A 70,856-nucleotide genomic window follows, 5' to 3' on the forward strand; every position below is an offset into this window, starting at 1 on the left:
GGTCTTTTGCAGCTTTCTCTTCTTCTGCCAGGCCTCCGGATGCCAGAGAATCCCAAGGCTCTCTTCTTTATCTGTGCACTCTTGCTAGGTGATCTCACCTAGGCACTGTGTGTGAATAATTCTTTACATGCAATGACTCCAAACGCCTCAACTCAGTCCTGACCTCTTCCCTGAGCTCCGGGCTTGGATATCGAGGAGCCTCTTTGACATCCCACTCCGATGTTTAAAAGGCTTCCCCAACTCCAAATATCCAAAGTAGAGTCATTAGTTTTCTCCTTCTGATAGCCTCTCCTTCACTCTTCTGCATTTTAGAAAAATGGACACCAGCTTTTAGCCAGCTGTTTGAGATAGAAAACATCAGCATCTTTGAATTCTCCTTTTCTTCCACATCTAATCCCAAATCCTGTCTGTCCTACCTCCAGGATAGACCTCATCCCTCCATGTCCTTCCGCCTCTAGTGAGACCACCCTGGTCCTCCATCATCTCTTGCCTGCATAGCTCTGACGGCCTCCTGACTGGTTTCCCAGCTTCCACTCCTTCCCTCCACCCTGAAGCCAAAGCAATCTTCTAAACACAAACTGGGAAATCAAGAAAACAATGTCGTTTACAGTATCATCAACAAATTAAACACTCAGGAATTAATTTAACCAAGGTTCTACGAAGGATTTATGTGTAGAAAAGAGTAAAACACTGTTGAAAGAAGTTAAAGAGGACAAAAATAAACCAAAGACATCCTGTGTTCATGGGTTCAAAGTCTTAGTATTGCAAAGATGTCTATACTGTACCACAAAGTGATCTACAGTTTCAGTGATATCCCAATGAGGTCTTTTTGCAGAAATATAAAAATCCATCCTGAAACTCATATGAAATCTCAAGGGACTCTGCATATCAAAAAAAAAAAAAATACTGAAAAAAACCAGACAACTCACATTCTTGATTTCAAAACTCACGACAAAGCTACAACAATCAAGACGGTGTGGCTTGACTCATTGAAAACAGACCTATAGACCAATGAAACAGAGCACAGGCATAAAACCTTGCATATGTGGCCAAATGATTTGCAATAATAGTGGCAAGACCATTCAACAGGAAGGCGACAGTCTTTCCAACAAATATGACTGTGAAAACTGGATGTTTGCATGAAATGAACACAGACCCTTATACCATACACAGAAACTAACTCAAAATGGGTGAAGGATCTAAACGTAAACACTTCTGGGAGAAAACATAGGGGAAAAGCTTTACGACAATGGATTCAACAATAATCTCTAGCATATGGCACCAAAAGTATAGGGAACAAAAGAAAGACAGACAAATTGGACTTAATAAAAATTAAACATTTTTTCTCATCAATGGGCACTATCAACAAAGTTAAAAGGCGTGGCGCCTGGGTGGCTCAATGGGTTAAAGCCTCTGCCTTCGGCTCAGGTCATGATCCCAGGGTCCTGGGATCGAGCCCCGCATCGGGCTCTCTGCTCAGCAGGGAGCCTGCTTTCTCTTCTCTCTCTGCCTGCCTCTCTGCCTACTTGTGATCTCTGTCTGTCAAATAAATAAATAAAATCTTTAAAAAAAAAAAAAAAGTTGAAAGGCAACCCACAGAAAGGGAGAAAATATTTGCAAATCATATATTTCATGAAAGATTAATATCCAGAATATATAAAGAATTTCAGTAACATTCAAGAAGCCAATAACCTAATTCAAAATTGGGCAAAGACTTGAATAGATATTTCTCCAAAGAAATACAAAGGGCTGATAACCACATGAAAAGATGCTCAAAATTGCTCCTAATTAGGGAATGAAATGAAATCAAAACCACATCCATTAGAATGGGTATTATAAAAACAGAAAACAGCAAGGCAAGAATGACATGGAGAAACTGAACCCTTGTGCACTGTTTGTGGGAAGTAAAATAGCACAACCACTGTGGAAGCGGTATAGCAATTGCTCAAAACTTTAAAGATTTTATTTATTTGAGAAAGAAAGAGAGAGCACGTGCATGCATGTGCCTGGGGGTGGGAGAAGGGGCAGGAGGAGAGGGACAAGGAGGCTTCTCCCTGCTGAGCACAGACACCAACACTGGGGCTCCGTCCCAGGACCCTGAGATCACGACCTGCGCCCAAATCCCAGAGTCAGGTGCTCAACTGACCGAGACACCCAGGAGCCCCATTTCCTCAAAAAATTAAAGATGGGATTACCATACGATCCAGCAATTCTTTTTGGGGGTATATACCCCAAATAATTGAAAATGGACTCAAATATTTGTACACCCATGTTCATAGTGGTGTTATCCACAATAGCCTGCGAGTGGGAGTAACCCATCCTCCATCAATGGATGAATGTGGCGTATGAGCAATGGAAGATTCCTCAGCCTTGAAAAAGAAGGACATTCGCACACATGCCATCACATGGACGAACCCAGAAAGTGGCCTAAGGCAAAAAAACCAGTCACCCAAGAACAAGTACTGTACGATTCCATTTATATGAGGTACCTAGAGTGGTCAAATTCATAGGGACAGAAGGTCAAACAGAGATGACCAAGGCCCGGGGGAGGGGGTGAGCAGGGGGAAGGAGAATGCAGAGCTCGTGTTTAGTGGGTTTCAGTTTCACCCAATGAGATGAAAAGAATCCTGGAGATGATCGCACTACAATGGGAATGTACTTGATGCCACAGAACTACTCATTTTTATTAAAATGGTTGGAAAGAAGAACCTGCGTGGCTCAGTCAGTTGTGTGTCTGGCTCTTGGTTTCCACTCAGGTTGTGATCTTGTGGGTCATGGGATCCAGCCCTCCATCGGGCTCCCCACTCAGCACAGAGTCTGCTTGAGAGTCTCCCCTCTGCCCCTCCCCCCACTCATGTGTGCTTGCTCTCTTTCTCTCTCTCTCTCAAATAAATGAACAATCTTTTAAAAAATGATTAAAAAGGTAAATTCCCTGCTGTGTATATTTTACCACAATGAAAATGTGATCAGGACATACTGTTCTTTCCACCCAGAGCCCCCTCCCCGGCCCCCCGCGTTCTTCAGGGTGCTCACTCCATTGTCTCTCTCATCGATAAGAGCTTCCGGATGAGACAGCCTCCTGCTCTGGATGGTCTGTGTGGCCGTCTCCCATAGGCCTGAGACCACAGCCCGAAGGTTCCTGGGGAGCAACAAGGTCCCCTCCCCCAGGTCCCAGAGTCCTCTCCCCGCCAAGAGGTTAGTTGTGCCTGAGGCTCTGTCTGGGGTCCTTTAGCCCCTTCAGGCCTACAGATGGGTGTGTGTGGGGGGAGGGGTGTGAGTGTGAATGTGTGACCGTGTGAGAGTGTGTACATGTGAGTGTGTAAGCACTTGGGAGTGTGTGCACTTCCCTGAACCACCTTGGTTCCAGATTTGGTCACAGGATCCCACGGAGAAGATGTTTCTTTCTTTGCCAGGCAGGCATGGCCAGAAGTGGCCTCATTTGACTTCTCGGGAGAGGGCGCTGGGCCCATCCCTCATTCCATGGCCTTCTCTCCTGGCTTTGGAAAGTTTTCTGAGCACAGTATTCCGGGCAGCTCCTCTCAGACCATGACACTGAATTATGGCTTCAAGCAGAGAGGGAAATTTCCCCTGCCAGGGCCCTTGTGCTCAGGGTCTTTCCGGTGCTCTCTACCCCGAAGGCCTGCCAGCTGCCTAGTGACAGCAGAGAGAGAAGGGAACTAGCAAAATGCTTGGCCTTCCTCCCACTCCTTCCTTTTCCTCACTGGGGCCCAAGGGGCAGGGGTCAGCCCAGCACTAAGCAACCTCCTGGTTGGGCTGCCCTCTGGCCTTCTGTCGGAGAGGAACACGGGGCAGGTGCACACCTCCCTCCAGCAGTCCCCCCAAACATCCAGCCCTGGGCATCCGTTCCCAGATAGGAGCCCCTAATCCTTAGCCTGGGGTCTCCAAGAACAACATAGGTGGGGGTGAGGGGTATCAGGACCCAAAAAAGAGAGCTTTATCTTTTTTGGCTGGGAAGGGAAGGCAGGACCAGCTGTGTGTGGTGCTCAGTATGTAGGAAGGACACTCCAGCTGAAAAAGTGGAGTGTCCTTGTCAGGGAGGCTGGGATGGAGGCCGGGCAGCGATCACAGGCACAGAGGGAGGGGTCTGGGCATTTTTAAGGAACTTGTGTTGGTTTTTATTTTAAATGAAGGGATCTTTAAAAGTGATCCTAACCGCTTCTTAGGATTCTGGTGTTTTCTTGGTCAGTCCGGGCTGTGCATTTCGGGTGCTTAAATCAAGTATGGAGGCAGCATATCCAGCAAGAACTAGCCGTCACTGGCAGCCCAGCCAGCACGGCCCCTGGGGCTGGGTGAGCAGGGCAGAGCCGTGGAGCAGGACGGGGAGCTACAGAAGGCTAACTGTCACCTCTCAGGACACCCCTCCCTGAGCCCTTCACCTCCAGGAGAGCTCCTACACCGGCTCTCATCCCCCCCTCACTTCCAAGAGCTCCCAGCATCTCTTCCTCCATCCCTACTTCTGCAGATTCTTCCTCATTTGTCACGGAAGCGCAGGCCACAGTACCATTATCCAATGTGCAGCATCCTTCCCCATGAGCACGGACGCTTCACGAGACTGAGGCCTCACACAGATATTTGTGGAGGGACCGAGGAGCGCTGTGGAGTGGTGGATGAGTGGCTGTAGGTATGACAGGTAGTGTCTGTCTGCCCCAGACTCAGCGGGACGGGCTCCATCTGGGCCGCCACCGCTGTCCCCAACCATGGTGCTGAGTTCTGTGTCGGTCTCTAGGTCCTGGAGGTAAAATGACCTGTCCCCAGGTAAGGGGGCTCTCTTTGGCAGACACCAAAAAAGGGCTCTCAGCTGCATGGATCCTGAGCAACACCAGATAGCGGGATAGAAATCAGGATACCTAATGCTGTCCTAGGCATCTTGTGGGAATTGTCTTGTTTCTTCTGCAGGATGGACCTCAGATGGAGATGCTCTGGTCAGCCCCCTGGGACCATTCTGGGAACAGGCCCTGACAGTTTAAGGCCACACAGGCAGGGTGGTGATGCTCTGGCTGCACTAGGCTGTCAGTGCTGAGGATATTTCAAAATGGAGAAGACCAAAGGATTTGTGTGAGGGTTGGCACAGGGGTTATTGGGCCTGGAAAACCTGGACAGACTCCCATGCCAAATGGTGGTCCCCGGGAGGCAGAACGCTTGGGTGCCGGTCCCGGCTCAGCTATCTGCTGTGCTCCCAGGGCCTGTCCCTTTCCTGAGCCTCGGCCTCCTCATCTGTATAATGGGACCATGCAGGAACCTCTCCACAGCGTAGTGCCAAGCATTCAAAAGTCCAACACCAAGGCAGGGGTCACAAGGCTGAATGGGAGATGGGGACTTTCGGCCAACAAGAAGAGGCAAGGGAACACAACACAGAGGACTCGAGCCCCCAGGGCCCATAGAGGCTGAAAGGAAAATGAGTTCGACAAAGACGGAGCATGTCCCACAGACCATCCCCTCGGGGCTCCTTGTCACGCTGCTCCTGGGTGCAATCTCCACAGAAAGGACCAGCACAGCCCCAAGAAGCAGACAGCCCCCTGACCTGGTGAATACCCAGGCCGGCCCGCGCTTCCCGTCCACACAGGAATACGTTTCTTTAGTTTTATTATTACAAACACACGATGGCTCTGCCACACCTGGGAAATCCTGGGCTCTGCATGCTCTCTCTCTCTCTCCCCTCCCTTTCTTACCTGGACAGGGCCACCAAGAAGCGTCCAAGCCGCGTGCAGGCACAAGACATGTCTGACAGAGCGATTCAACTCATAGCTTATAACGATGCCATTTCTCCAGTTGTAAAAGAGCTTTACAAAAACTGTGCCAGGACTCCCCCCCCACCCCCATGATGCTGGACTGCCTGATCTGTGTTCTGTGAGCGCCACAAAACTTCAGCCCCCTTTTTCAGAGCACTTGGCACAGGCGGGAAAGTCCACATTCAGGACAGGTCCTTTTCAAAAGCGACTATCGGGCAGGGACATCCAGGTCTCCACAAGCAGTGGGTTAACAAGCCATGTTTGGGGAAAAAAAAAAAAAAGACATCTCTTTCCCTCCTCCCTCCACCCACCCAGGGCTCAGATCTCATTCTGGTGCAGCCCAGGTACACTGAAGTGTGATATTTGGTTTCAGAAACATTCAGTCTCTTTGGTAAACTCAGAGAAAGTGGCGGTGAGCTGCCGATGTGCGTTCTTCCCACGTCCTCCGCGCTAATGTTTCATCCTCTCTAATAACCGCTGATACACGGGGGCTGGAAGAGAGAAGTTTCCTAAGTGGAAAGGATGCGTATCTGTCTAGGACAGAGCCACATGCAGGGCCATTAGGTCCTCTGCCTGCTACCCTCCCCTGCCCCCCTGCTTTTTGGTTTGGGAGACGTCCTGTCTTACTCCACAATGGAACAAAGATCGTGATGTCTCGGTCCATGATGTAATGGGAACTGGGACTTCTGCCATCTACCAGCTTTGACCTCAACCACCATGTGCTCCTGCTAACGGCACATGCAATATTCCCAGGTTCCCAAAGCCAAAAACTCACAGCAACCTTCAAAGGCTGGTGCTCTTAGTATCTCCATCTCACAGAGATGGGAACTGGGTGTTCTGTGTCTGACCCCAAAGACCACACTTGTTTTATTGCACCATGACATTCTCATCTATATACAGCGGATGGCAGGTTTGTGCCTGCTCAGGGGGGAAGGCCCAAGCACCTGTACAGAGGACTTTAAACCCAGGCCAGACTTACCTAGTTTCACAGAGGTCCGGGCGGCCTGAAAGAAAACACCAAGTGTCAGGTTTCTAGTGAAAGTTGTACCTGCCCCGGCTCGTGGCCCCATGGCTACCCCTACTCAGAAAAAATGCTGGGGGTGAGGAAGAGGAAGGGGAGTGTGTAGCTACTGGGTCCTAGAGGGCCCTCAGGTGGTCTTGGCAGCCCCAAACACAGTGTAAGCCCCAACCAAGTAGAGTCTGGGATAGATATTTCTGGGAGACCCCAAAGCCAGGCTTCCACCGAGAGTGCAGCCTAGAGTTTGGGGAGCTGGGGCAGCATAGTGGGTGGCCCTCAAGAGTAGGAGCTCAAGGCCAAGTCCCCTTCTCAAGGGTCACAAAGAAAACCTCTGTCCAAAAGTAAAGGACACATTCCAGCTCCAGGACTCTGGGTAACAGCACCTCCAGCAGCTTCTCTCGAAAGGCAAACTTTCTATAAGGTGCCCAGGTTCCTGAAGGGCTCCACCTCATGCAAAGTAGCAAAGGAGACTGAGTGGGGCTTCTAGGCCCCAGATAAGCTGGGGAGCAGAAAGAGAAGCGCAGGAAAAATCGGAGAGGTTCTAAGGAGGAAGCAGAGCTGAGGCAAGGAAGGGAGGTTCCCCCAACACCTGCCCTGTATCCAGATCCCACACCACTGGCTCAGAGAGCCCCAGCTTTCCCCAAGACAGGCCATGCCATGAAAAACAGAAGGGGATTTAGAGGTCCAGGCTCAGGCCAGGCAAGGCCCGGTAAGGTGAATTCGGGATGGGTGGCCTTCCTTGGACAGATGAATTCCAGAGCTTTATCTGTCCTCACCAGCAGTGGCTTACCCATGGAATGAGGGTCAGAGACCTCAGTTTAAAGGCCCCAGCTTTTGCTCACAAAGGAAATAGGGGCTGCCTGCGCTCTTTCCTCAGAACTCCACTCAGGCTAGTGCTAAGGATGCCTGTATGGAAGTGGGGAGAAGTTTCACAGAGTCCTGGGAAAGCACAAGGAAGGAAGACAGGAACCCGGAGAGCCCCCTGAATGGGCCCAAGCAGAGGACCCATGGCTGCTCCAACCACAGGCAAACCTAGAGGCATCTCACCCTGGAATATGCTGATGCCTGTTTGAAGATTTCAAGTGCAGAGTCTGCAAGTTCATCCCCTCGCTCCTGAGGTTTGATGGCTGGAGACAAAAGAAGATGCAACACTGGTGAGAGCAAAGCTCTTAGCACAGCACTAACAGCAAGCAGGACTGAGGGGCACTGTTGGGCTTGCTGGTTCACGTTCTCCCATGGATTTTTTCCTTCATAACTTTCTCTAGTTCACAGTGGAATGTGGCCCATGGGGAAAGAACGCAAAGAAAGGTGAGTGTACAGTGCAGACGGAGGCTGGACCCAAGTTCAATCTTGCTGGAGGTAAAGAGAATTCCCATCAGGCACGATGGCCTAAGACATGTGGGCTGGGAGTCACGTTCACCACATCCATGGGTGACAAATAAGTGGGCTGTGTCTAAGTGGGGCTAAGACCGGCAATTCAGCAAAAAGAAACGTGTCCTCTAGTTTCTAGCACAGCACAGTGGAAACCCACACTCCCTAATTCACTTTTCAATCAGCTGCAGCGATACCATCCATGGAGGCCCTGGGTGGCATGTCCCGTGCTCTTATCTTTCGTTTTCCTGTCAAGCACCAGCTGCCATGCGTGCAGAAGGGTCAGCTGCAGGCTGAGGGGCATGGGCTAGATTAGGACCTTACCTGGAGGCTGCAGGACGCTGGAGATGGCGTAGACCACGCCGTTGGTGGCCATGATGTCAGCTTCTGCAACTGGCTCCTTATTGACATTCACGATGTTGTTTTTCTGGGAGAAAAAGAGACGACACAGACCGCAGGGATCTTGCTCACTCAGTGTGAATTTCCTGAGTGCTCCCAGAGGCCAGATCATGTGTTAGACGTGAGGGATACGCTGGGGAATGGAACGGCCTCTACCAGCCACACGCCTTTAGCTCAGTGGCCGCGTTCTAATATCGGCATGTGGCTCAGTGCAGTGTCATCTACAGAAGAGCGCCCCACGCTGTCACGTTGTCCTCTCAGCACTGTGGGCTGAAGAGGGGGGTGTTACCACCCCACTTAGCAGAAAAAGAAACCAAGACCCCCCTGGGATCTCCTTTAAGCCAAGTAGGTGGGACAGCGGGAAACAGAAGCCAGGCCTCCAGCGTCAGTGTAGGGCTCCTTCCACTTGTCCTCAGTGGCCAACCTTTCTTACAGGAAATGCACCCAGGTGTCTACCTCAGTCCTTCCTGAACAACTCACGGTCAGACCCAAAGGGGAAGGGGGAATGGAAGGCTGTGATGGGACCCCAAACTAGGAGTCAACAAGTCCTCCTGTTCTGTCTCCCTCCTTGTATCCTCAGGCTCCAGAGGGAAAGTGGTAAGCAAAGGGATGGCTGAAGGTCAGGAGAGAGGGGCCCGGCACCGAGGCTGGGCTAGCCATATTCTGGAAGATGGGTGGCTCCACAGGGAAGTCCAGTGACCTTGGCTGGTACAGCCAGGCAGGCCACAGGCAGCTTCACTGAGCTTGGCTGCCCATCTGTTCTCTCTCTCCAGTGAGGATGTCCCCTCAGGCAGCTTCAAAGTGGAACACGTGTCATCAAGGTGCAGAGCCAGGGGTAGCTCGCGACCGCGCATCTGAAGAAAAAGCCGCTAGGGACAGTCTGGGTCATGGTGGGGCTTGGTGAGCCCCAGATTTGAAGGGATGGGGTGAGAAGGGGACTGGGGATTGATCCCTCAAGATGCATGAGAAATTGCCCATCATCTTCTTAAGGGAAGAAAGACCTACCGGCCTCTCCCCTATGCCAGTCAGACGCATGATTCCCCAGCAAATCTAGACGTTTCTATTTGTGTCTAAGCACCATCTCGCCTGATTTCCCCAAAGACCCTTTTCTCTTTTCTGTTTTTGGGCAGGATGTCCTCAGAGATCCAAGGTTCACCTTCGAGACTCTATGTGTGTGTGTGTGTGTGTGTGTGTATGTATTTGTGTGTGTGTTTATGTGTGACCCTGGCCCAGGGGTTGGGAGGTGCCCTGGGGTCCCAGCGTTCACAGCTGGCCGCCTAGTTCTCAGGCACACTCACCGAGCTGACTTCTAGCTTGTCCCCCTGGAGAGACTTCAGCCGCACCAGGGCCCCGATGCCCCCGCTGACCAGGATCTCGTCGCCAATGTGGTATTTCAGGATGTTGGCCAGCTCCTTGGCATTGCCTGCAGGTTTGTGGGAAAGAAGGGAGAGCAGAGTTCCTTGTAAGCCTGGTAACCAGCTCCGCCGTCTAGAAGGGCCGGGAGGGGAGGCAAGTGGTGATGGCCGCGATGTAGAACTCTGCGACCAGGTGAGGAGCACACGGTGGGTGTGCTCAGCCCATTGATGGGCTGCCTGCCGGAGGCTCTGGGGATAGAGGCACACATCTGTAGCCGTGAATCTGCCTCTGTAGTGGGGAAGGAGGGAACGGCTGGGTTAAGCAAGAGCTCTCTGTGCTGCCGAGAAGGAGTTAATCCATACTCCTCTGTGAGTATGACTCATTTTTCCATGAGCTAAATATTTGCTTGGAAAGTCAGGAACCTTTCCAGCACCGGCATCTGGGACATTTCATCATCAGCGTGGCTCCCGACGGTTATAACACAGTAGTGAAATATTTACACATTCTGCCCTCAAATGCATATTCTGGGGCAGCCGTTTCCTGCAGGGAGAACTTAAAAGACTCAACAGCTGCCGTCTGGGGGGGGGGCGTGGAGCCGATGAGGTCAGGGCTAAGGGGGGCATTCCCTCCGCAGCATCCCTCCCTTCACGTCTCGGCATTCCTTCCAGCCCACATCAGGTTCTCCACCAACTGGGGAAACCATCCGATTGCTCATAAAGGTGCACAGGCATTTTCCAAATTAAGTGTGGGAGGCAATTCTTCGAGTTGCCAGCTGTCCTCTCATTTCCATCACGGCTGCCCTGATACTCACATTCCCAGCCAAGTGGCTAGATGTCCCCCAGGGCTTCTGGATGCCTATTTCTAGCATCTTGAAACTAAGAGCGGAGGAAGTTTTGAAAGCATTTTGGAGAGTTCACTTAGGTACAGACAAATCCACATTAGTGCCGCGGAATGGAGCCACCAGGTATCATGTGGTTTCCAAACACCCCACAACTTGGCAGATGGGAATTCCCATTCTATAGAAATCCTGCCTGGAACTGATGAACCATGCCAGCCCCCAGGGCAGGGGGCCTCCTTCTTCCAAGACATCTAATACCTGGATTGACCTCTTGCGCCTGGCTGGCCCCCTATTCCCCAGGAGCACTGGGGGTCTTTTCCTGCCTGCAGGCCTGGCAGAGGGCACATGTGGGAAGTTTTGTCCAAGCCTCCTCCTGCACTACTGAAAATGAGAGGGAAGCGAGCAGGCTCACGGCCATCTGGGGAACATTCCACTCCTGCTGGGCCAGGAGAGGCTGGAAAGTTTATGTTCAGAATGAACTTCTCTCCTTTTCTCAGGAATATACGTCAGCATCAAAGACACAGGCATTCGTTTGCAATCAAGACTATTAAACAGGACACAAATTCGGCCCGCAGCTGCCTGCAGCCTGAACTTTCTGAATAGAACGTTCCTTCCTGCCCTGGGGCTGGAAGGAAGGTGTAGATGAGGCATGCCCAGAGGGTGGCCCAGGACCTTCCTCCTCCTCCTCTTCTCTAGCTTCCCTCCTCCTTCTCCTCAGGCTCACCTTTGTGGGAGGGCCCAAGTGTGCCCCAGGCGAGCACCAGAGCTCCACACGACACCCGCACCCCGAACCCTGTCATCGCAGCCATCACCGGGGGAGGACGTGTGCCCAGCACTGCCGGCAACACCTCATTGACTCCACACTCCACACAGCAAGGCACCCTCATTTTTCTAATGGGAAAACGGAAGCTCTGAGAGGTTGAAGGACTTACTAGACCTAACTCACCTGGTGAATGCCAGAGCCAGGAATTAAAACTGCTTTTAGGTGATCCAGGAATCTAAGCCCTTAAGCACTGGGGTTATCTCTCAAACATCCTCAGCTAAATTTCTCAGGGCCAGGAAGAGCTTCTCTGGTAAAGCGTTGGCCCTGAGGGACATTTCACACAGGTAAATGGCTTCATTATGGCTGTCCTCACAGGTTCTCACGGGGAAGACATGTCTCAGTGATGGGGCTCGTTGTTACCCACTCAGTGTCTCTCTACTCTTCTCTGCCTTGCATGGTACCCAGGGAGACTGACCGCTGTGACGCACGCCATCCAGGGTCCCTTGCCACCTTCTCATGGCTGACAGGAGGCCCACGCAATGGGCCTGTGGGAGGAGAGGGAGGCTGAAGAACTCCTGGCCCCCTTGTCTTGGCTCTGCCCGCAGCTGCATGTGGGCTCTGGTTGCTGTCCTGTGCCCCTCCCCTGAGCTCCGGTTCCCCGTTCCCTCCTCCCCCTGGCCTTCCCCAGCCCCGGGCCTGCGGTGGGAAACACTTTTCCCTGGGTGTCCTCATCCTTTGCTGGTCCCTTACTCCTGCCCACACTTCTGCAGTCTCTCCATTAAGTTCCTTTCAGTCAAACCCTTGGTAATGAGCCCCCTGTTTCCTAATGGTCCCCTGACGATTCCAGTCACGTCAGAAACTATGCAAAATATACTTCGCTTGGTCTTTACCCAAGAGTTTGTTCAGCTCTTCTGGTGGCATGGCTTGGAAGGCCTCATTTGTAGGAGCAAAGACTGTGTAGACCCCTTCCCTGTTGAGCACCTCCGTCAGCCCAGCAGACTGGATGGCGGCCACTAGCATGCTAGGGAGACACACAGAGAAAATGTCACCTGCCTGTGATAGGGAGGGGATACCCACTTTCCCAAATATCTCCCCACTGCTGGGAGGCAGACCCCAGAACTAGAATTTACACCCCCCTTGCTGGTTTTCACCCCTTGCTCATCATGCACAAGGAGGGAAGACTCCATTCTGCATATTTTCTCCATAAATGTTCAGCTCCATCAAACAGTCAGAGGTCAGAGGCTGGGGGTGGGGGGAGCCGGAAGGAAGAGGCCAAGCCACCAGGTCCTAGGGATGTGATTCAGGGGAGTGCAGGGGGTGGGGGCCTCCTGGCTCCGGTGTCACAGCACCCAGGGGTAAGCAAGCAGGTCAGAAATGGAGAAAGGGGGCAAGAGAACGAAGTGACACAGGGAGCTTGAGAAGGAGCAGCAAGGAGTCTTCAGTGGTCCCAAGGAGATATTGTGCCGACTGAGACTCATCCCACACTCAAAACGGGGTGCTCTCAGCTTACTTGGGACCTCAATATGAGAGTGTGGTATCTTTCTTGCCCTTCATATGAAAATGCAGCCCCCTCTCTGTTCCCAATGATGTGGGGATTACAGTCCCAGAAATAACCCTTCTTCTCAACATAAGCTTCCAGTGTGAGCCTCGCCCTTCCCAGATCCCCAGGCTGGAAGGTCACCAGGACACCGCCAGTGTTCATGGAACCCCCCCGAGGCAGTAGGGAGCTTGACAGATAGCTGAGACCCAGCGTCCTGACCCTTGGCAGAAGTCTTCCATGGCATGAGGCGGGTTACCTGAAGCGATTGTCCCCCTTTAGGATGTCCATGACAGTCCCCATCGGGGGGGTGAGCATTCGGTCCATGGTGAAGAGCGTCCCATATCTCCCCCTCTTGTCGTGGGCAGCAATGCAGCTGTTCTCGATACACAGGCTCTGTATACCAAAGAGGGGCAGACATAGGTCATCCACCCTAATGAGGCCTCCTGATGTGCTCCAGGCACACGCTGTGTCTTCAACCGCACAGAGCAGTGAATGTGTGCTAGAGCGGGTCATTACGGGGAGGATAAAATGTCGTGTTTTCTCCAGGAAAGGAAAAATAAAAATAGTGTTCCTTAAGGAGAAAGGGCCACTGGGCCCCACTGGAGTTACAGAGAGGCCCCACGATGAGACTGTCCCAGTACACGTGAGGTCCATCGGCAATGATGAGATCAATAAATCAACTCTACTGAATTGTTGACTTTAACAGATGACAACCATCTTTAGTCACTGGTACTGGCAGGTCCCAAGGAATACACCTGTGTTGTACTGTGCTTTCTGGCTGAGAGTCCACAGTAACCGTTGAGTTTGAAGATAGAAAACAGACAGGAGAAGGGAAAAGAGAAACTTTGGGACCAGGGAGAGCTGTGTTTCAGTTCAGAAGGCTTCTCTTCGCATAAGCTAAGGATTCAAAATCTCCATCCCTCTGCCCCTGTTGATCACACTGAGCTCGATGTGGACCACTGCCTACCTAGTCAGCTATATGCTACATACCCACATATATAAAATTTTTTTTCTTTAATACAGCTTCCATTTCTTAGAGCTGAGGCAAAGAAAGAGCATGATTCAGGAGCCAGAACTTACATTGCGATAAACAAAAACTCTCAGTTTTTTGCCACCCAGAGTGTCCAGGGTCTGTCCATGATACAGATACTTGGAAGCTAGCTGGTCTTTAACCATGTGATTCAGAAGCAAATTCCTTGTATGTGCATCGATGTTAGGGGTTCCATCTGCAAGAGAAGGTGGGTTCGGTCCAGAGGCATGCTCCAGAAAGGAAGAGAATGAGAGACAAATGCAGTGGGAAGCCCAACCCTCCTTGCACTTGAAAATGGGAGATTGAGAAATCCAGGGAGGCTGCCAATATTCCTTAACATCTGGCATCTTCTGAAAATCAACCAAACACAAGAGGGTCTAGATAATTGAGGGTGTCTGGAGTTTTGCCCGTGGAGGGAGGGGGAGGCACAGACACCCCTTGGCCCCGTCTTCCGCCTTCCCCTCGGCCAAGGCTCAGCTGTATCCTCGCTCTGACCTTCTGCCGATCACATGAGCGGTTGATTCTGCGAATAAAAAGGCACTCTCTGGCCAGCTGCAAACTCTTGGATTGGATTGATTTGAAGACCAGACCCCCAAATGCATTCTCTGCTCTGCCAGATGATACAGCAGAGCCCCTGAGGTTTCGGGTGAGCCAGTGGAAGCACTAACGCTGGCGGGGTGCTGTCCCTCTAGGAGGGTGCTGTGGAGGTGACCCGCTCCTGGGACTGCCCTCACCACGTTACCTTTGAATACAGAATTCATGGGGGCCAGGAGGGTCAACTGCTCCTTTCCGGAGAGATGAGTGCCAAGGCCAGCCTGTCTGAAAAGGTCAACGGCTGTGGAAACATCAGACTCCGCAGCCAACTCAAACAGCGTCTTGGCTGCAAGGAAAGAGAACGCAGGTTCAAAAGTTACAAGTGCTGTTTTCATTTATCCTCCGTCCACCCCACAGCATGACGCACGCCAGCAGGAATGTCACCTCGTGAGTCAACAGCCCTCTCAGCCCCGCAGCGGCACAGCGGGCTCGTGTCATCAGGCCCGTGGTTCCCTAGGTCTCCCTGGGCAGGGCAGGGAGGTGAGGAGCGGGAGGCAGAGGCCAGTCTCTGTCGTTGCCTTCAGCCAGGGTGCCGTCTAAGGCCTGCGGCAAGACAGCGTGGTCTGTGTGGTGGCTTCTGAGGGTCCCATGATGCCAGTGACCACACCCACAGAAAGCTCACTTCTGGTTTGGTTTTCTTCTGTGAAATTGCTTCACTTCTGGGCAACCGACCTCCCTGGAATTCCAGAATGGGGCTAGCCTGCTGCACAAAGCCCAAGCCAAAGTCCACTCTGTCATTTCTCCCAGGCTCAGTGAGATGGCGGGTGCTCAGAGGCCAGCAAATGGCCCTCTGCGCCCAACCAGAGCAGGCTGATCTCCTGAACGGCTTCTGGGATTGAGTCAATCCCTTCCCGGCTCCCCTCAACAGCTCTCTGATGCCTCCAAAGTGACGCCTGGACTCCTAGGCTCGTGGCTCAAGATTCTTCACAGTCTGGCCATGACCTGCCAGCTGCACAGGCCCTCTCCCCTGAGGGGCTGTGAGCTGGGTGCTTGCAAGGAAATGACCCCCACGATCTCTGAATTCCCCCAAGGACCCCAACTGCAGATGGCAGAGGGGCCAGCAGGCCTGGCAGGATCATGGCCTTGGAGGCCTGGCTCACCTGAGTCCGGGATGAGCAGCTCATCAATATAGTGGATCACACCATTGGTGGCCAGCGTGTCTTTATTGGAGATGATGGCCTTCCCATTGATGGTGAGCATGTCCCCGCTGCAGCCCACCTCCAGGGTGGTGCCCTCCAGGGTCTCCATGGACATCCCGGCAACGATGGCTTCTGCACACATGGCCGACTTTAGGATGTGGTTGTTCAGCAGGTCTGGGGACCAAAACAGACACAGATTAAGGGCCGTGCTGGCTCTAGGCTGATCTCAGAGGCCAGCTCACAGCCACCATGACTGTGAGGATTCTGTTCTCTCTGACACGGACCTGGAGATGAGGCTGGGGACTGCGCCCCCTACGGCCTCCTCTCCTCCTGCTGCTGTCCCGAGTCAGCAGGCAGACTGCCTGAGTCTGAATCCCAGCTTGGCCACTTACCCGCTGTGGGGCCCTGGGCAAGTCACGGAGCCCCTGGGAGCCTCAACTTCCCCCTCAGGTCGAGATAAGCCTAGCATTCATCTCCTGGGGATGGTGTAAGGAGGACCTGAAGCCCGGAATGTACCGCACCCAGCCCAGTGCCCGACAACACAGTCAACACCCAACAGACATTCGCGACTCCCTTATTAGCACCTGAACTTGAGACTGAATTCTATTAGTGTCTGACCCTCAAAATGAGTTTACCCTCAGACTTTTTATCTACTGACCTTTAGAAAAACCTGAAATTCGATAGGGAAAGATGGAAACTGTAGCAAATGAGAGTTCTAGATTATCTGCGCATTTTACCTGTTTTTGTTCATTTTACCCAAGGGCCCACTAGCTGCCAGGATCTGTCTTCAGGCTCAGGGATGGTGCTCCGTCAGACACGGTCTTTGGCACTCCCCTCCCTCTACCCGTAAGTCATAAGTAGAGTTTATTTCCTTGTCCGAGTGGCTCTCAGGGACAGGGCAGAGGCTGGGGGTCCTGAGGAAGCTGCAAGGAGCAGCGGGGGGACGTGACCCCCACCAGGCGGGGCAGATTCCCGGAGGGCCACTCCCCCAGGTCACCAGGACCCTTTCCCTTACAGTCTCACCGCAGAGGCAAGTTTCAATCTGTGCTGAGCGTGGGAACCCAAACCGCACCGTCACGGACAGGAGGAAGCTCAGAAGGCCTACAGAGGCACGAGGCACGGGGCTCCCACAGGAGTGTCAGGGGCCTTGAAAGCCATTCGGCTGGCGGGAAGGGAAAGGACAGGCAGGCTGCCATGGAAACGAGGTCTCGGGGATTTAGCTTCTAAGGGAAGGAAGGTAAAGGCTGGGTGGGGTAAGGGTGACCTGCTAGGGCCACGGGGAGGGAGAGCAGGGCCAAGGCTGGAAGCCAGTCTTCAAACAAGGCACGCCAGCCCAAGGCTGCTTCTTGCCTCTCTGCCAAGCCACCAGAAACAGCCGAGCCTGTGAGGCTGGACTCCTGTCCCTCTGCCTTTGAGCCAGCCAGTGACGCCCCTATACCGAGGGCCTGGTCTCACAGTAAACGGGTTACTGAGCAGGAAAAGGCCGTGTGCAAAAGGAATAAATTACGGCTGCCTTTTCTTACAGCAAGAGTTCTGATATCTTCAAAGATGAAAACGTGTTCTGTACAAAAGCAGTTTAAGGGAGAACACAGCTCCAAATAGAAAGTTCAGTATGCGGAGATGCGCCCACGTCCCAGCTCCTTTGGGAAGCCTCGGGACCCCTCTGGCAGCACGTGCCCCACCCCCGCCCTCATGCCCACCACCACGGGGGCGTCTGTGTCATAGCGCTCACCGCTTCAGATCCCACGACCTGTTTTTAATCCCAACCAGGCTTAAACTTCCTTGCAGACAAGCCTGTACCACGTTTCCTTTGGGGACCTGGGTTCATGCCACAGGCCAGGCACGGAGGCGCTGTGACATCTGGACACAACGGATCCCCATCTGTGCTTTCAGAAAAGTGCCCTTGCCAGCCCTGCGTGGCTGAAGGGAGAGCATTTTGCACTCATCGGGCCTCTGAAATATAGTAGGTATTTTAAATCGCACAGTTTGAAGGTGAGTTGAATAGACTCCAAGGAAACGAAGTCATCCCTAGATTGTATTTGGGAGTAATAAGTGTGTTTGGGTACACAGAGGACCAGGGGGCTGCTCCTCTCTGCAGGAGATGCAGGGGTCAGTGGCCGAGCCCGGCCTTCATTCCCCTCCCCTCTCACATGTGCTGGGTCCTTCCTTCTCCTCCAGCAATAAATCAACGTACCCCTAACCAAGCAGCTCACTGAGGAGGCGTGGAAGGACCCAGCTCTTAAGTCAAGTCAACTCTAACTGGTTATTAATTTCATTTTGGATTATCCACGAGGTCCCTGGCCAGACAGGAAGAGTTCAAGGGTCAACACGATGGCCCCATTCTAAGGACGCCAGGACCGGCCATCTCCTCCCCACACTTCCAAGCTGCTGCCTGCTTGGCAGACTTGCTCTGGTTTTGAGCATCTTTAGCTCTTTCTGAGTCTGGCCAGGGCCTGCTTTGGACCTCCAGCCTTGCCTTGTTCCTCAGCACAACTGCTGCCGGACAAAGGCTGCTGGGTTCTCTCCTTGTCCCTCTGACCAGGTCTCTGCTCTGGCCTCTGCAGAGACAGGGCCCGATGGGAGCAATGGGACAGGATGGTGCGCAGACTGTACATCTTGTGCAAGAGCAGGCCTCGGGCTCAGTGTGGCCGTTCCAACGGCACTCAGGGGTGCTCACCTCTCAGGGCTTCTGGGTCACCTAGGATCCTGTTCAAGGTTTCAGCAGGGATCTTCTCGAAGGCCTCGTTGGTAGGGGCCAGGAGCGTGAACTGGCCATCCCCTTCCAGCACGGTGTTGAGCCCAGATGCGGCCACAGCAGCCTGCGGGGCAGGGAGAGGAAGGAGAGTTGCCTGAAGGCTCTGGGAGGCTCTGTAGACAAGAGGCAGGCGCCGCCTCACCAGGCCTCCTGTGAAGCGCTTCAGACTCCTAGAAGAAATGACAAGACGCCAAAACTCACCTCTCTTGGTGTCCTCCGGGGACCTTGTCAGGACTGAGCCCCCACCACTCTGGCCATTTCTCAATGACTTCCTCTGCCTGCGGCCTTCCCACCCCAGGCTTTGGCCTGGCCATTCCCTCTGCCCTTCCTCCTTTCTTGGCTTCTCTGACTCCTATCCCTTCACTGGGACTTGATTATAGTTATCGCTTTTCTAGGTAGCCAACTTGGCGTTGCCCCCATGACCATCCTCCCCCCGATCCCGCCGCTACCCTCAGACCAAGAAGAGTCCGTTGTACGAATTTTCAGCTTGTGTCCTCCTTGCGTAATACTTAAATAGCTCTGGGCAATGCTCCTTCTGTGAGCTCCAGGAGTGGAAGGATAACATCACCCGTTTCCACAGAGGAGTCCTAGGATCTTCTAAAAGCAGAAGGGGCCTCCCGCTGCCCCGGGGTTGGGGATACACCCCTTGGCCCCGTCTGCAGCCCTGCAGGCTCTGGCCCCTGCTGCTCTGCTGCTTCCATGCCACACACTCTCGTTGTGTACATTTCTTCGTTCTGGCCCTGCCCGCCTCCTTCTTACTATGCTTGCCCCGGAGCCTTTGCCCTTGCCTTCTGCTCTGCCCGCTGTGCTCCGACCCCTGCCTTTCACGTAACTGGCCATTCTCATCCTCCAGTCCTCATATCTGAATTCACCTCTTCCAGAGACACCCTCCCTGACCACCCAGTGCCAACGGGGTCCCTCGGCTCACCACTCCCCGACTCCCCAATGCCTAGCCCTGTCCATGGCTACCTCGTGTGCATCTGGTCTGTCTCTCAGGAAGAACGAAAGTGCCACGGAGGACAGAAATTTATCTGTCTCATTCACCTGTATACCCCCGGCAGGTAGAACACCGCCAGGCCAGGAGCGGGTACTGAAGTATGTGTTAGCGGAAGGAAAGATGGGTGTAGGGAGGCCCCAAGGGGAGGGAGAAGAGAGGGAACATTTGTCAAACCTACAGTAAGAGGATGTTACTCAGTGGGGGGTTATACATGGTTAATCAAGAGGTGCCACCAACTTTGTGGGGACGTATCATTTCCTCGCAGACCCCTGACCTTGAAGTGACCCAGAAGGAGAGCTGAGAGAGCAGGGTTCCCTGCAGAGCCACTTCCTGAGGCCACATCCCTGCTGGGCCAGCCCCAGGGTGTTTGTCTCTGTGTGTTGGAGATCTCCAGGGGAGGAGCCTCCGCAACCCCCCCTTGGTATCCTTTGTGGTCAGGAAGTTCTCCTTGAATCAGGGCAAAAACCCTGACGGGGCAGCCTGTGTTCACTTCCTCTGAGCAGCCACTGCCAAGAGCAATGCCAGCTTGCCGCTCCAGTCCGAAGACAAACTCATGCTGGGCAGGGCTGAAGGAATGGTGTTCTGTGGCTGCAGAGTGGGTAGAAGCCAGGCCAGAGGTCAAACCCAAACTCCCTTGACCTCTCTGCTGGTCTGGGATCCAAGGAAACCTGAGGGTGGCTGGGACAGGGGTCCCCTGGAGACACACGGACCAGAAGGTCATGAAGCCTAGCATTATTCTAGTCCTGCATATGGAAAGTGCCCCTGGGGAGTGGGGGAGGGCCCTCTTACTGCTGGAGCCCAGAAGTGCAGGCCCAGGTAGCAGAGGGCTCAAAGGGACCTGCGGTGCTACAGACTACGGGACTTTTTGGGGGAGTCACAAAAGGACAGCCTTACAGAGGAGAGGATGGGCAGAGGGAGTTTCCCAGCAGTGGATTAAGATGCTCCCTCGTGGTCAAACTCAGTAATGAGTGGACCATTTGCGTTCATGGGCTCTTAGAAGAACAGACTGTATGTCTCCTAAATGCCCATGAAGAGACACCCTCTGCTTCTCCTGTGGAAGAAGGCCCTTTTGAGAGGTCCTGTGTCCCCAGGCGGGGTCCTCTCCCACGGCAGTCCCTCACCCGAAGGGTCTCAAAGGTGTCTTCGATCTCGATGATCTGCTGGATGTTGTTGGTGACGGTGGAGATGACCTTGTCGATAAGGTGCACTACACCGTTGGTGGCGTGGTGGTCGGCTTTCAGCAGCCGAGCACAGTTCACGGTCACGATCTGTGCAGAGAAGAAATGAGGATGACCAGTTCACCTACTGAGGGGTGGGCCCGAAGCCTCAGCAGGGGAAAACAGGGCAGCATGTGGGTTCCACAGCCATGGAACCGGAGGGCCCAGGAAGAAGTAGGTGCAGGAGGTGGGGATGACCTCCAGCATACCTCACCCCAGAGCCAGCCCCACGTGCAGACTGGGCCTGGGCTCAGGGTGGATACAGGGCAATGCTGGGTCCCTGGGGACTCCCTACCCCGTTGGGATAATGGTGGATCTGGATGCCTGAATTCTGGTACATGGAGGTGAGGGCCATGCCGTGTTTCAGCTCATCTGTCAGGACCCGTCTGTTGACCATGTGGTAGCGAAGGGCATTGAGCAGCTCGATGTTGACGTTGCTCACCAGGGAGTCCAGTACTTCCTGGAAGGAAGGCCAGAGCGGCAGTTAGGGGGTGGTTGACCACAGGAGCAAGAGGTGGCTTCCTGCTACCCTGGGAAAGTTACTGTGGAAACCAAGGACCCCTCCTCAGTGAACACAACATCTAGACAGTTGGATAGGTGGGCACAGGAAGCCATCTAGTGAAGTATAGTTTAACTCAAGTTCCCTGACTTCATCTGAGGCCTCAAGGAAGAAGCTTCGTGCAACAGTGGAAAACCGCTATACAGTGTCTCACTTCCGGCCCACCAGCCACCCCTCTGGGAAGTAAGGTGGTCATCTCACAGCTGGCAAGGAAGCCCAGGCCTCGTTGCTGGGGGCGAAGATGGTGAAACTGCCGGGCCCTTCCATCTCGGGCCTCAGCTTCTCCGTGCGGTCCGTGTACAGCTGAGTCGTGGTGGATCCAACGACGCCCAGGGTCTCATAAAGGTTCGAGAGAGGTAGGGCTGCAGGGGCAGAGCACAGAGGTGGGACGGACCTGTGGAGCCTGCCCCAACCAGACCACACCTTCCCTGGTGTGCAGAGCGCATGAGACCTCTGCAGGACAGGTGTGTGGGAAAGCCCAAGGATGGCCACCACGGGCCAGCTGAAAGCCTGTCACTTTATGAGTGACAAGCTGCTTTTTTTTTTTTTTTTAAAGATTTTATTTATTTATTTGACAGAGAAACATAAGCAGTAGGAGCAGCAGAGGGAGAAACAGGCTCCTCGCCAAGCAGGGAACCTGAAGTGGGGCTTGATCCCAGGACCCCGAGTCCATGACCTGAGCCAAAGGCAGACTCCCAACCAACTGAGCCACCCAGGCACCCCTGTCACATACTCCTTAAAGCAACTCTTTAAAGGGGTCAAATGCCTCCCTGCTGAGACTCTACTAATTGGTCATTTTTCATCATTTTAGCCACAGGAAAATGAAGCTTCTGTTCATAGACATATAAGATTATTTATTTATTTATTTGGCAGACAGAGATCACAATTAGGCAGAGAGGCAGGCAGAGAGAGAGGAGGAAGTACGACTGCCGCTGAGCAGAGAGCCCGATGCAGGGCTCAATCCCAGGACCCTGGGATCATGACCTGAGCCAAAAGCAGAGGCTTTAACCCACTGAGCCACCCAGGAGCCCCTGTTCACAGCCATATAAAAATTTGAAAGAGAGAGCACAAGTCAGGGGTGGGGCAGAGGGACAGAGGATCCCAGTCAGACTCCCCACTGAGCTCAGAGCCCCATGCTTGCTCTCAAGGACCCAGAGATCATGACCTGAGCTGAAATCAAGAGTCAGTTGCTTAACCAACTGAGCCACCCAGGCGTCCCGTTCATAGATGTTTACATAATACCAGCAGGAATATACACCCAAAATAGATATTCTAGTTACAAACTGGGCTTTTTGATTTATCTGGTTGAAACTGGTTTCCTAATGGCCTCTACTGGAATGAAAGAACATTACAAATCTTCCAGGTTCTTTGTCTATTTCCAAGCAATAAAATGTTATTTCCTAAAAACCCAGAAGTGGCCTGAAGCATAGAAGGCCTTCCCCTCCCACAGGCCATTCTCCTCTCCCCACCACATAATTCCCACCTGCCCTTCCACCCCCTTATGACCTTGGCACCAACCAAACTGTCCTCTCAAGGAATAATTACCAAATTTCAAAGTTTAAACTCCTCCTCCGCATAGTCCCTGCGGGGGCGGGACGGGGGGGTATGCTTAAAGGAAATCCTCTGATAAAATTCTTAGGTGCCTCGGTCTTTGGCTCCTCTGGCCAGGCGTAGTTCTCTGTGCTGGTTCTGGGAAAGCCTGCCTGGTTGGCCACCCTCCTCCCAATGGACTCCAAAGGCTCAAGTTCCAACAGAGGGAGGAGGGGGTGGCTCGGTGCCCCAGCCCCGCTCTCCAGCTGAGCGGATCAGAAATGCTGGGTGTGGTTAGAATCCCTCCCAGCCCAAGACAACAAGGCCAGAGCCCAGGCCCAGCTGCTTCTGCTCGGAGGCGAGCATGGGCAGGTTGAAATTGGAGTCTGCCACCAGCCACGTAAGAAGGTCAGCTTGCACAGAAAGGAGCAGTGCAGGAAGCTCCCTGCTCCCAGCTTCCATCCTCTGGCTCTCGTGTGGCGCCCCGAGCCAGAGAACATGCAGGGAGGGTGTCCCTGCAGCCCTGTCACCTGTACCCCCCTGTGGATGGACTCTGCTGCCTGCTATGTGGGGGCTCCTTCCTCCCTGCTTCCTCCCCCTCCCAGCACCAATGCCGCAGGCCTGGCTTACTCACCTGCGGGACAGCCCTTCTCTCCTGGCACCTTCTCGTATCCAGGACAGCACTCATAGCTGATGACTCTGCAGTGAGACAGACAACACACGTGAGGGCGACACAGGGCTTCCCTCCTCTTCGCTGTCCTGGGGAAGTGGTGCCTCCACAGACAGAGGAAGGGAAAGGGTGGTAAAACACCCTGCTCTCAGAGGAGACCATTCAATCAGCTGTATTGGTGCATCATGGTGTTTAGGAGCAAGGAGCTTGTCACTCGTCCTCAGCTTTGCAGAATGTTCCCAAGGTTGCTATCCGTACAGCAATCCTGCTGGGACTGCGGCAGCACGTTCCGTAGGGGGATTAGAAAACACCCCCACCAGGAATTTGACTCCAGCTTCACTCACGGTGAACCCCATGGTCGGCGTTCTTGAGAGGCAGTGGGGAGCAAGGGGGGTGCTTCCCTGGGCCTGCTCTGGCTGACGCTGCCACTAACCAGCTGGGGCCTCTGCTGCCAGCCCTGTCTCCTCCCTGGGTCTCCGTGCCCCCTCTGGAAAACCTATGCGTGTATCCTGCAAAAGTCATTGGACTAAATCTCCCGTGCTCATCTAGACTTCTGATTTAATAACCAAGAAGGACAGCATAGAGATCATCATCAAGCTTTTCTGTCTTCACAATCAAACCTTAAAACTTTTAAAATTAAGACAAAGCTCCTTTGGGGTGTTTTTTTTTTTTCTTGCATTCTTTAAATTAAAAACAGAATCTTAGTAACAACAATGCTATGGTTTCAAATTGAAAATGTACAAAGGATGACATAGCAGAGTGTGCCCCATTAAACCTCGCAGCCCTCAACCATCTCATCGTCCTCCCAGGAAGCACCTGCGACTGCCCGTTTTGCTTAATGCTTTGGTATCTGGATGAAAATGAGACTGGCACTCTATAGTGTTAAACTTTGAAATCATTCGGCAGAAAATCTTAAAACTTTCTCTTCGCCCAACTCAGGCCAGTCCATTATGGAACATCTGCCATCCTCTGGAGGTCTGAAACACACAGCTTCAGTGAGCCCACTATTCTGGAAGCCCAAAAGCCCGACTTTCAAATCGTATGGCAAGGAAGTAAGTGATCAAAAGGCTTACAGCTAAGAAAGACTTGCTTCTTATAGACTCCCCGGGTTCTGAGTAAGGCTAGCCCCGCACGGGCAGGGTGAACACAGCCTTCTTTGACAGCCTTTGAACCAGGGCCAAGTGGCCACGTCCTGTCCCTTCCCTTCCTGTACAGGGATTCACCCTTTTTGGGACAGGAGACAACTCGGGCTTGAACTGCAGCAGGTTTGCCCACAGAACTACCTACCACAGGGCTCTCCCAGGATGTTTAATGACCTTGCCAGAAGACAGGCAGGCAGAGGGGGAAGAAACAGGGCTTTGGGGCCAGGCAGGGTGCTCTCAATGCACCCAGGACATTCTGCTCTTATTAAATGACTTGGACTCATCTCAGGGGAGCCCTGGCGAGTCATGAGAAGACACAGCCGACTTCATTTGTTATCCAGGGGGAGTTTCAGACACTGACTGGCTAGGAGTCTCAGGCTGCTGGGGAGCTATTGGAAGCATTTTGCCGGAAATGGGTCCTCCAGGAAATCGCTGCGGAGTGCCAAGTCATGCGCCTCCCTCTCTGCCCTGCCCCTTGCTTCCCTCCGCCCACCTCATCCTCCTTTTCTCCAGCTTTCCCCCATCCTGGTCCTTTCTAACCTTTCATCTCCATACCCATAAGGGCTCTACTTAGAAGGGCTAAACAGACTCAGGACTTCCCTTGACTGACCCACAATTTTATTTTTGGAGACTAAAGTCATCTTCTGCCATGAAAGTCAGATTTGACCGACAGGCAACCTTCAAAGGCAACATAGTGTCATGGAAACAATGAGAATTAGGGAACTTGACTTGTGACCCATTGGTAACTAGTAGAGTGACCTCAAAGGTACACTTTTCTCTCAGGGTCTCTGTTGCCTTATCTGTGAAATGGGGTGAGGTTAAACTAGATGGTCTCCAAGGTTCATTCCAAACTCACACTCATGATTCTAGTCACTAGGATTCTTTCTAGGGGGCAGAGAAACTGTCTTTCAAAGGACAGTTTCTGCTGGCTTCTCCCAGCTAATCCTAGGGAGAGCTCCAAGCCTCAGGCCCATAGATCCAGCGGACACCCATGCGTGGGATCCCAGGGCTTCTCTGATAAATACCAGGGCTCTGGGCCTGGCGCTGCAGAGGTGGAATTAAGGTCAAGTCTGCCAAAGCTTAGCATATTTCTAAAAGTGCCTGGCTGACACTTCATGGAACTGGAGAAGCACAGTTGGAGGATGGGTCTTCTCCTCAAAGCCCTCCTCATCTCAGGGTTCTCCCGTGCATAGGGGTGCTGCATACTCTATGCCTTGGAACTCCCAGCTGGGCTCGCCAACATTTCTTCTTCCGGGGTGTCAGCTTTTGAGTTCTATCTCAAATCAAAACAAAACGAAACAACCTGAAGAGAGCTCCACAGCTCAGGCGGCCTCACCAGAATTTCACTGAGGACAGAGAAAGCCAACTCACCGAGTGTGAACTTTATAGTTTCTGCGGCTCCATGTGTCTGTGCGTGGGGTGGGAGTAACTGGTCGTGGGGTAGTGGGGAGAAGAGGGGTTGAAGGGCTGGAGGAGGAAGAGATCTAAGCAGACAAGTCTCAGCGTGAAGAAAGATACTTAGGTTAGAAAACTGCAAGGGCTCTCAGGGGCAGAAGGGTTTCTTAAGATCACAACTGGGTAGGGGCAGACTTAGGACCCCCCCCCCCAATTTCATCAGGTCTCATCCCTTTTCCATTGCTCTTAGCAGCATACAGGGGGCAAGCAGAGTAACCTGACACTGAGAGGACACAGGTGCTCTCTTCGGTGTGGAGGACAGAGCCCTCCACCTCGTCAGCCCCCTTTCCATGTGGGCTTTGCACCCGTGTCCCACAGCGGCTGGATGTGGATGGCACAGGGCAGCCCACAGAGGTTGGTCCACCAGCCGAGGGCTTTTCCCTGGTTAATGAAGTGTGGCTCTGCCAGGAAGCTTTCTCCTCATCCCCCACCCCACTTGCCTCTCTCTCTCTTCTGCCCTCCTCCTGCCACAGTCTGGCATCCTTGGCACTCCCCAGGTACGAGGACATCAGCCATGCCTCTCACCCCCAGCCTGGTAGCCTTCTGGGCTGAGATGCTTCCTTGGCCAGTGGTTTCCCTACTGTCCCCACAAAACCAGGCCTGCTCAGAACCTGTCTGCATGGCAGAGAGGCAGAGGCAACTGGAAATTACAGACTGAGAAGACAAGCCCATTGAGATGATCTTGACCAAACCTTTCTGGATGAGCGGTGCCTGCTCACAGCCCAGTGTGCTATTCCCCTTGGCTTTGGCTGAGGAAAACATGGGTGCTGTGAAGAGATGGAGCTGGGGGCCATCACAGCCTTCTCTAGGATGAAGGCAGGAAGAAGGGAAAACACAGGAGCCTTCATCTCTGTCTCCCCAGTTCCTTGGCCCCCCCTTGCAGAGAGGACCGATCTATTGCTCTCTGAATCGCATTCCACCAGGGAAAGCTGCTCTGATGAGAGGCTCTGGGCTTCTTCTTGACCCAACACAGTCAGTAAGTAAAAAAACCTCAGAAAAAGACTATCTCTAGGACAATGAGACATGACTATTCTTTTTCTGGTTTTCCCAATCAGAAGAACCATTTGAGGAAGAAGGTGAGGGAAGGTGACCAATCTAGAAGGGCCTTTAAAGGAGGAAGGAGAGACAGTGTCAATCCAGGGTCTAAAGATAGAGGTGGCTAGGAGGCTCTCTGCCAATGGCCTCCAGAGCGTTACTCACGATCAGATACAGACAGAAGCATTGCTAGTTCTTTCCTCAAAATGATTTTCCAAGAAGTTAATATAATAAATTAAAACAATCACTCTCTCCAACCACACTTCACAGTTCCGGCCGGTTGTCATGGCTGTAAATGTCTAGGGACGAACCAGACTCTGGAAGTAGGTGGAGCAAGGAATGCAGTCTGAGTGCCAGTTTCTCGTGACAGAAGGTAAACCACTCAGCGGGTCATGATTTCCAAGCAGAGTCGCAGAGCAAACACAGCTCCATATCGTCTAGACACAAAGCCATCCCCCATGGACTGCTGACCTCGCCTGGTTCCTTTTCTGCTCTCCTGGCCTTGGAAACTAAGCTGAGCTTTTTTGAGCTTCCAGCAGAAAGTCCAAATCTTGACCTCTCTGATGAGAAAGGGCTCAGTTGGGTACCTGGGTGGTTCAGTCGGTTAAGTGGCTGCCTTCTGCTTAGGTCATGATCCCAGAGTCCCAGGGTCGAGCGCCACATCAGGCTCCCTGTTCAGCCAGGAGTCTGCTTCTCCCTCTGACTACCCCCTCTTGTGCTCTATCTCTCTCACTCTCTCTCTTTCAAATAAATGAATAAAATCTTTTAAAAAGGTGGGTGAGGGTGCTTGCTTTGACCTCATGGCCAGCACCAAAGGCCCCATCATTAACCAGGGTCCAGCTTGGTTCATGAGAAGACAGAGACTTTAAAAAATGTACTCACATGTTTGGTGACAATCTGTGTGTATGGAGTGGGTGCACACATTGTGGGGGCGCCTGGACACTTACTGTGTCTCCTGAGTTCCCATGCCCTTTTATCTGACCAGGAGTCCCCTTGTAGCAGGGAGCACAACGATCACCAGACTGGGGGTGAGCAACCAGAAGGTGGCTGGTGAGTCTAAGCTAAAGGGCCTCTGTTGCCCCTCAGGAGACCTTGTCTCTGGGACCTTCAGGCAGAGATTTTAGGGCTGTAGAGAGCGATGTGGGACAGGTCACTCAGGCCCTACAGGGCTGCTCGCTTGTGGATCTCCCCATGAGACTAACAATAGCTGCTACTGTTTACTTTCCCTGGAGACATCAGGCCTGCCCCACTTCCCAGCAGATGACTTTGAGCACATTCCTTAGCCTTTCGGAGTCTCAGTCTCCCCTTCTGTAAAATGGGCTAATAATAATACTGCTCTCATAGGGTGACTATGGGAATTTAATGGGTTCACATATGAAAAGTACTTCACAGATGCTTGATATTTACTAAGGGCTCAGTTCTTGAGCTTTTAAAAAAAAAAAACACTGCAGGTATAAACTTAAAAACTGTAGTTAGATTAATAACTTCATTGAAATCAATATCCTGCATGAGACCACTGTTTATGACGGTGTGATAAACAAATTCCCCATAAAATGCAACCTACAGAATGCAACAGACAGGGCCTACATTGGTTTCCCATTGTTCTGGTAACAAATAATCCCAGATTTAGTGGCTTAAAACAACACAAATTTATCATCTTACAATTCCAGATTACAAATCACAAAGCGGCCTTAATGAGGCTGAAATGAAAGGCTGTATTCCTTATTTCATTTCATTCATGAAAGGCTCTAGGGGAGAATGTATTCCTTGTCTTTTCCAGCTTCTGGAGGCTGTGTGCACTTCCCGGCCTGCAGTCACATTACTCTAACTTCATCTCCTTCTCTGACTCTGACCTACCCGCCTCCCTCCTACAGGACCCTTACGACCACATACCAGATAACCCAGGATAATCTTCCCCTCCCAAGATCTTTAACCTAATCATATCAGCAAAGGCTCATTTTCCTAGTTCCAGGTTCAGGGATGAGATGTGGACATCTCAGGGAGTTGTCATTCTGCCTACCCCAGGGCAGGACCCCAGATGCTGCATGGATGCACGGAAACAACAGAACGAATGTCAGCTAAGCTGCCACCTTGGAGGTTACAGAGTGGGACAGAACCTTCAGGCAATCCTGCGCCAGAACACCACTAAGGTGGTGTTAGGTGGATGTCAAATCTGTTATTCTGAAGCACATTATCCAGAGGGTCCCTGATGGCTGCACAAGGAATAGGAAAGAAGGAAGGAAGTGCTGCTCCCGGTGTGGGGAGAGCCTGGCATCCCCGGCTGGCTCCTCACCATGCTCGTGGGAACAAGGCTGTGGGGGACAAGACAGGGAGGAAAAGGAGGGCTCTTCTTCTGCTTCAGAACAGATGTCCCTGGGTGCCCTGCCAGCATGAGACCCTCTGGCAAGGGCTTGGCTGGCTGAGGGACAGGCTCAGCCATACCCCAGTGACCTCTGCCAGAAGTTGAATCTCTACGCTTTAATGTGGAGCTGGAGAAGTATGAATATCGAAGCCCTTGGGCAGAGCAAGGCCGGCTCCTAGAGGAAGGGGTGTGTCCTCCTGCCAGCTCATCTTAGCTTCGCAGAATGGCTACTGAGCTCGTGAATGTGTTGCTGCTCATGAAACCATTTCAAGACTTCTGGAACGGACAGCTACCACCCCTACCTGCTCGTTCCCCAGCTGGCTGTGCCTCTGCCACGTGTCTGATGTCTGAGCCCCAGCGATGACTATTACCTCCCTGTGATGTCAACTCCAACACGACTTGGCGGTGAAGCAGGCCTCCCTCTCGTGGGGCTCACACAAAGGAGGTCTGTCGGGAGGCAGCAAGGCTTCCTGACCACAGTTTCCTGCACCTCGGCTCAAGCTGCTGCACAGAAAGTTTTTATGGTTACCGATCAGACTGGGGCCTGGAATCACAGAATGGGACGCTGGCTCCGGCCAGGCCCTCTTTTGCTTGATTAGCTATCGTATCACCCTGAAGCTCTTTGGGATCTGGAAGAAAAGCCAATGTGAATTTCCAACTAATAAAATTCACTCGAGTCGCTAAATAGGGGCCCGCTGGTAACCGCTTCCTGTAATAAAATCCATATGGCAGGCTTGACAAGGAGCACCAAAGACTCAGGTTCTTCTCTCTTTGGAAATGCAGAAAAGCCACTGTCAGAGGACAAGCTAGGGTCCTGTGGCCAGCCCCCTCCCTTCCTCCATGGAGTTGGGAATCCAGGGCCTCACTGAAGCAGAGACATAGCTCCAGGCACCTGGATTCTCTGTGGGACTGGACACTGCCAAGTCTTCCCCTCATGGCCCTGGGCTTGGTGCCACTTGTCTTCTTTCAAATTTAAATTCTTCTTCCAGACCTGGGCCCTTAGGCAACCTATGTTGCCTCCCGCCCTGGGACACTTTGCTTTCTTGTACCCCAGCACACACCTCTGCTCCAGCTTCTTTCCTAGAGTCTTGCTGAGAAAATTCTCACTGCCCAGTGGACCCCATGCAGAGACGATCCTATTTGCTCCAACCGCAACTATGCTCCCCGTTTCCCAGTCTGGTCTTCACCCCTTCACCCCAATAAATGCACCTTGGGACCCATTTTCACGAGGGTGATGTCAACTCCAGCCCTCCCCCCACTCCCTTCCTGACCACCTGTGGCACTGAATCTCTGGGGGACAGATGGCAGCTCGCTCACGGGCCTCAGGCCCCGTCCATGAGTGAAGGGCAAGGCTGTTCCATCTCAGCTCCCCGACAATGAGGATGAGTTCCCCTTTCCCCCACCCCGAGTCCTCTGGCCCCCTTCCAAGTGAGCTCCACCTTCCCGATACTGCGTGTGATGTTCCAGGAAGGGACCCTCTTGTCCTGGATCATGAAATTTTCATCAACTCATGCTTTCCTAGCCTCATTTCCTCTTTTGGAAGTCGCCCAAAGCAATGGCCACCTGGACGAGTTGAAGGTGCCACACCAAGCCCTGGTGGCTTTGTCAGACCAGCTCAGAGGCCCTGATGAGGCTCTGGAGGCTACCTGACCCTGCTCTTTCACACCCACTGCCCAATGCCTCTTCACTTTCTCTCCCAGGCTCCCCCTGCGCTTACTGGTGAGACAGCAGCACTCTCTCAAAGCCAAGCCTGCCCAGAGGGAAGAATGGGTCAATACCGCTGAGCGGCCTGTGCCCCCTCCTGGCACCCAGGTGGAGAAGGATGTAGATGCCAAGAGCCAAGAAGCCAAAATGGCTCGTCACCAACAGTGGTGTCAGCCAGACAAGTGCCGAGAAACATTAACAAGTTACTGTTAACAGGGCAGGCAAATGCTTCCACACAAGGCCACCCAAAATACCACAGCCCGTGCCACCCCAGGGCCAGCTTGATGTCAGAAGTAGGTCTCATTTCTAGGGAAATCAGGACCAACAAAAATGGGCAATTCTTGAAACCTAGGACTCTGAGATGGAGAAGAGCTGTTTGCTTGGTACATGTCTTTGGTCACTTTCTGAGAAGCAATTACATGTGGCCTCGCTCTATGTTTAGTTAAGTAATTAATTAACTGAGTAGATGATATACACACAGGGGGAAAAATTAAGCAGCACTAAAGTCTTTTTATGTGTGTTTAGCTGGGGGCACCAAAGAAGAATGTATGGTGTAGAATTCGCATAATCTCTTTTTGTCCACAGCAGCAAGAATAACTGCTGGGTGTTGATTCCCAGAACCCAGAGGTGTGTCCTCTTAGCTCACTCAGCCCTTACCTTTGAGGTTGGGCATGGTCAAGTGGGCCAGCAGTCATGGACCCGCCCTACACGAGCTCCAGGGGGTTGCTGGTCTCTCTCCAGCTCTGCCATGATCCCCAGTTCCTCTTGATTTGTACCCAGATCCGAAGACAATCAGGGTCAGAAGTTGGACTATTTATTTTCTACGTCCGTTTTAAGGAAAGAGCATTTTCCCTTCCCTCAGCAGGTTATGGAGTGGGAAGAGATGTCTCCTCAAAACCCATGTCCCAGGCAATACATTTACAAATCCCTAACAAGGGAAGGAGTTCAAGACAGTGACTCGGAGGCTCTTAGCCCTCCTGTTCTGCAGACAAGAGGAAGGTCAAGCCCTCCCAAGTGGCAGAGCACTTTTCCTGTCTGCAACTGAGAGCCAGCTTTGAGATCGGTTGATTCTTGGTGCCCAAACAGAACTAGGTCACCCAGGAATTCTGTTCGAACATGCACGCCATTCTGTTTCCACCAGGTTGCAGGGCCCCTGGGGTCAATGACACCTCCCCGGATGCTGGCACCAGCAAGGCCTGTGGGAGGCACACTGGTCCCCATGCCACAGGCACTGTCCCTTGGGTCCACAGGGCACAGATCTATGAGAGCAGCAGGAAGCCCTTACTAAGTAAGCACTTACTACATGCAAAGCCTCTCCTTCAGCTTGTGGCTGTGTCACTGCATTCAGGACTTGAGGCTATCCTGGATCCCATAAGGAAGTCCTTTCTCATCGGGCACACGAGGCTACAGCTGTGAAGCAACCTGCCCAGCTAAGGGGCAGAGCCAGCCCTGGAACCCAGGAGGCTGAGCTGAGGCTTTGCTGTCTCCTAACATGCCTATTTCTAGGCACACCGTCTTTTGGGCGTGTTTACCTTAGGACTGCAGAGCGGGAGCGGTGTGTAAGTTTGCCAACGGGCTTTCCTTTCTAGAGGTTCAGGCCGGGGGCACCTCCGCTCACTTGGTCCCACTTAGGAAGGAGAAGCACGCACACTCACACAAGCGCAACCCCCTGTATCTCATGCTTCTTATAATCCCACATCAGTCCTGAAAACTGTATCCAAGTCTTGTCAGGAACCTTAAAAATATAACCGCCCCCCCTCCCCCGGCCAGCTTACTGAAAAGGCCACTCCCAAGCACACAGCAACCTGACACGTCTGCACAGGCACCCTCATGACTCCTGCTGCGGCCTAACCTTCCAGAAGGCCGGCCCAGGCCCAGGGCCCCCCTGGCTGCCCTCCTCGCAGCGCGGCTACACGGTCTCGAGCGGCCACAGACACTCACGTGGATTTGCCACAGATTTTCCTCTGGTACCACTGCTTGCAGTTGGTGAAGTATTTCTTGTTGGTGCCAATGAGCTTCTGCACAGCACACACGTTGGGGCTGAGATGGAAGCAGCAGTGTTAGCAAACTGGGCAGCATGCCCCCCTACCACCATGTCCTCCCCCACCCCCAGTGTGGGCCCTCCTGGGTCATCAGAATGTTCTAGACATGAAGAAGGTATACAGTCATTTTAGGGTGTTTTTTTTTTGGGGGGGGGGGATAGCTCAGGGGTAGACACCCTCTCTAGCAATGTCTAGGCCCCCTGCAAGTTTCCTACCATATTAAATACTGTATAAGTGCATCTCACACGCTGACACGGTTTCATGTAAGGGTCCTTCTTCTACACAGATATTTGGTATGCATAGATAAAAGCATCTCAGAATGTTTAGGACACATGCGCCAGATGGAGACAACGAGCAAAGGTGTATGTCTGCTAAGCAAAGCAGCTTTGAGAGAAAGCTCCCAACCTTTCGCTGTACCCCCAACCCTGGAGCCAAAATGTCCACAGGCTCTAACCCGGCCTCCCGGGACATGGCCAGCCTCACGGTCATGAGGGGAGGCCAAGGTCTGGACCTGGCACCTCCCAGGCAGTGCCACACAGACGTACTCTGCGTCCCTAGGCCAGAGGCTTAGCTCTGAACACAACCAAACTGACTGTGGTCAGGACCTTCTTAGGAGATGCTCTTCCACTTGACTCTCTCTGTTATTCATACTCAGGCCCCATCCCGAGTCCGCTGTCCCCAGATAACCTTCCTCCAGGGCCCCAGGGGACACTCTTCTGTGCACATCTGACCTGGAATATGGCCCTTGTTTGATGCTTGCTACCAAACAGAATCCAACACTGATCAGAGAGGATGTATCTCCCTGCCCTCCAAAGAACAGGGTTCCCTGCCTTGTTCTTTCTTTTATGTCCCAGTTGGGGCCTAGCCCTGCGTCAGGGTGAAGAGAGACTTCAGAAGGACCTTGTTGAAAATACTGCTCCTGGGACCACCCACTTAGAGGAGTCCACGGGAACTCTGGAGAAGCTGATGGCAATGTCCACAGTTCTGTTGAGAAGCCTTCCTTCCCATAGCCATGGGGGTTTGTTTTTATGTTTTTTTAATCCATGGACCAAGTCATGATCTGGGCCATGCCCAGGGCATGTGGTGGTGGGATTGTCATTAGGAGCCCGTGGAGAAAGGAGTCAGCTGTGGCTATGTGGTGACATCTGTGGGGGCGGGGGGGGGTGTCTTCCTGCCTCGGGTCAGGCTCATTGGCCAAAGCACAAGTCAGAGGAAAGCAAAGCAAAGAGTCAGAGGCTTCCAGAAAACCTCTGCGTCCTGAGAAATTCAGGTGTGACTTTTACATCTCAGTTCCTCTGTTACTTTAAAAATGCACTCCGTAACCATACTTGCTGCCAGGAAGACACGGCTCCTTCAGTGAGAGCTGCACCTGCCATCCCTGGCCTGCTGGCTGCGGGAACATGGGCAGTTCTCAAATGCTCAGAGTTGGGTTATTGTGTAGGAGGGCACACTGACACTTTGCTTCTCTGCTGTCTGTCTTCTCCCATGTGGATGTCACCTCTTGTCCAGTTTGTGGCTCAGGGGACACAGGTGAGTGGCCCAAGTAGGCCCACTACATAGCAGTGAGTCGACGTAGGGGGCAGGACAGGGGAAGTTAAGGGTGGGGAGCAAACCCCAGGCCAGCAGGGAGGTAAGCCCACGTCCCCTTAGCCCTAGCTGGGTCCCTCCTGAGGATTCTACCGGAAGCCCCTTTGCCCCTCTGTCTGCTGCCTGAGATTCACAGGTTACAGCCGTCCCCACATAACCCCGGGAGAGTCCCCACTGGCCACACTCCAGCCCTAGGTACTGTTTATTGCTGTACAATCTCAGAAGCTCTTCTATGTGACCAAGCAGGAAACAATTACTGTCGATGAATTCCCTGCAACTTTCCGTAGGCGGTTGGCGAATCTTCAGTGAGTCTCTTGTGGATGTGGTTCCAACATTCCTCTGCGGAGTGAGTTTCCACCGCTGCAGCCCTTTGAGATAGGAGCGGAGGCTGGGGGCAAGGGGGGGGGGTTCTCGCTCTCACAGCAGGGTGGGAGGGGTGGGCTGTATACACAGGAAATCAAGGCTGAAGTCTAATCGAAATGACCTCGCCATTTCTGGGCCTTCAGCCTTCAGCACCACAGCTCTGCTGTTCCAGTTGGATTTGAGAATCAAGTGCTCCAGGAAATCCAGCCCAGTTGGGGAGGCTGGTAGAAGTGCGAACGCATTTTTATTTCTCTGTCAGTATTTTTGTCCCTCTCTATAGCAACATGGGTGCAGCCGGGAGTCAGGCGACCATGTCACAGTCTCTACGCTCCCAGTAGCTCTCTGCACGGGAACTAAGTCCCTCCCTCCCACTAAGCTGCAGTTTCTCCATTTGTAAAATGGGAACACAAACTACAGATCTCCCATGTGGTGGTGAAGATGCAAGCAAGCGGGGTGGGGGGGATAGAGCGCCGTGCATGGGTGAGGCACACTTGCCAGCTGTGCGTCAGGTCTTGGAGAACACCGCGTGGCCTTAAAACAGCAGAGATTTTTCTTCCCTTTTCACCACTTCTCACTGCAAATGGAGGGTTGGGGCTTGAACAAGGTCATGCGTTTTGCACAGGGCGCCACACCCATGTGCAAGGCCACACAGTCCCGTGGTACTTCTGGGGGCACGATGGTCACAGTAAATGCAACTGTGCTTACAACCATTTTGTTACAGTTCATCGGCTAAAGGCCCACACTTTACAGCGGAGGGGGTACAGGTGTGACTTCTCAGACCATCCTGCCAATCACAGATCTCGGCAGGCCTTTCCCGAGACACCCCAAGAACCAAAACAACAGGATCAGCCTGCAGAGGCACGGGGAGGAGGGGTGCAGAGGAAGTTGGTCTAATATCCAAAATTCATATTAAGGAGCACTTGCTTTGCATAAATAAATAAATAAATAAATAAAATAAAATAATGCAGTATTTTCCAGGTGGTGAGTGTCTCTTCTGGGCTCCCAAGGCAAGGAAGATTTCTGCAGAAGTGATTCTTGGTGGAAGGATGCCAATGCCCTTGGGGAAGCTTCATGTTGGTGTGCACAGAGACACCATTCTGGGGGGGCAAGACTGCTATCCGGATCCTCTCCTGACTTAGTGGCTAAGATACAGAGGGAACAGAAACTTCCCAGGCACACTGTGGCACCCAATCAGAACACGCTTCTTTAGCAAGAAAGGCAGGAAGACAGAGGTGAGCTGGGCATAGACAGTGAGAATGCCAGGGACACCCATTTGGATTTTAAGCCTCAGAGACCCCTTAACTTTCTGAACTGACCCTCAGCCTTCTGCACACACAGCCCAAGCCCAAGGTGATTCTCCCCTTGCCCTAAAGACCCCTGGACACTCCCTGGTGCTCTGCTCTTTCCAGGAGGGCACTGAGGCTGTGGCTCACCCTGCAGAAATCCCCCTCCCCACAGTCCTGTGAACCTGATGGGCCAAGTAAGCCCATATATAAGGCCACAGGCACGGGATACAAGGATGACTACCCCTGAAGGGGGCAGCCTGTACGCACCCCTGGGGTCCTCCTCAGGGTGGGGAGCCACGGCTTTGTAAGGCCTCTGAAGTCAACTCTAGTCACCCTTAACAGTGAGTTTTGACTTGAGTACACATCTGCCCGGTCATGTGGCAGTCTGGGCCCTACTGAGTTCAAATCCAGACCCAATGGCACCTGAGCTCCTACTGGGGCCCAGGGACATGTGGGCTACCATGTCCTTTACCCACATAGAGTTTTACCTCATTGTGAAAAAAGAGTTGGCTGTAACTCTTTTCAGGTCGGCTGGAAGCTATAGCCAAGCCTGGTTAAGTGTGAGGCACAATGGTTTAGTTTGGGATGTAGAAATACTAGCCATCCCTGTCTGGGTCTGCGCCGGGATCTTTACCAGGTCGGACCCTCTGCCTGGGTTTGCCTCCTAAAGCCAACACATCCGCAGTGTCTCAAAGGACTGTCCACAATGATAACGTCCCACACTTATAATCCCAGCTATTGTTTCAAGGCAGATTCCAATCTTGGCTCCAGGGTCTAGTGCAGGACTGCAGGAAAGTGAAGCATCCTCTCCGGACTCAGTTTCCCAGTCTGTACCACGTGTGTGAGGGGAGGAGATGCCACACTGCCACTGCTGTGCCTTGTGGTGGGCGCGGAGCCTGGCCAGGTGAGCAGGAGCTTCCGGGCTTTGGACACTGCCAGCTTGCATGGCCCTGTGCCACGTGTGGAGACGCTCTCTGGAAGGACCTGGCCTCACTGGAATCTGCACCCGGCTGGGTGGGCTTCCTCTCTGCCCTGTGGCTACCTTTCCACCGTTATTCTGGGCAGAGCTGCCAACTCCCCCCCTCCCCACCCCCTTCCGGGGAGAGGAGGCTGAAAGCCCTGGCCGTCTATCTGTCCAGCCCTCTCGGTCCGATGGGGAGTGTTGCTGGTCAGCTCGCCCGTCCCCTCCTCTGCAAGTAGCCTCTCCTGCGGGCATGCACTCCAGGTCCCCCACCCCGCTCTGTACACCCCGTGCAGGGCCTGTCCCTCCGGGTGCCGGCGCGCCTCCTGCTTTCCGTTTGTGCTTTGTCCCGCGCGCCCCCGGCCCGTCCCGCGGCCACGGCCACCCCGAGCGCTGCGGCCGGCTTACCCGTGCTGGCGGCCCCGGAGCCGGCTGTGCTGCAGCACCAGCTGGTACGGCGACTTGGCCGGGCCCGCCAGGGTGGCGGCGGGGCCCAGGGCCAGCGCCAGGGCGAGGGGCAGCAGCTGCACGAGGAGCGCCATGGAGCGGGAGGACGCGGACATCGGGGAAGTGAGAGCGCCGCTGCCTAGGGCCAGGTTAAGTAGGCGGCGAGCTGGAGGGAGCGGCCACGAGGGGCGGGGAAGCCGGGCGCCCGCCGCCCCCGCCTCCCGCCCGCTGCCCCCGGCAGCGCGGCACCCATGAGCGGCTCCCGCAGTTCCCGCCCCGCCGCGCTCTCCGCGCGGCGCCCACCCCAGGGGCCAAGGCCCCTCCGGCGGGCGTGGTTGGGTGGTGCTGGCGCAGGGGCGGCAGGCCGGCTCCTCACACCTCCCTCTCCTCCAGGCCTGCAGAGCCCCATCCCTGAGATCCCTCCCTGACCTCTGGCTGCAAAACTCTAGGGGAGCAGGGCACTGGTGATGCCCTCCGCACTCCCTTCACACTTGTCTGTGTTTCTGGAATGTTTCTGGAACTGGCCTCACCCTGGCTAGCTAACTGAAAGACAGGAAAGGAGTAGCACTTGGATTGACAGAAACCAAAAAACTAAGCTACCCTCAGAACCCCCAGAATAGGGTGTTGGGGGGTCCGCTCATCTTGGTGCACACTCGTTCGCTTTCCTTAAACCTCTCTTCAGTACTCTGGGCCTGAAGGACTCTGCAAAGAGATGGAAGGGACTAGATTTCTGCCCTGGAGGAGCTCAGAGCACCTCTGCAAATAGTCACAGGGGAGGGGCCGTCAGTATTCACCCAAGCACCTATTAATCACCCACTAGTTGCTCCCCCCACCCCCAGCACTGTTGGCCCTGGGGAGACAATGAAGGCCTGGTGATTGACATCTGGGCTCTTTGTGAAAAAGCTCACAGTTGGGAGATCCATGAGCCAACAATGTGCCATGGAGAATGGCAGCTGGAGCCTTGGGAGCCCCAAGGAAGCACCTGGCCCTGTGGAAGTGACATCTGGTCTTAGACCTGAGGGTGAGAAGGAGCTGGTCAGCAAAAGGGGGCACGTGTTCAGGGAACTCAAGTTGTCCTGTTGGCTGAACAATGGGGAGGTAGAGTCAAGGAGAGAGGAAGCTGGAAGACTGTGCTGCAGGGCCCAGACCCAAGCTAAGTGCTCGTGGTGGGAAAACGGGCAAGTGACATGATCAGTGTCAGGAACAGGCTGAGAGAACCTCAGATAAAGCAGGGCCACCCTGGAGGCAGGAATGTCAGGTGACTAGGAAGGGGGCACATGAGAGCGGGACCATCCATGGTAGAGATGGGTATGCAGAGAGGGGGGCCAACTCGAGGGGTGTGGAGGAGGTAACCGACCCAGCAGGACCTGGAGTCTGTACGTAAGGAGGGGTGGGGGAGGAGGCAGGATGTCTCAGGTGCTCTTGGCACACACATCTCGATGGGTGGGGACGCCGTTTGTACAATAAGGGACAGGGATGGAGTTGCAGGTTTGCCAGGAGAGGGGAGGTCTGACGTGCTTGTGACTGATTGAGGTAGAGTGTCCCACAGACAGCAGGACGTAGGCTGTGGCTCTCCGGGAGGGTGGGGGTGGAGAGTCACATGTGGGAGTCACCCTGGGCACACATGAAGCTGAGGCTGTGGGAGAGCATGGACTCTTGGGGAGGGCAGAGAGAGCAGGAGGTGGGTGATGGCCGTGACGGTGAGGGCGCAGAGCAGCCACAAAGCCGGTGATGGAATGGAAGGAGATGGGGAGCACGGGGCTGTCCCTGGGGAGGGGGCCGTCAAGGAGGGGCTGTTCGCAGTACTGCTGCCCACATGACAGACCCAAAGAGCCTGCAGTGTTGCAAACAGAGAGCCACTGGGGACTTGGCTGTGGGCAAGAGGATGGCTGAAGCCAGATGGGGTGGTTTGACAGTGAGCGGGTGGGGTGGAGATACGAGTACAGAGCATAGACAATTCGCTTGAGAATCTTGTCTGGGAAGGGAAAGGGAGAGTCAGGATCGGGGTCAGGGGAAGACAAAATCAAGAAAGGCTCAGACATGTTAGAATGCTGATGGAAAGGAAAAAGAAAAAGAGGGATAATCAGAGTAGGAGGTGCAGGGAGAGTCATGGAGCAGAACAGTTGAGGGGATGGGGGCAGGGGCACCTCCTACTTAGGACAGTAGAAGCTATTGGGGGCCTGACGTGGGAGGACAGATTTCAGGGAGACTTCAGGGTAGCACTGACTAGACTTGGAAACCCCATGGGCACTAGAGAGTAGTCGTGAGGCAAGTGAAGAGGCAACCAAGGCTTGTAGCTGGAAGGACTGGATGTATGAGGAGCACACGGGGAAGGTGTATTGGGGTGCCAGTGGGGAGGCACCCCACTGGGAGGCGTGACCCCGGGTGTGTTCACATCGTGCCCCCTGAGCCACCTGCATTTCCAGGTGGAGAGGTCCTGGAAGGAGCTGCCTTCACAAGGCTGGAGTGCTGGGGAGAGGCAAAGACAGGAGATGCACCTTGAGTCACCACACTAGCAGGTGGTGGCCAAAGCCAAGGAGTAGACGAGGTATCTGGCGGAACCTCCGTTGGAAGAGAGAAGGAGGAAAAGCAAGGAGAGGGGAAAAGAGGAAGCAGGTCCAAGCCCTGGGGACGATGCATTTGAGAGGCTGAGGGGCAGGCAAAGAAGGAACCCAGCAGGGAGACCAAAGGAGAGGAGGGTTTCAGAGAGCCCCATCATTGCCAGGTGGGGCGGAGAGCTCCGGCGGGATCCTATCACTGAGTGGGTTCTAGCCTATCACTGGCACTCGGGAAACCAAAGACCGGAAGGCTGTAGAGAGTTTCCTGGAACCCTAGTTTGTATCTTCTGCATTGAAGACTAGGGAATGAGATGGGGTGGTCTTGGCCTGATGGCCTTTCTCCCCACCCCCATCTCCCCAGAATGAAGGGGTGGGACACTCACTGTCCTGGCTAGCTCTGGGAGGGAAGGCTCTGTCACTTTGAGGAAAATATTCCTTTGCCTGTTTCTACCCAGATGAGGCTCAGTCTGCTCGCTGGTGAGCACTGTCAAGCACATACCTCAGTCAGGAATAAGTGAACTTTCCCGAAAACAACCTTCTGAGAGAGGAGAATGTCTCTCCTGCTGCCTTAGATTCTGGGTTCGAGTCTCCAGGGTTTAGCTCCACTTGATCTGTGAATTCTTTCCCTCATCGTGGATTTTATTACCATTTCCTTTTTTCCCCTGCAACTTCTGGGAAAAAATCCAGAGAACAGGATAGGAAGAGCTATTTTGATGATTTCCACATCAAGAAATCCTGTGTGCTGACTCTCTGCTCAGCCAGGGGTCACACAAAGAGAGAGGTGTCTTTGGCAACGACCCCACTCAGTGAGTCAGTCTGGATGGCTGCTCGGATCACCGGCTGGGAAGGCTGCATTGGCTGGGCTGAGGTCTGAACACATGGCAGCCTCCATTAACAAGCATCTGAGCCTGACCTACTGGAAAATAATTCCTTTGTAAATGTGGGGTAACAATAGGAAGTTTCTGGGAAGGAAAGCGGGGAAGTAGCCTTTGGCGATCTTGCTTGACGGTTCACCTTTGTCACTGGAGTCCCCACACCAGGTCCCCCGAGTAGATAGCCAGCCTTGCCTGAGTAATGGCATCGGGACAGCAGAGCTGTGGAGTTCAGGTGCTGGAGGCAGGTGGCCTGAGTTCAAATCCCAGTCCTCCTACTTATAAACTGTGTGGCCTTGGGCAAGTTATTCAACTCCTCTGAGCTTAAGTTGCTACTTATCTCATAGACATGCTAATAAAATCTGCCTCACAGGACTTCAGCGTAGATTACATTACATAACTCAAGTAAAACGGCCAATAAATAGGAGTTGCTTGTTCTCCCTGGTAATAGTTCTATATAATAGAAGCCACTGATTAGCAAGAATAGGAGCAATCATGTGAAAATGATCATTTAATTAATTTCAAGAAGAACATTTCTCTGTTTCAACAAGACTGCTTGGCCGAGGACATGAGGAAGCCTTCAAAGAGATCCAAGCTAAGGCTTGAAACTCCCCCCGGGGGGCCCAGAGCCCTGGCAGCATGTGGATTGTAGGGAAGATGCCTCCTGTGTATAAGGGCCCCAGGACCCCGCCTTCCTGGCCCAGCTCTCCCTGTAGCAAGATTTATGGGCTTTGGAGCAAGCCAGGTAATCTCTGTAAAACTTCCCTCATCTGTAAAACTAACATTCGATGACTTGAGTTTTTCCATGAGCTCAGTAAGAGATTACAGCGGTATTTCATTTACTGTTTAGATGTAGGAAAAAAAATTCACCTTCATGCCCACCACTGTCCCCTCCAGAAAACCATAAAACACAGAGCCCCGCGAATGTAAACATGTTCTCCCACCAGAGATAGCTGCTCTGGGAGTGTTTTTGTTCTACCGGACAACATGCAGCCGGCGGGAAAAGCAAGGGTCCTCCATCCCCGCCGACCTGGAGCCAGCCAGGGCTCACACAGCTCACTAAGAGACCGCTCACTTGGAAAGGATTTTCTTTTTCTTTCCATGTCAGAAAAACCGAAGAGAAAGAGCGGCTTGTTTGGAACAATAATTACTAGACTTTTTCAGGCACTTTATAAAAATGACTACTTTCACATTCTGTGGCTCATGTAACATTCCCCCCAAACGGTTTCGTTTTTGAAAAATCACTCTGTTGTGCTTGACAACAGGCCTTAAACATCGGGATGAATTCGTGGTTTCCAACAAGTTGGCCACAAAGAAAACCGACAGAAACTGGTTTGGGGTCTGCCGGTGGGAGAGCTGGCGTTGGCACCCTGGCCAAATTCATACCTACCTCTTGCCATCCTCCCCAGGGTCCCTGGTGATGCCCGTGCATCAACGCGGACAGACGAGATGGTCAACATAATGTCCAGAGGACACTCAGCCTTTCTAACCTGCCACCTTCTAGCGAATCAGCTCTTAAAATTCAGTACCCTTGGACTTGCTGGGGAGAAGGAAGGATGGGTTTTGGCACGAGATATCTCACTTAAAAGAGTACGCGAATCGCATTTTGAGGAAAGTTTCCATTCTTTGTACAACACACAGCATTTAGAACAGTACTTTACACACAGCAATTATCCATCCCCCTAACAAACAAATGCACAAAACAGCCCTGTTTTCGAAAATTAAGGGGTGACTGCAGTGCCATTTAGGGAATTCAGATTTGGGTTGTCAAGGGTTTTCCACGACGTTGTCACTGAAAATGTGTGCATCTTGTTGGTGCACGAGGATCTTAGAGCCCCTCTCCCACTCCCACTCTCCCGCCCCCCATCCGACTCTGCCTTTTAACAAGATCACCAGGTCATTTGTGTGCACAGCCAAGTCTGAAAAGCACCGGCCTACAGGGTTTTGGGTGAAACAGGTAAAGCTCAGATAAGTTTCAACTACAGTTCAACTTATGGAAAGCTTTTCAAGAAATACAGACACTGACCAAAAGAAAGAAACCTGAAAATGTTTACCAGTGACATGAGCCCATTGAAAATGTGGCCTGGTGCTGCACCGAGGCCCAGGTGACTTTGTGAACGAAAGTCAAGGTGCTTGGGTGACTGGCAGGTGTACCCCCCTCCCCCCACCTCCAGCATCGTCCAGCCATTGGATAGTCAATGTCTTCCACCACTGAACAGGGAAAAACAATTGTGTTCTGCAGGGTCACTTGCAATTCTTCTTGCCTTTCAGAGCCTGCAAAGGGCACCCAGGTGGTCCACGGGTTTGCCACAGCCAGCACTGAAAACAAACCTGCGGCTTCAGGCTCTACATTTGATGGGGGCAGAAGAGCTGTTGCAGCCCTCAAATGGCATGAGGCCCCCAGTGTTTACTTTCCTAAATGACTTGCTGTTTTCACAACTTCTCCAAACACTGGCTTTCTTAATCAGGGCTTGCCAAACGCTACTTGTTGGTTAGAACCCAACTTCATTTTCCAGGGAAATGGATTTTTCACAAGAGAGTTGCTCTGATTTGGCTCGTATAAAAATGTCCTGGAAAAATAATCCACAGGCACTTTTGAGGTTGCTTCAATCACCTGACCTCAAATACTTTCGAGGATTGTTGCCCACAGTAGGGAACTTGAGACAAAGCAGACCCATGCCTTTCCTCGGTGTCCCTCAAGTTTTCCTGCTTGGAGGACAAAGGCCTCACGGAACAGACACCACCCAGTGGCTATGCATTCCAAACTCCAGCGAGCCCCCATGGCTCTGCTTCACTACTGTGCTCTTGCCAAGGGCACTGCCCGGGGCTGGAAGCCCAGCAGGCACTTTTGCCTCTCTCCTCATCCTGCCCCTCCATGTGCAAATGTCCCCCAGATCCTCCAAGCCTTTCTTCCACACCTCTCCCAGATGTCTCTATTCCTCCCATCTAGCGCTCCAATACCCCACTGCCTCGCCTCCCACCAGCGGCAGCCCCTAGCCAGCACCCCAGCCATCTGTCTTTCCCAACACTGCCTGTCTTATCTTCCCCAAACATCCCTTCTCCCAAAACATTGCTCTCCTAGGACACTCCCAATGGCTTCTAATGTTTATGAGATAAAATCCAGACTTCTCTGCCTGTTTTCTTTCATTTTAATGGGCATTTTTTCCTTTCATTTTAATGGACCCCCCTTTTTTTTCTGGTTAAAAAAAGAATGCACGCTGATGATACAAAGTTTGGAAAATACCGAAAAGGCTAGATCATAGAATAAAACGGATCCATCCACCATCTCTACACCGAAAGGTACTTTTGATGCATTGCCCTTCTTCAACTGTGCCTGGCCTCTACAGGTCTCTGTAGAATTCCTCCTTGTGATGGACTTTGCCTGCTTTCCCACGGTCCTGGCATGAGCCCTGGCTCCTGTGGGACACGCAGCCCACACAGCCCCGCTTCTGCTTTCCCTAGGCAGAGCACTGGGCTCCTCTTGGCCCCCACTTTCCTGTACCTGTATACTCTTCTGCCTTTAAGAACAGCATTGCTACTGAGAAGCTGTGTGCCCCCAGCAGTTCCTTAACCTTTCTGAGGTGTTGTGTAATCATCAGGTCTTCCTTCCTTGGCCTTCCCACTTGAGGGAGGCTCTTCCTTCCCATGTCGACTGGCTATTAGCCCTTGGGTCTGCCGTGACACTTGTTACCCAAGTGTTTACACGTGCGCTTCTTTTAGAACTTCAGCATAACTCAGCACAGTCAGCATTTACAGATTCATTAATTGACTGCTGTCTATGTTTTAGAAAGTCCAGCCTGAACCCCTTCTGGTGCAATTCCCACCCATTGCAGTTGACTGGTCTGGGGAAGGCGGGGACTGACACCGCTCCACGTGGCTGCTCCCCCCACCGACAACTAAGATTTGCCAGTGTTCTGTGGCCCTCTGGGTCAGGCAGAGACCCAAGGGGCTAAAAGAACAGTGGTCCTGGCTCCCCTCCCCGTCTTCCCCAGATGGGGTGGGTGTTCAGTCCCCACAGGAAGGACTCCGCTTCTCTGGGGCTGGGTGCTCCCAACATCAGATCCTGATTCTCTGACTGCCCCCCCCCCCCACACCCTTGGTAAATGCAGAGAAAGCCTCCACTTCCTCAGCCCCATGCTGTGCAAGCTTCAGAGACAGAAAGGGGAAGAAGTTAGAGCCCGGGCCTTTATGAGAGCGTGTTAAAAGCACCTAAGAAGGGGCGCCTGGGTGGCTCAGTGGGTTAAAGCCTCTGCCTTTGGCTCAGGTTGTGATCCCAGCATCCTGGGATCGTCCTGGGATCGTCCTGGGATCGTCCTGGGATCGAGCCCCGCATTGGGCTCTCTGCTCGGGCCCCGCATTGGGCTCTCTGCTCGGTGGGGAGCCTGCTTCCCCCTCTCTCTCTGCCTGCCTCTTTGCCTACTTGTTATCTCTCTGTTAAATAAATAAAATCTTTTTTTTAAAAAAAGTGCCTGAGAAATGCTCTGACCCTGATCCACCCTGCCTCAACAAAAATGACTCTGGACATTGGAATTCATGGTACAGAGGGTGATTCTACAGGCCAGACAGCCTGAGCGATAAGAGACACAACATTCTGCCTGCTGGTTTGCACACGTTGGAACATGCCCCTTCTCAAGATCAGCACCTTCACCCTGGTATGAAAGGGCAAAACTTCCCCCCACTTGAGTGCTCCGTGATACACACCCCGACTTCCCTGGACCCTCCACTCTGCTCACGCAGCAGTCGGGCTCAGGGCCCGTCCCAGAAGACGCGGCCCAGAGCACACCTGTCAGCCCCAGCCGCCCCTCTCTGCTGCTGGCTTCCCCGCCACCCCCAGCCTTACCCCAGCATCTCCTCCTCAGCCTTCCACCCTGGGGGCCCCTGACCTTTCCCTGGGGTGGGATGGCCTAAACGCTGTAATTAGAGGAGCCCTGGAAAGAGGCTTGGATTGCTGCTTCTAAAGACAGCAAAAGTAGGGAGGAGCCCAGGGTTCCTCCAGACGAGGCTGTGTCTGGGAATGACCATGAGCTTCCTGGCGGCAGGGAGGCAGTCCGAGGAGGAAAGCGTGTCTGAGCATGCATGCACCACACGGAACACGAGCCCACGGACGCAGCTCACCGAGGGCAGGTACTGCTGTAATTACTTTCCACCCATGAAGTCATTTTGTCCTTAAAATAATCCTGTGGTTTGGGAATTTTTCTTGTTTTACCGACGAGGAAGGCAAGGCTGGGAGAGGTGAAGGGACTTGCGGGAGAAGCGATGGAGCTAGTAAGCTTTGAACAGAGGCAGCCCAGTTCTTGGCACCGGCCCTGCCTACACCGCCGTGTGCTGCCCCTTGTTTGGCAGGGTGGGCTGCACACTTTTTGAGAGCCCTTGAACCTTCTTTTCTCTCCCTTGCACAGACGTTCATTGAGCAAACCCCTGTGGGTTTCTGGTGAATGAGGCTGTTTGGGAGAGGAAACTAGTGACCCTCGACCACTCCCCTCCTGCCCGGGGGACGGAGACACAGGGGCCTGAGCAGCTTGCACCGCTGTTTACTCTCACGGGAACTTCAGCGTTCCTTTGAGTGGATCCACAAGAATTCTTCAGCCGTCCTCCGCAAGCTTACCGTTAGGCCCCTCCCCACCTGCAAAAGGGACCATCTGTATTTACCGCTGGGTGAATCTAAGTGAGCCAGTGTTTCCGAGATACAGGCGGGGGGATTCTCAGCCGGCTTCTGCCGTGGCAACTTTCGGCTCCTCCAAATCACCCAGTGGCACAGTCCTCCTCTGAGGAAGTCTCCAGAAGGGAGGGAGTTAAACCAATAAAAATGCTACTCTGCCGGCATGGGCAGGAGGGGGGCTGCTTTCTTGAATTTGGGTGAAGCACATCCCGGTCTTTTCCCCCAGGGTCTAGACCTGTCTGCAGCACTGACTTTGGGCTCCCAATGGCCTGGAGCAACCCAGATGGGACCTTCTCCAGCCGCACCCCAATTTACCCTGGGGTATTCTCTAGGTTCCCACTGCTAACTTAGGGTCTCAGCTCACGTGGACTCTTAAACGTACTGCAGCAAGCACTTTACTTATCCAGACTCCTCTTTGCTGCCTTCTGTGCTTCGGCAATGACCTCTGCCTGACTCTGGTTGGCAAGACGGATCATTTTCTTTCCTAATATATTTCACACTGGGGATGGACTGTGTATACTGAGCAGTCATTGTTTCTCTTAAAGTATGGTAAAAGTGGGTAAAATAAGAAGTGAGAGGTAATTTTTTGGGTTCTTGGCACAACCCGCCATGTGACAACACTTCATCCAGACTCACTGAAAAAAACAAAACAAAACAAAACACCCCAAACTTCCCTTTGATACCTTTTTAAATTAGTGCTCCAACCAATTATCCGTGCCTGAGAATTCTTCAGACGAATGGCACAGTCCCTTGAATTAACATTTAATACAACAAAATCCCAGGACAACAGAAGAATTAAAATGACCCCAGCATCTGTACAAAAGATTTGTCTAGATTAATGAGCACATTTCTGAAGTCACAGTTGAGCCACAGTTTGAGTAAGTCCTGTTGTTCTACCTCATTTACCAAAAAACGCTACTGCCGGTGTATGGACAATGGTGTTGCTCCAGAAAATGGTCTGGGACTGATTCTCCACTCACAGAACTCAGGCTACAAGTTCAGCAACAGGTTGCATGTGGCAGTTCCAGAAATGACTCAGTCATTCTCTGTTCGTGAGGCACTCAGTCTGGTGGGGGAGCTAGGCTCATATACAATGAAATAACAGCTTAATACATGGATCCGTGGACAGGATTTCCAAAGGAAAGTACCCAACCACACAGGGTGTGAGGGGGTGGTGGTGGCTAGTCAATGGTGAGGGAGTACGGCAGGGCAGTGGCGGGGGTGGGGGGGCGGTTGGGATACTTCCCAGAAGAGGTGATTCATCATTTGGTTGGGAGGGAAGCCAAGTCAGCAAAGGTAGACTGCAACTCATCAAACCAAAAACCAGAGGCAGGGTTAGTACCAGCGACATACATATTGCTAGTCTAGGTTTCTGGTTCTCGTCAGAGCTCTATAGTTCCTGGGACATACAGGAGCCTAGAAGAATTGCTTTCTCACGTATCCATTCTTAATGGCCAAGGAAAAGGCCATCTTGATTATTCTATTTAGAACCACCCCCCACCACTGTATAGAAATCTACTACATATCTTAAGGCTTGATATTTGGTCCTTTTTACAAAAAAACCCATCTTCGGCGTGGACATTTTCCAAACTTCACAACCGATCAGCACTCTGGAATGTGCCCCTCAGCCTGGGGAACATTTTGTCTTCAGGGTCCCATCCACCACTAAGGGCATAGTACGCCAGGGCCATGCAAAGACAGGTCAGCCACCTTTGCAGTTTAAAGGAGGTACGTGGGGGGAAGCAACAAGCATGAGTGTGAGTGTGTGTGTCTGTGTGATGTGTAAACAGCAGACTCTATCTCTGTGTCCAAATCCTATGAGCACAAATCCTAGTGAGCCCTGGAGACAGATGTGGCTGGGTCTGGCCAAGTCAGAGAGAAGCACGAAGCTCGAGGCAGAGCTTAGAAAGGCTTGGCTTGCTGATTAAAGTCCAATACACTCTGCAACTTCAAAACATGTTTATTTAGATGTAAAGTCTTTCCAAGACCCCATAAATAAGATCTTGGCCCGTTTTCAGAGCGTATTGTGACTGTCGTGGCCTCTTTGTAACTTTGGTGCCTGTAACTTTCTGCTGGGGACCTGAGTGGATCACCCCACACCAGTAAATTAATAAATAAAGCAGCAGAAAGGAAGACGGCAGGGTCACGAAGTCCAGGCTTTCATGCCTTTTCTTTCTTCATAACTGTTTCCAGATGTGGGGCTTGGCGCCATGCCAGCTCGGTGACAAGAATGAATGAAAGTCCTTCCTCCCCAGCTAACAGCAGGCGGCTACTGGTCCCGGCAGGATGGCCTGTTTGTGTTTGCGTTTCAGAGGGACTCCCTTGGCTGGAAGCATGGCCCTTGTTGAGTGGGGTTGCCTGAGGCTAAACACGAGCACCTCGGTGCAAGGCGTCTCCTGAAAAAGGTGGCGGGGAAAACTGCACACTTAGAAGAACAGTCCTGGACCATGGGGAGAGACAGGACCTGGATTTTGGGTCCCACATCCTGGCAGTAAAGAAATGGCATACATTCGATCCATAGCAGGGGACCCTGGGTTTACCATCGATGAAATGCTTCCTCCAGAGCTGCTGAGGAGACAGGAGCTGCTGTGCTCCCAGCTTCAGGGAGCTCACCGGCTGAGATGGGGCACACGCCCACCCAGCCAAAGGAGTAACCCAGGCCAAAAGAGAATTGTCAGGAGAGACAGCCTGGAAAACTCACACGTTCGGGGTCTCGTAGAGGACAGTCAGGACTACTTTCGGGAGCAAAAAGAAGAGCTCCTAGAAGTGGCAGGCTCCAGCATGGTTCAAGTGGCCAGTCCCTGTGTGTGGAGGAACTTCTCCCTCAACCTCAGACCTTGGTCCATGGAGCAGTCAGGCTGCCAGGGGTCCCAGGCCTGGAGGCCAGGCCAGTAGAGCTGAGGGCTCTGGCCTTCTGCTTCAGTCTTCTTCTGACTTTTGGGGAAGTCTCCTTCTATTGATTTTTTATTTGCTAGCCAACCTGCTCATCACAATCACAAGGAAAATAAACTGAATTGCTCAAACTGGAAACATATAAATTAGTCGGACATCAACGTGGCCTTCTCTAGCACACAAATAGGGAGTCTGTTTGCCTGTGTGATGGTATCAGTGAGCACTCCAGAGCCAACCATAAGAATGCACTTCATTCATTCTAGAACACAAGTAGCTCTTTACTTGTGGATTTCCAAGAAAATCTTGCAACTGGGAATGCTCTGAAAAGTCGCAGAAAATCTTGGCTTTCATGCCTCAAAGGACATCTGACCTCAGCTGGTTTGGCCTTGCAGAGAGCAGAGCTTGTTTCTTGTGTCACTTGCAGGAGTTAATTTTGCAGACTGGAACAGAAAGCCCCAGAAAGTGCGAGGGTGAGAGAGTGGCCAGGGTCACAAAAGAGGCTGCGTCTGTCTGCTGGGGATGGGATCTTTTTGGTCACAGAGCGAGAGCGTAAATGGACAATCCTGTTCTCCCGTCCTGGCTGCTGACTCTGTGCCCTTCTCAGGTCTTGGAATGGAAAGGCAGGCTGAGACAAGCCACACATATCCTCCATTCTACAGGCCCAAAACCCCAGCCCCAGGGCTACTGGGTGTGTATGCCACTTGCAGGCGAAATGCTGCTTACATAATTTGGATTTGGAACAATGCATGAAAAGATATTTTAGAGCATGGATTCCTGGGGACTCATATCTTAGGGGCCAGCAGACAGGGTTCTGTTAGCCCCTTTCCTGGCCCTGGCTAGACTGGGTTCCATGCAGTGCTGCCCAGACCCAGGGATGCATGAGATGAGCCCTAGGAGGCAAGAAATGAGCAAATTTGGGGATAAATACAAAAGATGTAGAGAATTCTTTGTGTTTTCCAGAAGCATACCATCAACTGGGAGGGCCAAAAAAGGCAAGAAATCATGCTTTGGACTGGGAAATCTTCAGCTCTGTGGTCAAGTTTACTAAGCTTTCCTGTTCTCGAAGCTCAGCACACTCTGTCTTACCTCCACGATGATGGACACGTTGCTCCTGCCGTCTGGCTTCTACTTGTCCATTTGATTTTAGTTTGGATGACATCTCCTCCAGGAAACCTTCCCTTCTTCGATAACCCTTTTCTGGGCTGGCATTCACCCTGATTTCTTCTATACTATGGCACTTGTCAGTGTTGCAATTATCTGGTGATACGTAGACTGCAAGTTTGGTGAAGACAAGGAAGTGCCTGCCTCACTCATGTCCCTATTCCCAGCTTTCGATCACTGATTCACGGATCTCTTCGTGGTGACCTGGTATGTAAACCAGTCAAATGATCATAGGAAAGAGATGTCATTGTGCAGCTTTATCCTTCAGAACTGGCATGCCGGAGGGGGTGCACTGTGATGTCTTCTTCGAGGAAGCTGGGGCAGGGAAGATAAGAGGAGGCATGGAACCTAGTTGCATCAGGCTACCCCCCACCCCAATCAGGGTGTTCTATTCCATGGGAATACAATCTGCGAATCATTAATGAGGCGGAAGGGTGCTTCTATTCAGGGAGCTCCCACCACAGGCCAAGATGGTTTTCCAGATGCCAACCATGTTAATAAAATCTGCCATTCATCCAGAACTGGCTTCAGGCCAGGCCACTTCTTGGGCTCTCTCAACAACCCTGCTGAGCAGAGATGGCTGTTCTGTTTTTGCAGATGAGGGACTGAACCTCACAAAGGTGGGATGGGGCCAATGTGCATGGCCACTGAGTCAAACGTTAAAGGTGATATTTAAAGATTTTAATTGTACATTTAAATAACTGCCAAAGATGCTAGAGTATTGTATTTTGAATATGGACATCCCATTATATTTTTGTCCAGTTTGGAAATATAGATTTAGTTCATGCAATTTATGGAAAATGCCTGCTTTCTATCACTCTACCCCTTACCAGCCATGTGACCTTGCGGTAGTTATTTAACCTCATCTAAGTCAGGGCTCTCTATAAATTGGGAATAATAGTGGTACTGAATTATAGGGCTGTTGGGAGAATTATAATAAGCTGACGCATATGAGGTGTTTAGAATAAGGATTGGTCCATACTGCTAAACAAGTGTGTGCTATTATTATTACTATTATTTAGATTTTTTACATGATCTAATTGCAAAGTCATTTCTCATTGTCAATATTAACCAAAGCTGACTTAATTATGGTTGGAAAAGTATCATTTCATTTTCTTTAAAGATTTTATCTATTTGAGAGAGAGAGGGAATGAGCAGGGAAGAAGGAGCAGAGAGAGAGGGAGAAGCAGACTCCCTATTGAGCAGGGAGCCCAACATGGGGTTTGATCCAGGACCCTGAGACCATGACCTGTCCTAAAGTCAGAAGCTTAATTTACTGAAATACTTAGGCTCCCCTGAATAAACACATTGCTGTGGGCCCTCCTGAGAACCATCTCCCTTATGGGTTCTGACTCTAGCAGAGACAGAGAAGTCTTTATGCCCATGAAGCCAGGTGCAATATCGTCACTACTTCTTGCTTTGATCTTGAGAGCCTGCATTTTCTATGGCCCCTTCGGTGGGTATCTTGGGGATCTTTGTATGTGGCTGCAATGCCCCACCCACTGCAAGCCCGATGAGAGGGAAATCTTGCCTTTACCAAATGTGAGAGAAGAGACAAGGAGGGAGAGGGAGGAGGGACCTAGGCAGGTCAGCATGGAGGAGGTGATCCCAGGCAGATCTGCTGTGGGAGAGCACACTTATGGAAGCTGAACAAACGGAATCTGGTACAAGCTGTGCTTGTCCACACAACCCCTGGGAGGTCTTCCTCTAGCCCTGAGGTTATGTGTGCTTTGTTTTATCTAGAGATACATTTATTTATTTATTTATTTATTTTATTCATTTATTTATTTTGAGAGAGAGAGAGAATGAGCAGGGAGGGACAAGGGAGAAGGAGAGAACCCCAAGCAGGCCCCACGCTCAGTGCCAAGCTGGACACTGGGCTTAATATCACCATCCTAAGATCATGATCTGAGCTGAAATCAAGGGTCAGACACCTAACTCACTGAGCCACCCAGGCGTCCCCCTGTGATTCATTTTTTAAAGTCCCCACATGTCCCTGAAGGGCTGTGACCACAAGTGAACAAGATTGCCTTCTCTCATCAAGGGCCAGCATCCCAGAACATACCAGAGGGAAGAGGTCAAATGTTCTCTGCTTTTCCTCCCCAGGTTAAACAGCAGACAGGTGCTCTGCATGGCTAAGTCCTGTAGACCCTCTTGCTACTCCAAGAGTGGTCTATGGACCAGAATTACTGGCATCACCTCAAACTTCTAGAACAAGCCCCACTGAATCCAAATCTGCTGCAAATGAGCCAATCTTTACCTTGGCAGCATCTTAGAATGGGGAGATTTGCGCAAAACCCAATGCCACCCACCACACCTCAGACCAGTTAAGCCAGAACTCTGGCTCTGTCGTCCCAGCCACACTTTTTAAGCTCCCAGAGCCATTCCCGGGTGCAGCCACTGCTGAGAGCCACTGTCTCAGTCCTGTCCACATGGCACAGCCAGGCTGGGCTCCTCTCACCTGGGCCACTGTAGCTGCCCCTGGCTCTTTCCCTCCGGAGGCCAGACCCTTCCCCACCTGACCCTGACAAGTCTTCTCAGCCTTCTCTCTAAACGCTCTTCCTTCCCCAAGCATGCTTCCAAGTTTCCCACGTGCTCCGTTTCTAGCTGTCTTCCACTTATTTCTTGTCCAAATCCTGCCCCTCTTTGGAAGTGCATCATAACTATGCCTTCTTCATCCGAACCCTCTGCCCGGTGGTGATCTCCCCATCATGGTCTGACTTTCACATGGCCCTTCCTATTTTCACACTGGATGTCCTCGTTCCCCGTTCTTCCTCACCCCCTTAGGCTGGGAGCTGCCGTGAGGGTGAAGTGGGGCCTGTTTACTCTTGTTCATCCTGGCTTGTGGCTCAGCACCCAAGGCTACTCACATACAGCTGCGCCCTCAGGCAGAGGCAGGCCCAGGAGAACTCCACAGCCTGGAAAATTCAGGCAGGGCCTGAGAGCCCTTCAGTCCTGCAAACTGTCTCCACCCACCCTGGGGACTCTTGGCGTGGAAATTTGTTTCATTAAATTAAAGCTCTTTAAAATTACTCCTCTAAGGGGAGTGGGCAAAACCCACATTAGGCAACTTGCTTTGGTCTCTGCAACATAAAAGCTGTCTGGAAATCCACAGTTTTCTATCATTTGTAGTAATGTTAATACAGAACTTCAAATGTGGGCCCCCTCCCTTCTAAATAATAGCCTTACTCTTTGGTGGGATAAGCGAGGTTCACTACCACAGCCAGCAGAAACCTGACCACCAACTTCAAAGGAGGCACTCTCCAATCTCTCCTTCCAGCTCCCTCTGGCAGCCTGAGCCTGGCCTCAGTTCAAACCCATAATAAATGTTTTTTTAATGCAGAGACTGCATTAGCATTTAGGCTTGGACTCCTCCTCTGTTTTCCCTTCATGCTATGAAAATCATTCAGTGATTTGCTCAGGCAATGAACCAGATATTTAATGTCTAGAAACAGGATGCAGGGAAAAGAGCTCCCCCTATCATCACCGCCTCCATGTGCCTTTAAGTGGGGCTGACCTGTGTCTTCCTCCCCAGGGAACTGGGGCCCCAGCAGCTGCTCCTTTAGTGTTGGATCACTTTCACCTTCTGCCCTTGCCATGCACCCACACACCTTTTTTTTTTTTTTAATGGAGGTATAATTGACATGTAACCTTGCATTAGTTTTATTTGTACAACATAATGATTTGATACATCTCCCAAAATGATTACCCTGGTAAGTCTAGTCAACATCCATCACCATACATAGTTACACTTATTTTTCTCTTCTGATGGGAACTTTTAAGGTCTACTCTCTTAGCAACCTTCCAATTTGCAATCCAGTATTATTAACTATTGTCACAATGTTGTACGTCACACTCAGTCCACACACTCAGGACTTTATAATGGGAGATTTGTAACTCTCTACCCCCTTCACCCATTTTGTCCTCTATCCTATATCCTCTACCCTACCCCCAAGTCTGGCAACCACCAATCTGTTCTTTGTAGGATTCTACATATAAATGAATCATACAGTATTTGTCTTTCTCTGTCTGACTTACTTCACTTTGCATAACGCCTTCAAGGTCCATCCATGTTCTGGCAAATGACAGGAATTCCTTTTTTTTTTTTCCTGATAACTTTTTCTAATATTCCATTGTGTGTGTGTGTGTGTGTGTGTGTGTGTGTGTGTACCTCCCCTTTTCCTTTATCCACTCATCCATCAAAGGCACATCAGGCTGCTTCCATATCTGGGCTATTATAAATAGTGCTGTAATGAACACGGGGGTGTAGGTGTCTTTTCAAGGTCATGATTTGGTACCTACTTTCTCTAGGGCTCTGCAAGCCTTTTTTTTTTTTTTTTTTTAACTGGGTTCTGATAAGCATCAGTGTGGGTCACATTCGAAGTTCATTTTTCCTCTAAGATCAGTATTTGTACTGACAAGGTTGCAGGCACCTGGCAGAATTTACTGAAGAGCCAGAAATGTCTGCCTTCTTATCTTCTTAGCACCAAACCATAGATCTCAAGAGAAATTTGAGGTGTTCCTTCCTTAGTACACACTACTTAAGACCGGAGAATATTTAACAGAGTTAAAAGTGAGTCCATCTCTCCATGTCTCACCTGGGTACAGGACGGGAAGGCAGTACCCCACAGGGCCCCAGATGAGAGCAAGGCAAATTTACCTTACATATGTAAAGGATTTGCTCCAGTGTTAGGCCTGGACCAGGTTGCAGAAGCTGTTGGGAGGTGTCCTGAGATCCTTGGGGACACACACCCTTGGATCACATCTAGCTGAGGAAAAGACTGCAGAGGGGCTAGGGTAGGAGGAAGGGACCTTTGAGGAGTTCAGCCTGCCTCATTCTGAGTTAGGAGAAAGGGCTCATCCTTCTCCAACTTTTGCTTAAGTGTCTGTTATCTCCACGGATGTTTCCAGCACACTGTACAACTTCTGCCCCACCGCAAGGCCTCACTCTCACAAGGTTTCACTCTCACATGGGAACTGCAGCTCAGGGTGTGAAACCCTTGAGCCCTCTGAGCCAAACGCTGAGAAGCTTTTGTTTGCACCTGCCTGTACCTTCATCTCATCATAGGTAACAGCACAAATGTCAAAATTCTGAACAGCCCCTCACTTCCAAAAACTCTTGAGAAAAACGCCACCTCAGAGTCAACCAGGCCCTCAGAGACTTCTATTTCGACTTCAGAATTTCTGATGAGAACTGCAATTTTGCTACTTACTGGGGAAAGCATGAATTAGACACTTGTAGTAAGAAGAGGAAATGGCTTACCAAATATCAGCGTTAATTCTCCAGATTCTGTTTTATTACGCAACACGCTACTTCCTCTTCCTCAGTGAACATGAACAAGCAGTTGTCTGAAATATTAAATAGACAAAACCACAGTGAACACTAACTAATAAATCCTAAAATTATATGTGGGTGCTCTTCACGGGCAAAGACAAGCATATGGCGGGATTCCTGCCCGTCCCCCGCTCCCTGCATCCCTCCCAGGTCCTTGGAGGAGACTCCAGGAAACCATCTTCCAAGTTTGTTTCTGAGTTATAAAACCAAAAGCCGATAACAATAAATAGCTAGCTTTTAAATCTTTGGCTGCAACCACACAGGGTAAATGAGTCCCTTATTCACCTAGGGAGAATCATCATCAAGTAAAAGATCCTCTCTTGTTCTTGAACCATGACTTGTTTCAAGTGCATGTGTTCAACCCACATTCAATGTTCTCACATATGTGAACACTTAGACTTTGGAGACATTTCCCGTGAGCTGTCGTTGAGCACTGCCCTTCTATTAAAAAAAAAAAAAAGGATTTAAAAGATTATCAAATAAAAAATATTTCAAAGCTTCGGACAAATCCTCTTATTGTGTTCATAACTACTTTCTATCTCTTATAATAAGGTTCGATCAAGCAATACTTTTGGCTTGATTTTCCTAAATGCTCAGACCTATTTTATGTGAGGTATGAGTCAGGGCAGCATGGCTTTCATGGCTCAGGACAGACGCCCGGAGTGAAGACTGAAATGGCTCTTAATTTATTGGTGATGACGGACTCGGAATGAGACATTCATCCAAGTGAAGAAAAACAAAATAGGAAAGTGTTGCCTGCCAATTTTAAATAAAAAGAGCTAACTGTCTTATACAAGAGTGTCACTAAGAAGTAGGGAATCCTGGCAGGGCTGGAAAGAGCAGACATTAGCAAGGAGTTCCGTCATGAATGAAATAATTTAAACTCTAGGGTGAAATGTGGACTTGGGTTTCAGGAAAGAAAAAAAAAATCGTGTCTTTCCTATACTCAATATTGTTTTCTATGTGGTACATTTTGTGATGGCAATTTCAATAGACAGGGAAGTCCCTGATCTCCTGAAACGTCTATTGTAATGTAAACACGGTTTAACATATGTGGGAGGAGACAGAAATGAATGATGTATTTCTACTAGAGCTTTTGCACTGTGATACCCCCATCTGAGGAGAGCTTCGTTTCTCCCAGACCACTTGATAGAAATTTTGTGTTTTCAAATCAAGATATCAGGGCGAGGAAGAAAGAACCAGGAAGGAATGAGGAAGCAGCAGGAGGAAAAAGAGAAAATTGCAAAGTCTCAGTTGATCTGACTCAGCACGGGGCTCCAGAAATATAACATGAGTTACATACGTCCTTTTAAATTTCGTAGTAGTCATATCAAAAGAGCAAAAAGAAACAAGTAACATTAATAAATTAACAAATAAAAGTGCACATTTTATTTAACCTGATATATTTAAAACATTATCATCTCAACATGTATTGAATATAAAAAAATAGTTGGACATTTTTTTTTTAAAGATTTTATTTATTATTTATTTGACAGAGAGAGAAATCACAAGTAGGCGGAGAGTCAGGCAGAGAGAGAGAGAGAAGCAGGCTCCCGCTGAGCAAAGAGCCCAATGCGGGGCTCGATCCCAGGACACTGAGATCATGACCTGAGCCGAAGGCAGCGGCTTAATCCACTGAGCCACCCAGGCGCCCCAATAGTTGGACATTTTTAATCCCCCCTTTTTTTTTAAGTAGGTTCCATGCCCAACATGGGGTTTGAACTCACAACCTTGAGATCAAGACCTGAGCTGAGACCAAGAACCAACTGAGCCACCCAGGTGCCCCTAAATTTCCTTTTTAAGTTTCATATCCAGTTTTCGAAATCCCGTGTGTATTTTACACCTAGTGCCCATCTCCATTCAGACCAGCATACTCTACGTGCATAACAGCCACACGTGGACAGGGCCCACCACACTGGACAGCGGAGATCTAGGTAATGAAAGATCAAGAGGCGGAGTAGAAGTAAAGAAAAAAGTCCATACAGGCTGTGGGGAGGTCAGGCACTCTGGCAAGGGTAAAAATTTTGAAGAAATTCATGTTGGAGCAGCTGTGATCTGTCAGGTGTAAATGAACAGAGTTGCCGTGAAGCGTGTACTCAGATCTCCTTCAGGATTTTCAGAGTAAAAATGAAAAAACTTGAGCAACTTTGAGATTCATTTGGCTAGATAATCTGTTTCTTGAGACTGGACCATTGGTCCTGGCTTTATCAAGGTTTCTTTCTTTCCTTTTTTTTTTTTTTTTTTTTTTTTAAAGATTTTATTTATCTGACAGAGAAAGACATAGCCAGAGAAGGAACACAAGCAAGGAGAGTGGGAAAGGGAGAAGCAGACTCCCCACCGTGCAAGGAGCCTGATGAGAGGCTCTAATCCAGGACCCTGGAATCATGACCTGAGCCAAAGGCAAATGCTTAACGACTAAGCCACCCAGGCGCCCCCTATCAAGGTTTCATATCCAGTCATAAATGGAAGAGAGCTAAAGGAAAACATGGGTTAGAAAGATGCAGGTGGTTGAGGGCAGAAGCCAGAGATGTTTTATTATCCTGATCTGCAACAAGAAGACCTGTCCCTTGTCTGGCACGGATCACCACCAACGCAGGAGGCCACCAAGTCAGCATGTCAGTTGTGATAGCATACTGGGGTTGTGGAGCAGTGGTCGCAGAACCCTTTGGGGAGACAGGCATGGCCATGTGGGAGAGCTCCTGACCTGTGGGTGTGGTTTGTGCAGTAGCAAGGGACAGGGACAGGGTAAAGGAGCCTGCTGCCAACATGCTGCCCTTGGGCATGCACTACAGGTGCATTGCGACCAAAAAGTGACGAGGAGAGACTGCTGCTCCAGCCTTGACATGTGGCTGGAGCCCAAGAGCCAGGGTAGCCCAGGGCTCTGAACTCATCCTATGTCACACAGGAGTAAAAGTCATCCCAAATCAGCAGGTCAGTGCCATTCTGGGGCCATCTTGTGAGATTCCATGAGAGAAACACCATGCTGCTCTGGGAGAGTGAGCTCCTACTCACCAGGCCAGCATCGTGGAACTGGTGCCCGTCCACAGGGCCCCAGGATAACTCCATGGATGTGAGCCCTCAAGTTCCTCAGAGCATCTGGTAGAATCCATGTAGGTGGAGGAGGCTCAGAGGCCCTAGAGGGAAGAGAAGAGGACCAGAGCTCATACAGATGGGACTGATTCCTCCAGCTCTGGTAATTTCAAAGAAGTTACTCCAAAGCATGGCCCCCCTGAGGCACAGGGCCCAGGACAGAGACTCCACTTTGGACAAAGAGCATTTGGGAGGAAGCTCTGCTAGCTTAAGGGAAAATGAAGTCAAAACAAAGAAACAGAGCAAGAGAAGCCAAGCAACAGACAGTCCTGCTGACACTGAGCCCCTCAGGTGAGTTCAACCACTGTCATTATCAGATTATTCCCTTTCTGACTTCAGCTAATTTGCATGGGGTCTCTGTCACTTACAACTGAGAGGTCTGGCCAGTGTGGAGTTGTTCAGTGCCTTCAAGCCCGAAGTGCTTTCCATCCTCAAGGGAGCCAGTCCCTCTCTTCTATAGGTCCCGACATGCACCAGAGGGCCCAAGCGAGCAAGGTTGGAGCAAAAGTGCAGAAAGTCATCTCCCTTCCTTAAAAGCAGCACAAGAGCATGAAAGGTCATCCCCACAGAAGGATGAGACTCTGGTTTTATCACGAGAGCTTCTCAAAATGCTTCCATGAAGAGATTTGTGCCACATTCCTCCACCCAGTTCAAAGCACCTAGTGGATTCACAATGCATTTAGACTGATCTGGGCCATCTGGCCCAGCCCATCGCTTCTTTAATCCCACCCCACCCACTCCCCTCTTCCAGGCTGTGCTCCTCAACCATCTGGACTTCTTCCTGTTACTTTAACATGCCAAGCTGAGTTCTGCCTCAGGGCCTTTGCACTAGCTGTGTCCTCCATCTGAAATGCTCTTTACTCTCTCTTCGTTTTACCCTCAGATCTCACTTTAAAGGACCCCTGGCACTCCTGTCATCATATTTTCTTTCCTTTAACACTGCTGCTATTTGGGGGTTTTTGGCTATTTATTATCTGTCTCCTCATTATAGTTAAACCCCTCGTGGGCAAGAATCTTATTCGTCTTGTTCACAGCTATATCCCCGGGATCCACCTGGCACTTGGTAGATGCTCAGTAAATATGCATCAGTTACAGAAACTGAATGCACACAGGCTGTCTGGGTGGACAGACACAGCTTGTCTTCTGGGGAATGCTGTCCTCTCAGTTCTTTAGCGAGGTCTGGAGCTGACTTATTTACAGAGCTTCACCACTCAGTGCTGAGCACATGGTCTGCGTGGGTTCTGTCCGAGGTGAGAAGTGGACAGAATTCTCAACCTGCAGGAGCACAGACTGATGGAGAGACAGAAACATGAACAAACACTAGACAGTGTGAAAGATGCTGTGATCCAGCTGGGGAACCAAAGAGAAGGCCACGATCTTTCCGTTGGGCCCGAGGCCTTCAGGCAGCAAAGTCAGGGAAAACCACAGAGAAGGAGCTTTTGGGATATGTTCATTTCCCTCTCTTGCAACACCTCACAGCTATGAATTGTAAAAACGATTCTCCCCACTCTGGTCTCTCCCTCAGTTATGGGTATGAGTGAGAGGCACCAGTGTGAGCTTTAAGTCCTTGAAGAAGTACACCAAATACAAGGGAGAGCTTCTGGTCATCTATTCTGTTTGTGTGTCAACAGCCAATTAGATTATTTATGCCCTAGAAGTGAATTTCACGTTAACCTGAATATCTGGTTTTGGAGGTGTTTTATAATCTGCTAAATTAGCTAACTGCCCCTCCTATCCTGTCTGGGGCTAGGGAGCTCTCACAAGAGAAAGGGTAGATAGAAGCCAGGCCTCCCGCTCAGGAAGACATCCAGCCAGCAGTGTCCTCATGGGAAGAACAGTCCCTGAGGCCCCAGGTCTTCATACCACTGCCCCAAGGTGGCGGTAGGGGGAATGTCACCCCTAAGAGCAGCCTCCTCAGATAGCAGTTCCTCCCCACTCCCTGCTCTTTCTCATGGGTGCTGACTCACCTCTGCCTGTCAGACACTAGAATATGGAATTCTGACTACAGGAAGGAAACCTACCTGGAGCAGAGGAGGCTCCAGGATGGGTCCTGAGGTCTTTGCACACCCTGATGTATCAGAGCTTACTCACTCGTGCCCAATATCCCTTGTCTAAACACAGCCTGACAAAAGGCTCACAGCTCATTGTCAGAATGAAGCAACGCCCAACTCTTTATGGCTATATTATGAATCAGTTATAAAAGGGAGAACAGACTCCTCACTTTTCAGATGTGGCCTGACATCCTTTTTCTGCTACACCGAACAACACATGCACACAGGCAGATGATTCCAACAGACAAGACCTTTGTAAACTGCACACTCCTATCATTTACAGGCCATTTTGTGTCTGACGAAGAGACAGGCAAGAGAGGCTAGAGCTGAACCCTCCTGGCAGGATGCAGGGCACTCCCAGCTTGGAGGCTGGACTCTGGAAGGGGTCTGTACTTTCTTCTTCTTTGGTCCTTGGAGGTGATCCATCAGCCAAGGATAGCCCATCCCTCCTTTCTACAGAATTCCCACTGAATCACAGCAGCTGAAAAAGATGATGAACATTAAAGGTGGAGGCATATTGGAAATGTTCTAGACCAATCCCCTCATCTGTAAACAAGTCCAGAGAGCTCCAGAAGGGTGCCCTGCCTTGTCTGAAGTCACAGAGCAAACCCATGCTGGAGGTGGGACCTGGAAGCCAGAGTGCCGGAGTCCTGGCCCCCTGTGTTCCCAGTGCAACCGTCAAAACACACCATCTGGGATTGTGGCTTATTTTCCACATGTATCTGTTCTAGCTCCTTAAGGAGACCTAATATCCAATGGCTGCTTACAGTGCTTTATTCTTCGGGAGCCCGGATAGCCCCTTAATTAGAAGGTTCCTTAGAACCTGAGTTTTTAAATGATGCTTGGTTAACAGCTCCCTTGTGAGCCCTTCCAAACTCATGAAAATACCTAAGATGATACTGGAAACAGTAAAAACATCGTTCTGTGAATTAAGATCAATATTCAACTAAATGCCAGGCAACAAACTGGATTTTTTAAAAAATGCCATTTCAGGGATGCTTGGGTGGCTCAGTCTTTAAGCATCTGCCTTCAGCTCAGGTCATGAGCTCAGAGTTCTGGGTTGGAGACCCACATCCAGCTCCTGCTCAGCAGTGAGCCTGCTTCTCCCTCTGCCCCTCCCCCAGCTTATGCTCTCTGTCAAATAAATAAATAAAATCTTCTTTTTCAAAATGCCATTTCAGGACCCCCCACTCTTGAGCCAGAGAATCAGTCCCTAAAACCAGAACCACAGGGCTGACCTATCCAAAACCCTGAGACAGGATCCAGTGTTCTTCGCATCTACAGGCAACCCTTTCCTCATGATCTCGGAAATGCGGATGGAAAGGAATGAGGTTCCAAAGTAGCCAGGAAGGGAGTCTTCACAGACATGATATGAAAGTCACCAGCTTGGAGGTAGGCACACCAGCACACTGTTCTTTCCACGATCCCCATTTCTTCCTGGTGTCAGAGAGCTCTCCAGCGGGGTAGGAGAAGGAGGATTTCAGTTAATGGATGTTCAATCAGTGCAAACCCGCTAGTCACTAGGAACCACAGTCTATGACTCAACTACTGGATAGGGCTTTTGACAGATACCCCGTTATCACAGAGGCAACAATAGGCATAAGCCACCAGATCTTCTCTCAAGGAAATAATGGATCTAGATAGACCTGTCACTGTGGAGGAGGAGCGGAGGGGGAGACACAAGAAGAAGAAAATACATCTGAAACAAAGCACTCAGGTTTGCAGTTTAAATGTTTCTAATATAATAGCAGAAAAAAAAATCAATCAATCAGCTCTCATTCAGGGCATAAGAAGCAGGGCTGACACCACACCAAAGTGAATGAGTAACAGGGAGGACGAGCATGAAACTCAGAGAGAAGGCAGAGGAGAAGGGCAACTGGACAGAAACGACAAGGAAGAAGAGGAGAGCTTGTGTCCCCTTCACTATCTTACCAAACCCAAGAATTACAGAGTGACCAATGGGCTGCCTGATTGGCTCAGCTGGTTAAGCATCTGACTCATGATTTTTGGCTCAGGTCATGACCTCAGAGTCATGGGACCGAGCCCCATGTTGGGATCCAAGCTCAGCACAGTGTGCTTGAGACCTCTCCCTCTGCCTCTACCCTGCCTCCAGCTTGCATGCACACTCTCTCCCCTTCTCTAAAATACATAAATAAATCTTAAAAAAAAAAAAAAAAGAATTCTAGAACATCCTAAGGAAGAAACTCACAGAACTCCAACAAAAGCGATAATTAAAGATATAATGAAAGAAAACTTTATTTCGTATGCAACTTGAAGGGGTTCATCGCACTTGAAAGAAAAATAAACTTAAAGAGGGCTGTGCAGAATAGCGTTCATAAAGCAGACCTGAAATTGCTACTCTTAGGGAGCCTTGCTGGCTGGCGTCTGGGAACTTGGCTGGTCAGTAGTTCCCAACATTGATAGAAAACTTTGTGTACCTGGTAGGAGTGGCTCACAGTGCCTAAACTGTTTTTCACAAATACTGTGGTTTATGCCGAATGCCTGCTCTCCTTCTGGCAGTCTGGAGTTTTGGTCCACACTAAGTGGAGTGCCTGTATGATCAGACATAAAAATCTTGAGAATGGAGTCTTTAACAGGCTTTCCTGGGCAGACACCTCACACATATGTTCTTCTGTTTTCCTTGTCAGGGGAAGAGTGAGCTGTGTGTGACCCTTCACAGGAGGGAGAGAGCAAAAAGAAGCCTGCACCTCTATTCTTCCAGACTCACTTGTGCTTTTTCCCTTATAAGCTAGTGGCATACTCCCATGACTCTGCTGTAATAAATCGTAATCATGAGGACACTACATGCAGAGTTTTGTGCATCATTTTGGTGAATGTTCAAACCTAGTGATAGATGGCCTTTGGGACCCCTAAGAGAGGGGCTTCACTTAAAATGCATTCTAGCAAAATATTTGAATTTTAATAATAATTTACTTTTATGTTATAAACAACAAGGAAGGAAAACACAATTTCTTATAAAGAATATAAAAATTGGTTGGTTTCAGACTCTCTTCACCCCTCTATGTGGAGCAGTTTTCAGAGGGCTTTGAAAGAAAGAGTTGGGACCCAGTAATTGTGCCGCCTTCAAAGTAAGGCAATAGACAGACATTCTTAGATACCTAAGCATGCAAAATAGACTTCCACTAATGACTGAGATTATAAACTCCAAGAATGTGAGGAGAGGGAATTCTGGATATGTACTTCTTCTTTTATGGAGATTCCAACCTGAAAATTAGTTGCGTTGCTCTCCTGGAGAATTGTGCAACGTTAGCCTCATGTCTTCTTATTTTCTTCTAATGTTTTTCCTGCCTCTGCAGTTCTGCTGAGATCAAGAAATGAATTTTTTGGTGCCATATTCCACACTTCAAATTTAGGAGGAATCTTCTGCTATGGTTGATGGCCATAGAAACTATCAGGCAGTATACTACCAGTCTTAATGATTGCTAAACTTAAAGGGCATCAATAGTCCCCAGTTGATGAGACTTACTGTACTAAGGACTGCTGTGCTGGGTACCAACCTGAGCCACACAGGCACTCCATGGGAAAGAAGGAGGGATCAATGAGAGATGTCTGTCTTAGGGAAACAAAATGGAACATGGCGGTCAATGTGTCACTCGTTTGTCATCCCTGATCACATACTCATGATACTGTGACTTGAAAATTAATGAACAAAAAAATCTTATCTTTTCTCACAAAAGAATAGTTGTACAGTGTAAGAAAAGAGAGCAACTGCAGTTCAAGAATCCAGAGTAATAGTTTTCTGCATTTGAAAAACTCAGCCTGGGAAAAAAATACTCTCATTGAATGATTTGGGTCATTTTGTATGGGTACATATGTCTGTGCATGTATTTACCAGTAGAGTTTTAAAAAAAAATTCAAATGCGATGATTATCTGTCATCAAACCCTTCCATAAATGGGTTTTTTTAAAAATTATGTTATGTTAGTCACTATACAGTATCCTTAGTTTTTGGTGTACTGTTCCATGATTCATTGTTTGCATATTAACACCCAGTGCTCATCACAACGCGTGCCCTCCTTAATACCCATCAATGGGCTAACCGATCCCCCTTCCCTCTGAAACCCTCAGTTTGTTTCCCAGAGTCCACAGTTTCTCATGGTTCATCTCCCCCTCTGATTCCCTCCCCCCACTTCATTTTTCCCTTCCTTCTCTTAATGTCCTCCATGCTATTCCTTATGTTCCACAATAAGTGAAACCATATGATAATTGACTTTCTGTGCTGGATTTATTTCACTCAGCATAATCTCCTCCAGTCCCATCCATGTTGATGCAAATAATGGGTATTCTTCCTTTCTGAGCAATATTCCATTGTATATATGGACCACCTCTTCTTTAACCATTTGTTTAAAGGGCATCTCTCTTCTTTCCATAGTTTGGCTATTGTGGACATTGCTGCTGTAAACATTGGGGTGCATGTGCCCCTTCTTTTCACTACATCTGTATCTTTGGGATAGTAGTAATTTGCACTAGCAGTGCAATTGCTGGGTAGTAGGGTAGATCTATCCTTAACATCTTGAGAAATCTCCAGACAGTTTTCCAAAGTGGCTGTACCAGCTTGCATTCCTGACAGTGTGAGAGGGTTCCCCTTTCTCCACATCCTGGCCAACATTTGTTATTTCCTGTTTTGTTAAATTTTGCCATTCTAACAGTGTAAGGTGGTATCTCATTGTGGTTTTGATTTGTATTTCCCTGATGGCTAGTGATGTTGAGCATTTTTTCATGTATCTGATAGCCAATTGTATGTCTGTTTTGGAGAAATGTCTGTTCATGTCTTCTGCCCATTTTTTGACTTGATTATTTGGTTTTGGGTGTTGAGTTTGAGGAGTTCTTTATAGATCTTGGATACCAGCCCTTTATCTCTAGTGTCATTTGCAAATATCTTCTCCCGTTCTGTGGGTTGCCTCTTAGTTTTGTTGACTGTTCCTTTGCTATGCAGAAGCTTTGCATCTTGATGAAGTCCCAAAAATTCATTTTCGTTTTTGTTTCCTTGCCTTTGGAGACATGTCTTGAAAGAAGTTGCTATGGCCGATGTCAAAGAAGTTACTGCCTATGTTATCCCCTAGGATTTTGATGGATTCTTTTCTCATATTGAGGTCTTTCATCCATTTTGAGTTTGATCTTTGTACATGGTGTAAGGGAATGGTCCAGTTTCATTCTTCAATATGTAGCTATTCAATTTGCCAAGCACCACTTATTGAAGAGACTCTCTAAATAGTTTTTGATGTGGACTTCTAATTGTTCCCTGGTTAACAACGCCTTAAAAAGCAACTATGTAGTAGATCTCAGTTATATAAAAATCACGCATATTACAAAGTCATTGCAAACTTACCAAACTGTTAATCAAGGTTACCTTGGATGATAGATTTTTTAAAAAGATTTTATTTATTTATTTGAAAGAAGAGAGAAAGAGAGAGGAACAGAGAAAGAATAAGCAGGGGGAGGACCAGAGGGAGAGAAAGAACCAGGCTCCAAACTGAGCAGGGAGCCCAACATGGGTCTCAATCCCAGGACCCTAAGGTCAGGACCTGAGCTAAAGGCACAGTTAACCGCACGAGCTGCCAAGGCACGCCCTCTGGCTGGTGGACTTTTGAAGGATTTTTAATTTTCTTCTATTATTTATCCTAGCTATTCTCTGTGCTGCTGCTTATCATGAGATCCGTCCTCCACTTTTCTCTACCTTGTGCTGGGATCCTGAATCTATAACCTCTATAAGCCACACTGCCTAGGCTCTCTTGCCCTCTGGCTTCTGGTTGGGTTTGGTCAATGGGGTGTCTGGAATAGAACAAAGGAAGGAAACGAAGAGAGGCCAGGGAAATGTAACATTGCACTGGCATTTGGTCATATTTCTCAACAGTATGGTGGATAGCTCATGTGTATATTGTATGGCTCCTTCCTGCCTTTTGGGTACTGTTCCCCATGTATATAAATAAATGAGGTCATCTATAAAAGTTCCACAAATTGGTATCTACCCCAAACTTGTTGACCTACAAGATTTCTATTCCTTTCCACAGGGAAGAAATTGAGGAGCACAGAGGCATCTGGTCCAAGAACTCTAGGCTGGTGTCAGGATGGCACGTCCTGCTTCTGAGCTCCGTGGCAGAATAAAGATGACATTTTAACTGAACATGTATACTAGGTGCCGTTCTATGCTAAAAAATGTTTAAAGTCATAAAATGTTAGCTTTTAATAATTATGAAGAAAATTAAGGAACACTCTCTGATATTTAAAGAAAACACCTATGAATTCCATCACTTAGGTAAGAAATGGTGAGAGCTTCCTGAGGAGTTTGAAATACCAGACCAAGAAATAAACATCAGACATTTATTTCTCTCATATTTGTGTTATAAAACAAAACAATGTAACTGGGTCAGCCTACATGTCAGTTTCAGGATGGACGGGTTACTTAGTTGCATTTTCCTGGGCAATCAGCTGATAGGGTTTCCATTCACTTTCTTCCATCACTAAGCCACCCACTCTGACATCTCAGTTCTTTAGTTCATGCTGCAGCAAGTTCAATTTCAAACAGCAGGATAAAATCTATATTCAACATGAATGTTTATGTCATATTGCCGAGGAGACAGATGGAAGTTAAAAAAATAAAAACAGTAAAGGAAGGAGGTGCAAAGAAAAAGATAGATCAGCTGAATCACATTTTGAAGCAAAAACATCCTAAGATAAATTGAATTGCATTTTATCTTATGATGCAACTGAATAAAACCAAGACAAACTGAGACATGTATTTGCAATCTGGGCAGCAGAGGATTAATATCCTTAATGTAGTAATTTTCTGTAAGTCAATCTGAAAATGAATCACACAGGAGAAAACGAGGCAAAGAGCATAAGCGGTAAACTCACAAAAGAATAAATCAAAATTGACAATAAAAGAGTAAGAAAGTTCACTGCCTGATCACTAAAAAAAGAGTTAAAAGTTTAGAAAGTGAGGTATAAATTTTTAAAAAGCCTTACCAATTTGATAGATGGAAGATTATAATACCCCATGTTGCCTGTATAATTTTTCTTAACGGCGATTTGCCACACCTTTCAGAACTATTTCAGGCGCAAATGTCCACGCATGCAGAATTCCACTACTACCAAATCATGGGAGACGGGCTTATAGATATGTGCACTGAGTGAACTTCTCAGGATCATTATGGCAAAATGAGGAACAACTCACAATCAGAGAAATGGCTACGGGATGGAGGCAGCTGTAAGAATCACATGCAGACAACTATTTAACTGAATAGTGACGCGGGGCTCGGTTCACGACACAGGATCATGATCTGGGTTGAAACCAAGAGTTGGAGGCTTAACTGACTGAGCCACCCAGGTGTCCTCCCACCCCCCCACCATATCTGCTGTTTAGTGAAAAATCAGGACACACACTGTCTGCATCGCACACAGGTGTGTGTTGTGGGGTGATTTTGGACTGCGGAATCTGAAGGGCCCAGCCTGCTACTGAGTCCGGACCCACTCACCTCCCTGGGGAGTCCTGGGCAGAGTCTCTGCCCCTTCTAAACTGCAGAGTCCTCATTTGTAAAAAGGGTGGTAATGAAAGAGCTAACCTAACTCTGTGCAGCCTGAGATCATCCAGCCGAAGTACTCAGCATGCTGTCTAACTCAGAAAAGTATGTTAGGCCATCGCTGTTTTTAAAAACAAGGCTGAAAAATACTCACGGAAAATAGCCCGGCCAAACACATGCTAACCCTCGGTCGTGGGACGGTCACTAATTTATGCTTTATTTTCCTCTACTGGGTTTTCTGCACTGAATGCAGGCTGCAGTTACAATGTTAAGACACACATAAAATAAATACCACTTTTGAAGGAGGTTACCAGGAGTCTTAAGGAAACAGCTGAAACCCATCTTTCTAGGAAGACAAGAGGGAAGAAATGGCCAGATGAGGGGGAACCACCCCCACACTCTAGGAAACGAGCTTGGAGCCTCTGAGGCCCCAGGGCGGAGGAGGGCCACTCCCCAGCCTGCCAGGCAGCAGGCCCAGGGTCACCGCTGCGGCTGAGCCGGGCGCAGGCTGCACACTGGCCCATTGTCTCACCACGGCTACACTGCGGTCAATGAGAAGCAGATGGCCCAGCCGCTGTGCGCATGCTGTGCTTTCCCTACATGCACACCTCCGATTCAGGGTCTGTTTGGAGCCCCCGGCAAGGCAATCTGCTTTTCATTTTATAGGCAGAGAAAAGTTGTAGAGGAAGGAGGGTGGGAGGCCATAGTTTTCAAAGTGTTGGGGGAGTTGATGTAACAATAATTCAATTCTCTCCTCGTCTGAAAGGCAAGGCTGTCCAACCTTGCTGGGCGCCTCCATGGGCCCAGCTGCAAACTCAAGGCCATCTTGCACTACCTCAGGTGGAAGCGAGCCAACCCCTGAACCTGTGGCCTGGACCCCGAGGATCCGAGATTTTAGGACCTGCAGGGGAAAGAATTTTATAGAGCAACCAGGAAGGAAAGCTGAGCGGCTGGAGAGCTGCAGGCCTCACTTCCCGCAGCCGAGGGAATCATTTCCAACAGTGGCAACAAGGGGGCAGCCATCCTGCCCGTGGGAGTCCTCCTTCCCTGGCCTTGAGGCACTCTACTTTCCTGGGCAGGGGCCCAGACTCTGGAACCAGAGGTCCTGTCCAGGATATCTATCATCCCAGCTCTCCAATTCCTTGTTGTGTTACCTTAGGCCAGCTGCTTAAACTCTCTGAGCCCGTATTTCCTCACAAGACAGATGGGCATGGGACTTCCATTCTCTCAGAGAAGAGAAGATGACTGCAGGAGATAATACACAGGAGGTGCCCATGGAGCTTGGCACATAAGAGTTTGTGACAGTTGGCTATTGCCATTGTTATAATGGCCAGATTCTCTCTGTTCCCTCCACTTTACACTGTGGTGTAATTTACATTCCATCAAGCTTTGGGGGCCTTATTTCTTCTCAAAGCAGCAACTGCATTCAGTCTCTAGTGGGTCCCTGCCTCTGTACCCTCTGTGGGTCTCCACCTGTAGTCACCCGTGATCTACGTTGTCTTTGGGATGAGTCCAGATTATCGTATGTGATCCCTGTGTAACCGCTCAACATGGCCCCGGGTTTTCCCCCATCAGGCAGTTGTGTAGCAGGGACAATAGTCTTGAGAGCCAGAGGGTGGCTGATAGTCAGTCTCAGTAGAGCGGTGTCCCCTGAAGCCTTAAAATATGGACAAGCAGGAGAAGAAAGCCCAGAGCAAAGGGTTTGCTGAGACAGGTCTAGGAAGAAAAGGGAAAAAGGGTCCCAAAGGAAGGGGAGCATACAGGAAGCATTTGAGAAGACAAATGCAA

The 70,856-nt window shown here is 50.6% G+C and overlaps 1 protein-coding gene across 1 annotated transcript; it reads right to left on the reverse strand.

Annotated features, from left to right (window-relative positions):
- Positions 1-5,587: 5,587 nt before the first annotated feature.
- On the reverse strand, positions 5,588-38,071 carry TGFBI (transforming growth factor beta induced). Its single transcript, XM_004744913.3, has 17 exons — positions 37,872-38,071; positions 33,166-33,264; positions 23,491-23,555; positions 21,528-21,688; positions 21,063-21,227; positions 20,672-20,818; positions 18,476-18,617; positions 15,760-15,972; positions 14,808-14,945; positions 14,116-14,261; positions 13,292-13,428; positions 12,386-12,516; positions 9,837-9,961; positions 8,464-8,566; positions 7,816-7,895; positions 6,730-6,754; positions 5,588-6,241 (listed from the first exon to the last, which is right to left on the reverse strand). Exons 1-17 carry the CDS (start codon positions 38,024-38,026, stop codon positions 6,201-6,203), a joined length of 2,073 nt encoding a protein of 690 aa, XP_004744970.1. The 5' UTR covers positions 38,027-38,071; the 3' UTR covers positions 5,588-6,200.
- Positions 38,072-70,856: the final 32,785 nt, after the last annotated feature.

Source organism: Mustela putorius, unplaced genomic scaffold (genome assembly GCF_011764305.1).
Source record: "Mustela putorius furo isolate JIRA1106 unplaced genomic scaffold, ASM1176430v1.1 tig00000145_pilon_pilon_pilon, whole genome shotgun sequence".
Taxonomy (NCBI): domain Eukaryota; kingdom Metazoa; phylum Chordata; class Mammalia; order Carnivora; family Mustelidae; genus Mustela; species Mustela putorius.

Bases quoted from the DNA above. Each gene is read 5' to 3' on its own strand.
- TGFBI (XM_004744913.3), bottom strand. From the start codon at position 38,026: ATGTCCGCGTCCTCCCGCTCCATGGCGCTCCTCGTGCAGCTGCTGCCC. The intron at 18,618-20,671 runs GTGAGGGACTGC...CCTGCCCCGCAG, and splicing joins ACACCTTTGAGACCCTTCGG to GCTGCTGTGGCCGCATCTGG. The intron at 15,973-18,475 runs GTGAGCACCCCT...TTTGGTCCCCAG, and splicing joins TGACCCAGAAGCCCTGAGAG to ACCTGCTGAACAACCACATC.